This window comes from Ovis canadensis, chromosome 3 (genome assembly GCF_042477335.2).
Source record: "Ovis canadensis isolate MfBH-ARS-UI-01 breed Bighorn chromosome 3, ARS-UI_OviCan_v2, whole genome shotgun sequence".
In the NCBI taxonomy this organism is placed as follows: Eukaryota; Metazoa; Chordata; class Mammalia; order Artiodactyla; family Bovidae; genus Ovis; species Ovis canadensis.
Genome location: NC_091247.1, coordinates 21,528,071 through 21,599,992, shown reverse-complemented (window position 1 = coordinate 21,599,992; position 71,922 = coordinate 21,528,071). Strand labels below are relative to the sequence as shown.

Genomic DNA, 71,922 nt, shown 5'->3' with positions numbered 1-71,922 from the left:
AACACAGAAAGAGGGAGTCAGCTTGGCTCCTGATTCTGATTTTGTTGCTCAGGAACTGTGTGACCTGGATTCACTTTTACCTTTCTAGGACTCGGTTTCCTCATCGGGTACAACAAAATATACATCTTTCTCAGTTTATGATGGTGTTCTATCCTGTTCTGAGAAGTGTATCATAAATTGAAAATATTATAAGTAAGATTATAAGAAAATATTATAAATGCATTTCCTCTGCCTGACCTAGCAAATATCATAACTATGAAAGTGTAAGTCGCTCAGACGTGCCCAGCTCTTTGCAACCCCATGGACTTTAGCCCACCAGGCTCCTCTGTCCATGGAATTATCTAGGCAAGAATACTGCAGTGGATTGCCGTTCTCATTTCCAGGGGATCTTCCCAACCCAAGGATCAAACCTCAGTCTCCTGCATTGCAGGCGGATTTCCATTTGCCAACAGTTGGGCCAACTCTCCTAATACAAGCCTATTTATAATGAAGTGTTTGAATAGTTCCTGCACCTGATGGCTAACTTCAGTACCTACTGTACTAAAAGTGAAAAACAGAATGATTCTCTGGGTCCAGATGGTTGGAAGTGATCACCAGTTGGGGCGGGCTGACCTCAAAGCCCAGGCTCATGACTGTGTGGTGACCGGGAGCCACCATTCACTGCCACTGCCAACATCACCAGACAGTGTCATACTACATACTGCTAGCCCAAGAAAGATAAAAATTCAAAGTACAGTTTCGACTGAATGCATCACTTTTGCACCATGTAAAATTTAAAAATACTAAATTGAACCATCGTCAGTCAGGGACTATCTCTGTAATACTGTGGAAGTATTCATCTCAACGTGGAAGGCTCAAAAGAGGTGATGGTGGTGGTGGTGGGTTAGTTGCTAAGTCGCGTCCGACTCTTGCGACTCCATGGACTGTAGCCTGCCGGGGGCTCCTCTGTCCATGGGAATCCTTGGAGTGGGTTGCCATTTCCTTCTCCAAAAGAGGTGATAACAGAGGCGAAAGAGCATTGTCAATTATAAACCAATGTTTAATTATCATAAACTTACTAACCCCCTAGTGAAAGATACTATCTTTTTTATCCTACAGCTGTTCCTTTTAGATGTCACCTGCTTATGGATTGGAGGCAGGGACAGGGACAAGGGCTTGGGAAGTTGGGAGACAAGAGAGGGTTGATTTATCTCAAAGTAATTGGGGGTCTCACTCAAAATGTTTGCTGTTGTTCATTCTCTCAGTCGCGGCTGACTCTCTGCACCTCCACGGACTGCAGCACACCAGGCTTCCCTGTCCTGCACCATCTACTGGAGTTTGCTCAAACTCATGTCCACTGAGTCAGTGATACCGTCCAATCAACTTCAAAATGTTTGGAGTTTGCTAAACTAAATCCCTTCTTTTCCATCTTTTTATGTTTCCTACTCTTGCAGCATTTTTCTTTGAGGAGACTCTGAGAGTGGATCCTTTCCCAGACACAAATTCCAGAGATACAACGAGATGAAATCACCAGAGAGTCAAGAAAGTATAAGAGGAGACAGAACCAAAAAAAGAACTTGGAGATAATATAACTTTTATTCTACAGATGGGAAAGCTGATACTCAGGAAGCTAGGATATCCTGCCTCAGGTCAAAAATCAATAAGTGGAAACTTCCTTGGCAGTCCAGTGGTTAAGACTACTCACTCCCAATGCAGAGGGTGTGGGTTCAATCCCTAGTCAAGGAACTAGGGTCCTGCATGCCTGCAGAGTGGCCCCCACAATATATTTTTAAGTTTAAAAAATTTAGTAAGTGGTGTAGCCTGGGTTCAACTCAATTGTGTATGGCTCCAAAGATCATTCTGTTTTCGTTATACCATTCTGAGCAACTTTGGCAGCACTGGCGAAAGTATGATGCCATGAAAAAATATTTTTTTCTTATATGAAGATTCTTGGAGTAAGGAATGATAATCTAATTCACCATGAAAGGTCTTTATGGTGTTATAGTTAACCCCAACTCTATCAGCTCCTGGACTTACCAGGTGGCTCAGTGGTAAAGATTCTGCCTGCAAGGCAGGAGATGCAGGTTCGATCCCTGACTGGAGAAGATCCCCTGGAGAAGGAAATGGCTGCCCACTCCAGTATTCTTGCCTGGGAAATCCCATGGATAGAAGAGGCTGGTGGGCTACAGTCTATGGGTCGCAAAAGAGTCAAACACGACTTAGCGACTAATTAAGAACAACTCCATCAGGTCAGTATCTCCAGGACACACGGCAAATTCTTAAGCCCCTTGTAGAATCTATCACTTTCATTTCATTCTATCTAACTTTCCTCTGCTTTGTCCAAAGTTCACCCAAGCAAATTTGATCTCTGTTCTTATTCTCTGAGATGCCAGTAGTGATGGGGGCAGGGAGTAAAAAGGACACAGCCTTTGGAGTCACAAGATCCGGGCTCAGCTCCCAACTCTGCCATGAATAGTCTGTGAACTTGAGCACGGTCATAGAGGTCTTTGAGCCTCTGTTTCTTTGTGTCTAAAATGAGAACGCTGACATTGACCCTACAAGCTTGATGGAAGCTTAAGTGATGTGATTTATTACTGAAAGCCTAGGCAAGTGAAATGCATTTGATTGTTATCAGCATAAAGGGCAATCTGCAAATAGGCTTCTGATGCAGAATTAGCTTCTTTGTTATATTGATATACCCAGCTTTATTGAGACATAATCGACATATAACACTGTACGAGTTTAAAGTGTCCAACAAAATGATTTTGATATGTGTATGTATTATAAATAAATAAATTTAGTTAACATCCATTGCTCACATAGTTATCATTTATGTGTGTGGTGAAAAATGTTACATTTTACTCTTTTTGAAACTTTGAAGTATGCAATACAGTATTGTTAACTATAGCCTTCATGCTGTAGCTTAGATCCTTGCAAACTCCAGTTACAGGCGCTTTTTCTTTAAAGAAAGAATCATGTCAAATGACTTCAATTCTGCAGCCTTCAAATCATCTCTTTGGATATGATCATCTTTCAGGCAGATGCTTGTTGTCCCTTAAACTCTGAAAGTGTAAATCAATTCAGTCTCGGACCTGTCTGCTTGCAATCAAGCCATCACTTTTTTCCTTCTCCTCCTTTTTCCTGTACAATTTGTATCTCTTTTCTAATGAAGTTTCCCTCCTGATATTAGCTGTTCAGAGCCCAAGAATACAACACTTGGAATGAGATTCTGTGAATCCATGCTGGGAAATGTGGGCCCCGTGTCAAGAATGAGTGCCTCCAGCTCAGTCTAGACTATAGAGCGAGGCTCCAAGGGGAAGCAGTGGTAGAGATGCTGCCTGACTCATTAAGCTCTTGGGCCGGGACCCAGGCTTGGAGCAGGCAGCAAGCATGTTGTCGGCAGTGATCTCCAGCTGGCGGTACCCTGAGCCGGATGACTTGACCGAGGCCGGCTTCTGTCTTTAGTTTCTTCAAATTTTTCATTTGTGTGGCATCGCAGGGAGCTCTGTTTTTCTCGGCTTGGCCCCCCCTGGAAGACTTAGACAAAAGAGGGGAAGCCCTATTCTTGCCAGATTCTTCATCTCACCTGCCTAGTCTTTAAGTTCTGAGCACATACCTCCATCTCCCTGCTAGAAGTCTGGTATCAGCTAGAGTTCACTGAACTCATCCTGGCTTCCTTGTGTGTCTTGGGGAGAAAGTCTGTGCAATTTCTTTTTGACATGAGGGTAGTAGAAGGTCAGGAAGACAGTTCTAATTACCATGTCTGCCACCTTAGGCTAAAGACCAGACTTCCCCGAGGAAATACATAATAATGTTGCATTTAATTGAATCCAAGATGCCATTATGTAAGCCCTTCTAAGAAAGAAAACAAAAAAAAATGCTGCCAGTTAGACTGACACACTATTGACAATGAAATACATCCTGGATTCAGAGATGTTAACGTGTTGGGGGTGGGGGTGGGGGGAAGTGTCCTGAACAAACAAAATAGAGCACCTATTTCAGAAGAGTTTCTGCGAAGATTAATTAAGATCATGCAACTGAAAGTATTTTGGAAACTGTCAAGTACCATAGACATGCTATTCAGCCCAGAGGTCAGCCCACTGGCTCAAACTCCAGTGATACCATGTCCTGGCTGTTTAACCTCCGACAACTCTCTTACCCCAGTGAGTCTCAGTTTTCTTCTCTGTACAATGGGCACAGTGATTCCAGTTCTGCTTCTCCTGCAAATGTAACATCCTAAGTATATACAGGGCATGTTTATGCTCCATTTTTTTTAAAATTTATCTGAAATTCAGATGTAACTGGGTATCGTATATTTTTATTTGCTAAATCTGGCGACCCTAAGGAAGACAACAGGGATCAATAGATGTCAGATGGAAGACATTCTCTGAGTCAGAGGAATAAGACCTCGGAATTTTCAGAAGGTCACATTAAAGGTGAATGAATGGTGATCTGAAAATAGAGATTCTCACAAGTTTCCCATGGGGGTGGCAGCTGGGTCTGGGAGGTAATATATGCGTGATGGGTGAGGGGCATCTGGGAGACAGCAGAGACAAATAGATACTGAAGGCTGAAAGCTGGGGTGGCAAGAACACACAGACGGTGCTCAGACGGTGTCTTATGAAAAGCCAAGAGCAAGTCACCAAATACATGTCTTTCTTTTAAAAAAAAGAAGCAAAGAAGTGAAGATGACTAAATGAGTAATAGCCGCAGGAAGAGAACCCAAGTTGCACCGAGTTAAGAACATGTTCCAATGTTTTTCAATAAATGGAGGAAAAGCTGCAAATTATTCATTTGTTATTTTTGTAAGATTTTCAAATCTGTGATTTTTTTTCCTGTTTTGTCTCCAGTTTTTGTATCCACAAAAATATTTCTCCTCCTTCGTAAGTAACTTCTTTTTGCAAATGCAGTCTCAAACCACACCAAAATTGCAAATGTAAAGGTTGTTTCTCTCCTCTCGGGTCCCCGCTGGATAGAATCCCAGGTCAGCTCTGGGCTTAATACTACTCCCTTGTTCCAAGGAGAAGGCAGCACTTGTGTGCTTCTTGGTTTGTTTGGACTTTAGAAGCTGCTAAATTCGGGTCTTTGATATTTGACCGTGTTTCTGAGCTATTGAAATAGACTTGGGTTTTCGTCAGTAAGAACTAAATGGCATTCGTGTTTTCTCAGAACACACTCAGACCGGTGAATGAGGTGGACTGGGGTTATGGTTCCTGGTTTACCAGTGGGGAGACTGAGTCCCAGGCCTGTGACGCAGCAGCCCACGCCCTTGCCCTGGGTGGATGAGAGCTGAAAGCAGGCATAGTCTCCTCCTTCCCCACCAGCTGTCTTGTCACTTTAGTTAAAAACCATATGGGCCTCCATTGCCTCATTGAGGAAACACGATGAATACATACTTTATGCAAGATTATTAGTGAGGATCATATGAAATAATATGTATGAGAGGGTATTGTAAACTGCCAAACAGTATGTAAGTATTAGCAGTTCTTACATATTTAGCTTATTGGCAGAACCAGAATTTCAGTCATCTTAGATGGAATCTTTATTCCTGTTTTCTAAATGGTGCTGCTGCTAAGTCGCTTCAGTCGTGCCCGACTCTGTGTGACCCATAGACGGCAGCCCACCAGGCTCCCCCGTCCCTGGGATTCTCCAGGCAAGAACACTGGAGTGGGTTGCCATTTCCTTCTCCAATGCATGAAAGTGAAAAGTGAAAGTGAAGTCACTCAGTTGTGTCCGACTCTTAGCGACCCCATGGACTGCAGCCCACCAAGCTCCTCCATCCATGGGATTCTCCAGGCAAGGGTACTGGAGTGGGGTGCCATTGCCTTCTCCAATTTTCTAAATAATGTACCCTTATTTAGGGAAGAAGAACCAATTTTCCAATGTTAAGTCTCACTCTCAAGATAGAAATCTCCAGCCCTTTCTCCAGGGCTGGGAAAAGCCAACCTTGACTTTGGGATATCCTCTTACAAGGTGGGGTTGGGGAAACAAGTCTCTTTGGTAACTGACAGAAGCTGGTGTATGTCATACAGGGAAGCAACAACAAAAAAAAAGAACTTCAGGGAAACTTAGGATCTTTCATTGCTTTGTGTGTATTGTGGAGGAGGATTATTCATAAAAAGAAAACTGCTAAGAGCAAAAAATTATTCAAAATCTTTCTCAGCAAAATGTAAGTTTTCTTCAGAAAAGCAAGGATGTTCTGGCAATATGAGAGTTTACTGCCAATTAATAGGACCAATTTCCAAAAGCTACATGTGGAAAACAATATTGTCACTCAATCTTCAAACAGGCATAGTTTTCTAGAATCTGTATTTTTAAAAATATGATCTAGATAAGGACATTTAGAGCCAGAAGAAATCTTGGTATTCACATAAATCCATTCTTGTACTTTGCAGATTTTGAGAATGAAGTCTAATAAGGGATTTTGATGGGGCCATGGAGCAAATAAAGACAGAGCCAGAAATTGAACTTGCATTGCCTGCCTCTCGGGATCATTAAATTTCAGGTGCACCAAACTCGTTTTGTCTTTTTGTGGAATTTGCATGCAATCTCCTACCTGGAAAACAGGCTGCTTATTTGCATCACTTGTTCATAAGACAATAATGGCAGTAACAATGCACCCAGCATCACCACTGTTGACATCAAAATTTCCAAAACTGACTTCTTTCTCAATGAAACTGACCTAATTTACATTGGCTCTTATGGTTCCCATCTTCTTACTGAGATCAGAAGGAAGTAGTTCCCTCTGAAGAGAAGATGATTACGGCTGGTCCTTTCTATTAGCTCAGAAGCATCATTTGGTCCTGAGCACGTCCTTCCTTCCTCAGCCCTCTCTAGCTCTCTTAGCAGCATGATGCCATCATTTGAATGACATCTTCAAAAGATGCTGACTGTATGTATTTTCCACAAAAGGCTTAAAAAAGAACCATCAGGACTGTAGAGATTTGGTAAGAGGATTATTTGCTGGCTCAAAAAGAAATTTTTTTTTAATTGTTTAAACTACACAAATGCCTTACAGACAAAAGTGTCTATAACAAAAAACTCAGATTTCAGTAATAGAAGAAAGTTTGTTACCCCTTGGCAACTAGATTCTCATATTAGACAATGAGAATCCTGCACCCATTCTTTCTTTTTTTTTTTTTCTTTTCATAGAGCTCTAGAAACTTAAAGCTAACAGTTTATTCTTAATTGTGGATGTCTTCTCCCAGCTAAGGCATCTAGAAATAGTGTTACGATCACCCCTTTTTGCCTTTTATCTTGAGTTCAAGGGTTTGAGTTTCATCTTTCTTATATATACTTTGAGTTGCCTAGAATCATCTTTTTGTAATTAGTCAATATTAAAAACAGAGAAGGCAATGGCAACCCACTCCAGTACTCTTGCCTGGAAAATCCCGTGGACGGAGAAGCTTGGTGGGCTGCAGTCCCTGGGGTCGCTGAGAGTCGGACACGACTGAGCGACTTCCCTTTCACTTTTCACTTTCATGCATTAGAGAAGGAAATGGCAACCCACTCCAGTGTTCTTGCCTGGAGTATCCCAGGGACGGGGGAGCCTGGTGGGCTGCCGTCTATGGGGTCACACAGAGTCGGGCACGACTGAAGCGACTTAGCAGCAGCAGCAATATTAAAAAGAAAACATAATTAGTAGGAGAAAGTGATAGGGTAACAAAGAATTTATCTGTATCAACTTAAAGAGAAAGGAAGGGTCTAATAGACTCTGCTGCCTTTGCTTTGGTCTCGCCACCTGCACATTATCCTTCTTTCTTTGTGTGAACTATTCCGCTGTTCTCTTTGATGCTGGTGGAACTGTCCATCATAGTTTCAACCCTCTCCTCAGGGTCAGCACCTGAGTATCATGAACAATCAAGAGTATCCTTATGCCCTGGCTCCACCCATTTGTTGAACCTAGACTGATCCAAAAGTATGCTTCTCAGGGATGGCTATGTGGTATTTAGAGAGGACATGTTTCCTCCCTATAGACCGCGAGCTTCCGAAGGCCATACTGTCTGCTATTTATGGAGGTAGCTTATGACTAATGAAGCCAAACAGAGGGACTTCCCTAGAGGTCCAGTGTTAAGACTTTGCCTTTCAAGGAAGAGGGAGTGGGTTCAATGACTGGTTGGGGAGCTAAGATCTCACATGCCTCAAGGCCAAAAAAACAGAACATAAACAACAGAAGCAATAGCAAATTCAACAGAGTTTAAGAGAAACTTTTTAAAAGGCCAAGCAGAGATAAGCTGTGTGGAGAGATAAGGAAAGAGAGGAAGAGAGAGCAAACTCTGATGTTCTTATTCAAGTTCTTGGATCTGAACTGATCTGAAGCCAAACAGAGAAGGGCTCGCCCTGCCAATGTTTCAGTTACCCGACCAGCTGAACCTCAAGCTTGATGTCCAAAGATTTCCAATACATTCTATTGTTTCTGTTCTCGAGATAATTTCAGTTGAGCTTTTTCACTTACAGCTGAAGAATTTTGAATAAGAGAAGGAGGCAGCATGAATCAGCTTAGTGGAAGAATCAAAAGACTTCACTTCAAGTGAAATCTTACCAGAAGCCCCAGTGTAGAGAGGACATGGCTTGTAGAGACATGTCTGTAGCTGATGAGGGGATGGGGAAGAGCAGAGATGTGACTTCAGCAGGATCCTACCTGCACTCTCAAGGAAACCTTGAGCCATCTCTGTGACATCTGAACACACCAAGTAACCAATTGTAAAACTACCTGCGTAGCTTAGACCCCAGAGCTCACGAGATTATAAACTCAGTGACCACAGGGATGGTATTTGTCTTATTCTCCTCCATATCTCAGTGTCTAGTACAGTGACTGCGGAATCAGTACACAAATATTTTCTATGCAGAATATTTTTTATGTAGAATTAATGATGTAGTTATTTTCTCTTTATGTCTCATCAATTAACTGCTATAATACCCTTCTTCCATACAAATTTCTTCCAGAGCTGCTGAGAGGTTCAATTGGAACACAATATGCAGAGTATCTAACAAGATTCCTTCTTCCACCCATTTCCTCCAAAACTCTCTGAACGTCTGTTGCATTTAGTGGAATACATGCCAGACTGGGAATCAGAAGCCCTGTATTTTAGGTCTATTACGGTACGGTTGTATGCAAGACCCTCTCCTCTTGGAGCCTTCCGTCAAACGAGGGGGCTGAGTTAGCTGAGCCCTCAGCTCCCTTTCAAGTCTCCCATTCCACAGCCGAGTGTGGAGCAGGATATTGATGACTCACTTAGCTGGATAAACAAGCTCTCGCAATGTGCAGTCTGCTAAAGTAATGAGCAATGTGCGGAACTCTTTCTAAACCGAAAAAAATTTTCACACCAGACAGAGTCCAAAACCTCTGAGGGTTAAATGAGGGGAACTATAATACTAAGCAGATGAATCCTCAAAATAATATTGCAACACCTCCTGGCGCTCCCATCCCTGTTTCCATAGGGTCTCTCCTGAGTGATTTAGCTGCCGTGCCTGGGGACACCTGAGGTCACCTCCAGCCTGGCCCCACCCCACCCAGCTCAGCACACCCTTTGCACTGAGCCGCAAAAAGGAACACACAGACTCCCTTCCAAGGCCTCCCAGGGAGTCCATGGTGGACTCATTAGCTGCCAGTTGGTCATCACACTTCCTTTCTTTCTCTCTAAGCAAATGTTGATCCCCGAGGTTCCTAGGGTTCATAGGAAGAGAATTAAGATAGGGAGTCCCAAACTGGCCATCTGATGATAAGAAGAAGCCACATTGCATCTTTTGCGTGTACTGCCCCTGTGGCGGTCACTGTAGAGGTATGAAGTAGGTAATATCAGCCTCCAGTTACAGATGAAGAAACTGAAACACAGATTAAGTAACTCATCTGCTATCACTGCTTCAGAAAGGTGAAACCAGATTCGAGCACAGAGCTTCTTACTACACTTCCGTGTTTTCAATTCCTATTATGTCTCTAGGCACGTGAAATTGTTTTCCTTTAGTAAATGTGAGCAAGTAAGCTTTTTGAAAACCAAGATGAAACTGTTTGCTCCAACTGGCATAGTACTGAGTATGTAAACTGTGAGTCTTGGTGAAAACAGGTCATTCATGGGGTGAGACCTAGGAGCCAGTAGGAAAAAGGACCCCAGTGCATGAAGTTCTGTTTCACTCTCTGAGCAGATGGTCTGGGATGGGACCTGCTGTAGACACTCCTGAGCTGATTCAACCCAATCAGGGCTGTCCTTCTGGGTTCTTCTGCAACAGGAGCCTTACAAAACTAGAGGTGGAGGCCCAGCTCTCGGCAAATCCAATAGCAAGAGTCATTCATAACCCCATCTGGCAGAAGCTTTAATCCTTGGAAATCAATCAAAGCTTACATCTAAAGGTTTCTTTCTTATTTTCTTTTTCTTTTATTGAGTCTTCTCAGATGGCCTCAGGCCCATGAAAATCCCTTCATTGTAAGTTATGCCACCGTGTCAGTGCCCAGTACACGCTCCGTGGAACTTTTAGTGGCTTGAGATGGAACTGGGCAAAATCTGTATTTATATCTGTGGCAAAATTGATCCGAAAAAATATTGCTTACATCACTTTATAACATGTGAGGGAAAAAGTTATCTTCAGAGTTTGATAGCAGGAAAAGTGTGTTTTTGCTGACTAATGAATAGGGCTTCCCAGGCTGGCGCTAGCGATAAAGAACCTGCCTGCCAATGCAGGAGAGGTAAGAGATGCAGGTTCAGTCCCTGGGTAGGGAAGATCCCCTGGAGAAGGAAATGGCAACCCACTCCAGTATTCTTGTCTGGAGAATCCCATGGACTGAGGAGCCTGGTGAGCTATGATCCATGGGCTCACAAAGAGTCGGACACAACTGAGCTGCTGAGCTCACATGCATGAATACACATTATTTACTCAGACATGATGCATTTTATAATCAATTGCGTTTAGCTTTGGACAGTAGCAGTCAGAAATATACCGCAGGATATTTCTACATGCATAGATACAATTGTTGGTGTTGTTTAGTCGCTAAGTCATGTCTGACTCTTTTGCCACCCTATGGACTGTAACCCACCAGGCTCCTCTGTCCTTGGGATTTCCCAGGCAAGAATACTGGAGTGAGTTGCCATTTCCTCCTCCAAGGGATCTTCCTGACCCAGGGATCGAACCTGAGTCTCCTGCATTGGCAGGCAGGTTCTTTACCACTGAGATACCAGGGAAGCCAGTATATTTAGTATATACGCATGTATATAGGGACTCCTAGGTGGCTCAGCAGTAAAGAACACGCCTACCAATGCAGGAGACACGGGTTAGATCATTGGGTCAGGAAGAGCCCCTGGAGAGGGAAATGACACCCTGCTTTAGTATTCTTGCCTGGGAAATCTCATGGACAGAGGAGCCTGACGGGCTACAGTCCATGGGGTCGCAAAGAGTCGGACAGGACTGAGCGAGCATGCACAGTAGCAGAGTGGCTACATATGTATGGTGTATATTGATGGGCCTTCTGATGACTCTGCCTAGAAGTTCTCATCTACCTTTTTTGACTCACATATTCTTTCTCATTCTTCAGGACTCTCATGGGCCATATTCTTTCTCGGTGAATCCTTCTTCACCTCGCCTGAGGCTGGATTAGCTGGCCTTATAACTCCTCAAGTTTACCTCCATCCCAACAGCACTCAGTGGACATTGCAATGGCCCAGTTTTATCAGCTTCCCCGTCATGCGTTGAGTTCCTTATGGGAGAGAATAATCTGTCCTTCAAGTCTGTGTTTCCTGGACAAAGCAGAATGCAAAGTTATCAGGAATATTTGCTGACTTAACACCTGACTGAATAAATACACAAAGAAAGGAATGGAGAGAGAAGGGAAAAGCGAGATGGGAAAAGTGAAGATAAAAGGACAGATTAAATTCATGTTTGATCCTAAAGATGATCATCTTAGATTTTTACTTAGAAAAGTTAAAGTTATTCACTTTTTACTCCTTTATCCTTTTGTTCTTTGGTTTCTATCCTTAAAGCTGTATACAACTATTTCCTCAAGAAGAAATAGAGTAGCATTAGTAAATTTATAAATATAATATTATAAGCATATAAATATAAACTTGCAAGTATAAGATCTCTGCGGAATGACTGAGCTGTAATAATACCAATACAACTGACAACTTTGCAAACCCTGGGACTTTCCACAGCACGGGACTCACATAGATGTGAGTTGTTTGCCCATCTGTATTGTAGGAGGCAAGTGGGCAGCAAGGAAACCGAGTCAAAAACCTTCTTGGAGAAACAATAAACCCTTTCTTATGTGAGAGATGTAACTTCCAAGCCCTTCTTCCTGAGAAAGGCATTTGTAAGCCAGTGGGAATGCTGATGCCTTTAAGAGGTCCCATAATATGCAATGAGCTTTCCAGGGGGCTCAGTGGTAAAGAATCTACCTGTCAATGACACAGGAAACTCAGATTCGATTCTTGGGTTAGCAAGATCCTCGGAAATGGCCATCCACTCCAGTATTCTTGCCTGGAAAATCCCATGGATAGAGGAGACTGGCAGGTGACAGTCCCTGGGGTCACAGAGTGGGACATGACTGAGTGACTGAACACACCAGCACAGTATGTGATAAAGAAGCAGTACTGCTCTGGAAGCCTTGTATTCTAGATTTCTGTCCCTTCAGTGGTATGGTGGTGGTGGTGGTTTAGACGCTAAGCCGTGTCCGACTCTTGCGACCCCATGGACTATACCCTGGCAGGCTCCTCTGTCCATGGGGTTCTTCAGACAAGAATACTGGAGTGGGTTGCCATTTCCTTCTCCATTCACTGGTGTAAAGAGTTTAAATATTCAGTCAGATCAGGGAAGTAGGACTTTGCCTTCTAGAGCAGCTGCCAGCTGGATTCAGTATATTACAAAGCCTCCTATGTAACAGAGAAAATGGTAATTTATAGAAAGGATGCTTTCTTGAGCTCGCCGGTTATTTCTTGCTGTCCTCTCCCCTTATTATCCTCCCCTCCTGGGCATAGTCATCTCGCCTGTGAGATTCACATTAGACTCCTGTGCTCTGAACCTGAGACACGTCTCTCTGGTTTGGCCCCGAGAGCATCTCTAACCTGCCTTCTTTCATTCAACACACATTTGATGACTACTGGCTGTTCTTGGACCCATGTGGGCCACTGGGAGTAAAGAGACACATTAGAAGGAACCCTGCCCTCCCAGAGACCACAGTCCAGAGTAGAGCAGGGCTCCTGGGCAGGCTGGGTGCTCAGGCACTGCTCTCTGAAAGAGGGGACCCTAGGGCTGTGTCTTGAAGGATGATGTCATGAGAACAGCTAGAATGTTTCATTCCCTCCTTGACCCTCAGTGGCCTTCCTCCCCCATACAAATGGGGAACCACACTGGATGATTCTTAAGTTTCTTTGCCCACCAAGTAGCAATATGTAAAGATAGAACCTGTCCAGTGGAAGGCATATAAAAGAAATGTGTTCATGTTAATAATTAATAAAGAACTTATATTTTAAGTATGCCCTTAAGGTATTACATTCTCAGAGCCAAGAGGCTTCCCAGTTCTCTGATCATTCCTCACTAAGAAGAAATAAATTCTGACTTCCAAGTGAAGGGCACATCCTCCCTGGAACATTCCACCTAGAGTATGGAGAAACAGAGGACTAGATCCTTAGGCCAGCTTCTCCTCCTCTGGGAAGGAAGCAGCAACCTCTGAAGCTCTGGATTCCCTTCCACCCTGGCTGTGGAGGCAGAGGCTTGGGGCTCTAGAGGAATCTGGAAAAGCAGTCTGGGAGGACTTCTGGGGTCGGGGGACCGGAGAGAAGTGCATTGTTGATACTCAGATTCTTCCCCAGCATTACTGTCCCCAGGGTGCCCTAGGAAGCTGAGATGGGGGAGGAGGTCAGTTCTGAGACACTGATTAGCATCCTTGCATAGGAAGGACAGTGGGATTGTGCTGCAATTCAGAGGGACAATGGAAAGTTGAGGGTAGTTAACAAACAATTTAAAACTGAGTGTGAAGACCAGAGGGCCTCTTTGGTAGCTTACAAAGGTCACGCTTTCAGTAGGAAAACAGGAAAGGCTCAAAACTCAGGATATAATACTTAGTGTAGAGCTTTAGACAATTGAATATACGGCCAAGACAGCTCTGTTATACCAAAGTCAAGGCCTTGGTTGGGAAAATCTGGATCCCCTTACACACCTTGGTGAATCCCCCCAAAGATTTTGGCTCCCCAGAAATCTGATGCCTCAGAATCTGAAAGCACTCGCTCCTATTAAGAGCTAACACCGCTCCTGTGTGGGAAGACACTGCAAGACAACAGAGTCCACTTTCAGATCCAAAGTCAATAATTTGAGTTAACTATTTGCGTGACCCATAATCCTACTACAACGGTTTCCTAAACATTTCAAAGATCTTTGGTCACATGATAAAATTAACACAGAATCCAGAAACTCAAGGTGCCATCATGGCTCCATATAGCATCTGATAAGAAAGAAATGGACCTACGTTCCAAAACAGCCCCAATAATCAGCCAGAAAGTCTTGGTGGGAATAGGTATTTGCAGTCCTAAATTTTAAAGATTCTTGATCGGGGGGTTAGAGCACAAAATTATATAAGGAAGACTTTATTGACTTGGGGACATGCTCCTTGGTTAAATGACTTACTATCTGTTGTATGGAGAAGCCGATGGCACCCCACTCCAGTGCTCTTGCCTGGAAAATCCCATGGACGGAAGAGCCTGGTGGGCTGCAGTCCATGGGGTCACTAAGTCAGACACGACTGAGCGACTTCACTTATCACTTTCATGCACTGGAGAAGGAAATGGCAACCCACTCCAGTGTTCTTGCCTGGAGAATCCCAGGGACGGGGGAGCCTGGTGGGCTGCCGTCTATGGGGTTGCACAGAGTCAGACACGACTGAAGTGACTTAGCAGCAGCAGCAGCAGTGGGCAGACTAGTGGTCTCCACCCCCAAGATGTCCAAGTCCTAATCCTTAGAATTTGGTGAACTTGTCAGTTCACAAGGCAAAAGGGAATTAAGGTTGCGGATGGAATTAGAATTGCTAATCAGCTGACCTTGAAATATGGTGATTATCCTGGATTATCCAAGTAGGTTCAGTGTAATTATGGAGGTCCTTAAAAGTAGAAGTTGAGGGAGGCAGGGAAAGGTCAGAGAAAGAGATGTGATGATGGGGGCAGAGAGACCTTGTGATCCTGGGGGAGGGGAGCTACCAGCTGAGGCTCTAAAAGCTGGAAAAGGCAATGAAGTGGATTCTCCCAAAGCCTCCAGAAAAGAAAGGAGCGCTCCATCACCTTGGTTTTAACCTAGTGAGGCCTGTGTTTGACAGCTAACCCACGGAAGTATGAGATAGATGATACATTTGTATTGTTTTAAACCTCTAAGCTTATGATAATTTCTTACAGCAGATGGAGAACTCTGACACCACTACAAGAAGGATCCTGGGGATGATATCCATATGCCTTTAGGAGATTTCCCAGAAAACTGAAGAAAGCAACGGCCAACACTAAGCCAGGCTAAATGCCTGAATTAGTGAAGAAACAGCAGAGAAAGGGATTAAAATCGCAGGGACAACAACATGCTGGAACAGATGTATTATGTGAGGTCAGGAGACCCACCCAAGGATTATGTTTCGTGGTAGCTTAAAGGTCACCAAGGCCATCAGGAATATACCGGTGAGAGACAGCACCAAGAAGTTCAGTGCTGGCTCTTGGCAAATCACAGCTAAGGAAGAGGGGTTGCTATGGAGACGGCTTACAGGTAGCAATGGGATGATGAGGACCTGAAGCAGTAAAGGTAAAGTGTTAACAACTAATTGCCAAAATCAAAAGGCCAGAATTACCATGGAGTCCTCAGTGCATTAGAAAGGAAGCTAAGAATGATCAGGAGACTAACGGTAATAAAATGACTGAAATAAAGTGTCATATGCTTTGTCCAGTTTCAGATAAGGTAAGGAAACTGGAAGGAAGTTTTCAGACTCAGGCTTTTTGGCAATTAAGGGAGCTGATTTCTTAGGAGAAAGGACCTTGCGGCAGCAAAACAAGTGTATATTATAGAAGCAAACTTCGTTTTTTTGTGCTTTGTGTTATCATGCTTTACAAATATTGCACTTTTTTTAATCAACTGAAGCTTTGCAGTGGCCCTGAGTCAAGCGAATCTATCAGAGCATTTGCCCCCTTCATATCTCTGTCTCATTTTGGTAATTCTCATAATATTTCAAAGTTTTTAAAATTATTGTTATATTTCTTGTTGGACTTCCCAGGTGGCTCAGACAGTAAAGAATCTGCCTGCAATGCAGGAGACCTGGGTTTGATCCCTGAGTTGGGAGGATCCCCTGGAGGAGCACACAGCAACCCACTCCAGTATTCTTGCTGGAGAATCTCATAGACAGAGGAGCCTGGTGGGCTATAGTCCATGGGGTCGCAAAGAGTTGGACACAACTGAGAGAGACCAAGCACAGCACATATTTGTTGCAGTAATCTGTGATCAGTGATCTTTGGTGTTGCTACTTCAGCTTGCTGAAGGCTCAGATGATACTTAGCATAGTTTAGCAATAAATCCTTTTTAAATTAAGGTACTATATATTTTTTTAACATAACACTATTGCATACATAATAGACTGCAGTAGGATGTAAATATACTTCCCTGGTGGCTCAGATGGTAAAGAACCCACCTGCCAATGCAGAAGACCTGGGTTCCATCCCTGGGCTGGGAATGGCACCCCACTCCAGTATTCTTGCCTGCAGAATCCCATGGAGAGAGGGGCCTGGCAGGCTACAGCCCATGAGGTCACAAAGAGTTGGACATGATACTCTGCATATCACATAGTGTAAACATAACTGTTACATGCACTGGAAAACCAAAATATGTGAGTGACTCAATTTATTGTGACATTTACTTAATTGCGGTAGTCTGGAACAGACCACATACTATCTCCAAGAAATGTCTGTAATGATTCCCCAGGACTTTCCTAGAGGGGCCTGCAGTCACTTACTTAGGTGGCTGTTGCTGAGGAGACAGGAATACCTAGCCATTTCGAAGACCTTTGAACACAAGGTAGGACTGACACTGAGACCCAGAAACCCAGAAGGTCATGATGGCTCCACATTAGACTGGAGACGTGGGGGTCAAGTAATGAATGGAGTCCTTGCCCACTTCACGTTGGGTCCATTGGGTCTGCAGGCATACCTGGCCATCATATCCCCATCCCCCAAAGGTATAACTGAGTTTGACTGAGCACATATAATAACTCCCACACTGGGTCTCGATGTATGGGATAAGAACCAGCAGGGAGGAAGCAAAGGGGTCTTCTGAAACTGGTTTCCCACCTATCCCACTCCTGTCTGGAGAATAAAATAACAAACAGTATCACAGTCCTTAGGCAGAGGGGGTAATTAGTGCCACCAAACAGAGTCCGATGGTCCCACTCATATTTCCATTTAGTATGGCAGTCTGCTTCCTACAGAACCAGAGTGACCCTGGGGAATGCCTACAGACCACCACAAGCTCAACCAATCATGAGCCTAAATCAGAGATGCTTTACCAGTTGTCACGTCTCTGCAAGAGCAGATTCAAATGGCCTTGGAGATATGCTACATGGCCATCAATTTGATAAACGCGATCTTTTTCATCCAAATCATGAAAGACAGAGAAAACAGTTGGCCCTGAGGTGAAATGGACAACAATGTATAATCACAGTTGATCCAGAGTCATATTAATGCTACTGCCTTCTCTCAGAACATAGTCTGAGGAGAGCAGAGCCATCTGGACCTCCCACCGGGCATCTTGTTCATCCATTACCTAGATAGCATTATGATGAGGAAGGATGAGCAAGAGTTGGCTAGCCTTATTAAGGTGCTTGTAATTTTAAAGGGTAGGAGATAAACCTTATGAAGATTCAGGGCCCTGCCACATCACCAATGTTTTCAAAGATCCAATGGCTAGGAACATCATCTTCAAAGAAAAATTACCAATGGCTCCATCATTCATCCTGTACTTAGGAGAAGAAAGCATAGTGTCTTCTAGGTCTTCATGTAGAGGTAAGGTGTTGACAACTCATCACGGGATGAATTAAGAAGAGTTATGATGATGTCTTGGAGGATCCTGAAGGCATGGTCTGGGCTAAGGGTGTATGAGATTAAGGCCTTAAGAGTATAATTGAGGAGGCTCAGCCTGATGGTTCAGTCTCCTTTCTTCTTTCTCCCTCAATCTCTACCTGCTTCTCAGCTTCAGCTGAGGTCTCAGAACATAGGTTCCTGGATCAAGAGCTATGAGAGGACCTCGGAGGAGTCGCCTCATTGATAGAGCAGCTGTGCCTTGGGTTGGGAACCCCAGGGGCCACCCTCCACTGCTGCTGACTCACTTAGTTGAGTCCTATTTTGCCTTCACACTTAAAGCCACCTTAGAATGTTAATTTTTGTACCTACAAGATGTAGTATTGCTCAGGCCATCTGTCCTTATACAAGCACGTGTAGACTACTTCACAGCTGACACAGCATGGAAACTAATGAGAGATTAGTTATCCTCACAATAATCCTCTGTTCCTACTTCACGTATGAAAAGACTGAGATTCAACAAGTGACTTGTCATAGATCACACAGGAGACAAGGGACAGATTTTGTGAACCAAAACCTTCTAACTCCAAACTCTGTAGTTTTGTTTTATTACATCTGTGCATGCTAAGTCATTTCAGTTGTGTCTGACTCTGTGTGGTCCTATGGACTGTCGTAGCTCACAATGCTTCTCTGTCCATGGGATTCTCCAGGCAAGCATACTGGAGTGCATTGCCATTTCCTCCTCCAAGAGATCTTCCCAACCCAGACCAACTTCTCATCTGTTGTTTGTTGTTCAGTTGCTCAGTCATGTCTGATTCTTTGGGACTGCATGGACTGCAGTATGTCAGGCCTCCCTGTCCTTCACCAACTCCCAGAGCTTGCTCAAACTTGTGTTCATGGAGTCAATGATGCCATCCAACCACCTCGTCCTCTGTCATACCCTTCTCCTCCTGCCTTCAATCTTTCCCAGCATCAAGGTCTTTTCCAATGAGTCAGCTCTTCACATCAGATGACCAAAATATCAGAGCTTCAGCTTCGGCATCAGTCCTTCCATTTCATCTAGATGTCCATAATTCAAAAACTTCCACAGTCTTGGTGAGTAGAAGTTTCTTTCCCTTTCTTTAAACTGAAGTATAGTTGATTAACAATGTTGTGCTGGTTTCAACAAAGCCATTCAATTATACACACGCATACTCTTTTTCAGATTCCTATTAGAGGTTGCCTGCAATGGCACCCTACTCCAGTACTCTTGCCTGGAAAATCCCATGGAAGGAGGAGCCTGGCGGGCTGCAGTCCATGGGGTCGCTGAGAGTCGGGCACGACTGAGTGACTTCACTTTCCCTTTTCACTTTCATTCATTGGAGAAGGAAATGGCAACTCACTCCAGTATTCTTGCCTGGAGAATCCCAGGGACGGAGGAGCCTTGTAGGCTGCCATCTATGGAGTCGCACTGAGTCGGACACGACTGAAGTGACTCAGCAGCAGCAGCAGCACCCTGCATGCTAAGTCACTTCAGTCGTGTCTGACTCTGTGCAAGTCTATGGACTGTAGCAATCCAGGGTCCTCTGTTCATGAGATTCTCCAGGCAAGAATACTGGAGTGGGTTGCCATCATCTCCTCTAGGCAGTCTTTCCAACCCAGGAATTGAACCTGTGTCTCTTATGTCTCCTGCATTGGCAGGAGGGTTCTTTATGACTAGCGCCACCTGGGAAGCCCCTCATTATAGGTTATGACAAGATAATTAATATAGTTCCCTGTGCTATAGATCCTTGTTGTTCCATGTTCCTATCTATTTTACACATAGTACTATGCATAGTAGTGTGTATCTGTTAATCCCAGACTCCTAATTTATCCCTCCTCCCTCCCCCTAGAAGTTTCTTTTTTAGAAATGAAAGATAGTCCCTCAAAAGTTTTCTGTCCATATCTGGTTGAATTGTGATTAAGTTCAGGGAAAGGTGAAAACTTCATTTAGTCTCAGTGATATTCAACCCTTCTCTAGCCCCTTACCTCTGAAAGCTGCCAGAAAACATTCTCCAATCGGTGGGAGAGGAGAGAGGGGTGCTGGCCACAACTTCCAGGCTTTAATATTCAGGTCTCTGAGCTGAAAGACTTCAAGGTTTCCTCTGACAGCATGGAGTGGCTTTGGAGACTGTGAAACCCGGGTTCAAACAGAAGACTTGACGTTAACTGGATGGCATCATTCAGTTAATCTCTTAGAGGCTCCCTTTACTCATTTGTAAAACTTGCTGCCCATCTTGAAAGGCTTATCAATAGATTGAATAGGTGGTGTGGGTTCCTATTTCCTCCTTCCTTTGTCTCTAATTTGTTTCAAGTTTGGTTTCTAGTAGTGTTGGTATAGATACAGATATAGATGAACAGATCTAGACATACACACCCAAGGACTCAAGGTCACAGAAACAACAGACCCAACAGGAATCATTCATGGGCTCAGCAAGGGACTCCATCTCCAAAGCTGAGCTGTATGTGTGTGGGTGCTCAGTTGCTTCCATTGTGCCAGACTCTTTGCGATCCAATAGACTGTAGCCTGCCAAGCTCCTCTGTCCGTGGAATTCTCCAGGCAAGAATACTGGAGTGGGTAGCCATTCCCTTCTCCAGAGGATCTTTCTGACCCAGGGATTAAACCTGGGTCCCCTGCATTGCAGGCAGATTCTTTACTGTCTGAGAATCATTTACCTGGGAGTTACCTGGCCTTTATCTGCTGTTACAACACTGGACAATTACCTGACTTGTAAATATGGAAGTATCTAAAGGCAGATGAGTAACAAAACTTTGGCTTAGACATTTGATATCTTGATATACACATAATTTACAATTATTTCAGAGGATCATCTGATACCCATTAAATAATGGTCACTAGATTAATCACAGAGGAGAATGGACTGAGTTAGCGGAAAAGGCCACTGTGAAGGACCTAAGGTCAAAGTGAACAGAGCTGGGTGAATAATAAATCCCCTGAAGTTTGTAAGGGATGACCCAGAGACCCAGCTCATTCATACCTTGGTCCTCCAGTTCAGAGTCCATTACCCACTCTCAGTGTGGGCTCTGGGAATGCCTTGGACTTCACTGGACCTTGGTTGCTTTACCAAAGCTGCATTGGCAACTCTTAATCAAGAGCTAGACTTGACAATAATTCTCAAGCACATCTGGAAGCCGAAACTTCATCCTCCTCCCTGTACGTCTACGTGAGAACTAGACACGTCTAAGACTGAAAGCTGGAGCTGCTTTGATTGTGGCAGGGGAGGGGGCTCAGTGGGTCCCTGTCACCTCTTTTTGATGGCACTTGATAAATTCTTGACTCCAGGGCCATCCCCAGTTGTAAGAACTCCACCTCATTATGCCCTTGGCTGCTATTACCACAGTCTCCGGGTCAGCCTGGCTCAGGACTAAGCCTCTGACGTGCCACACCTCATCTCAGTTAATCCTCACAACACCCTTGGTCCTTATAAAAGTGATTTACCCGGTCATGGCTAATGGAAGGGTGAGGACACAGAGCCTGGTTCACTACCCGCCCCTGCCCCAGCCTCTGCCTCCACTCCCAGTGGCCTGGGCCCTGGCCCTACCCCAGGACTGGGTTAAGTAGCAAAGGCATGAAGTATCTATCCCCAAAGGCAAGCTCGAATAAAGATTTCTGCTGGCTAAGGCTTGAAATGTTAAGAAAAAGGAAGCTTGCTGATTCTGGGTCCCTACCACGGTGGAAGCTTTCATCTAGAGGCTGGAAGTGTGTGTGCCAACAACTCTCTCCCCCCAGCAACCACGCATGGGAAGGTTTGACAGAACGCAATTCAAACAGGCACTCATTAGGCAGCAGGCCCACTTCTGCTTAATCACAGGCAGTGAAAGAGCAAAGAATTTGGATCAGCCTTTCTGGGTCCTAGCAAAAGCCACTTCTGGTGGGCTCCAGTCCTTGCAAAGGCTGTTTCCTAATGATGCACCCTTTAGAAGGGCTGGAAAGAAATTCAGCAGCATATAGAGGCCCTCAGCATGGACTTCCCAGGTGGTACTAGTGGTAAAGAATCCCCCTGCCAATGCAGGAGACACAAGAGACACCAGTTTGATCCCTGGCTCGGGAAGATCAAATTAAACATCAATGAGCCATTGTTTACTGAACACTCACCATGTGCCAGGCACAGGGACAGGTGCTGCTGGGGATACAGAGGTGATGTCACTGGATGATAAGCTCTTTGTGAATTTAGAAGATGGGACCAATCGACTAGAAAGCCTCCTCTTCTGCCATATGTCCTTCCAAATGCCACAAAACCACACCTTTGCAAGGACTTTGATGAACTCCATCCATAGCTTGGCACTGAGGACTAGATTCTTCTATCACACAGTTCCCTCTGCTTAGAGTAGTGCTGTTTCTCTTCCTTCAATACCCAAAGTCCTTCTGGATTGATTCAGTGGCCACCCCTTCCAGGACACAAACTGACAGCCGTAGTCAGGTGGGGCACCCAACCTAAGGGCTGCCATGAACCTGTTTACTCACCACTCGATGCTGCCTACTGTCTGTCTGTTTCCATGTCTGTTTTCCCAGCCTGCACAGAAATGACAGAGGCACCGAATAAATGCTTCAGGATTGAATTGACCCTCTCTGGGCTGGAGGTATGTCTCTTAAATCAGGTCTACAGTGCATAGGATTGCTGAGAGCCCACCTATCTCTGATAACCCTAACACGTGGATCTTTGACCTAGAGAAAGGCTGCTGGCAGGACATTCACTTCTGGGAGCCAGGTGGTCTCCTCCTTGATGATTTCCAATCAGGTTTGCAGGGGAAACTGTTTTTCCTGGGAGCCATGTGGAATCCTGCATTATTTGAGACCGAGGTAAGTCTCACTCCTCCAGTTACTTTTACAGTTGCCCTTAGAATCTCTGGGCTTTAAAATCTTAGAAAGCATAGCCAGCTTGGGATTCACTGGACTTGGGGTTCACTCCTCACTCACCTAAAGGTGGTTTCACGTTGGGTTATAAACTGTCTGGGCTGATTTCCTCACCTGTAATAGGAACATAATGCATGCCTCCGGAAGTGTGAATACAGTGAGATATTCCACCTAAATCAGCCAGCACATGCCCACACCATGTATATTGCTTTGTATACACAGTGATAGTGATTCACTCACAAAGGAGTGTTGACCTAAGAGAATGGGTGAGTTCCTGGCTGGTGGGAGGTTAGAGTTTGAGGCTGGTGGGGCTCAAATCCCGGACAGCAGAAAAATCATCATTTGCCAGACCCCACGAGTTTAGTTAAATACGCACAATTTTATTGATTGAAGAGATTAGGACAAAAACATTAAACCGAATACAGGACAAAGCACCAGAGGCCATAGATTCCCACCATGCATGTCACCAATCTTTCCTCCAACAAGGTACTTAAAAAATAAGGGAGAGGGAAGAAAAACAGGTCCTTCTTGACTCAGCCCCATCTTCAGAATGTAAAAAACCCTCTCTCCTTTTTTATCTCCTATTATCAAAATAGAATCCAGAGCAAATCCATGGCCTCCTTGTCTCCTGACGATGAATGGTTAAGCCGCCCTCCTGGGAATGAGGCCGGGTTCCTGCTAAGTAGGAATAGAGCATCCAAGGTCTGCACATACATGCCACATACTATAATGAAGCACAGATTCAAGTAACATTTACATACTAAAGTCCACGTGTCACCTACCCAAAAATATGACCATTTCACAAAACATATACAGGCAGTAAAATCCGAACAACTGAGGTACTGGAAACACAAATATTGATGCCAAAAGAGTTCTGTATCATACAGCAATATAGAAGAGCCATAACAGAAAAAAAGAAAAGAAAAGAAAAGAAAAGAAAAACATTTGCCACTCGAAATCAAGTAAAGCTATCTAGAAAAGCCAAATAAAAGGTTATTTCAGGGACAGAAATACTCAAACAAAGAAAAATATATATATATAAATGTTAACTACAGCATGTAACATGTTACCCAAGTTAACCCGTAATTGAAGTACTGGCTTAATACATCACAATGTGACATTTCCCTTAATAAATAGAAGAGTTCTTGAAAAATACAAAGGTGCATATGGGGATAGAGAGCTGTATTTTTTGTTTTTTGTTTTTTTTTTTCTTTAATATCATCCTAGCTTTCAGCTTATTTTCCTTCCTGCTTGTCTCAGCTGAGGGTTTTTGTCCAAACCAGAGGGCCTCCCAAGCTACAAGGATCATATTCCATAAAGAAAATGCAATAGCTGCCCTGTATTTCATACATGTGGGACAACCTGCTTCATTTCATGAGTTGTCAATAAAGCAAAGACAAAATGTTTAGTTGAGATCAGAGTGTTACAAGAGCTTCAGACTCCAACAGCATCTGGAATCTCACTCCATCACTAACATCTCAGCAAACAGGCATGCCTGTGATGCAGCCCTCGTCATTCACCAGAAAAAAAAAATAATAATAATAAAATTAAAGAGTTGAATTTTTCTTTTCCTTTCATTTTTCTTTCTTTAAACTATGATAGCAATGATGCATCTGGAAGTTTGACTTCTAAGAGCTTCCTGCCACAAACCAATTGACAGAAAACAGAATACTGGGTTAAAGGACAGGTTTGATTCCCCCCCCCCCTTCAGGGAGCAAAGCACTAAACGTGTCATTTCCTGACCAGGATATTCAATAGTTTATTTAGAAGACATGAGTTGAAGAGCGCAATTAGGAGACACAAACTGGACTTTTATTTTCTTTTAGTTTTAGCACCCAGGTTTCACATCAGTCTGTGTGCACCGAATTTTTATTTAATGAACCCCGTGAATTATCAGATAGGTGGCTGGCTTGTTTAAAAAGAAAATAAAAAACAAAAAACCCTTGGCCAATGGTACCTTCCCTGAATCATGACAAGAAGTTAAATGCTAACAGTGCGATGCCAAGATGTGTGTTTGAGGCAGAGTTTTGATTCTATCAAGATTTGCAACTATTTGGAACAAAATGGAAAGGGGGATAGGCGGAAGCAGCCCAGCTGACAGGGGTGGTCTCCCGGGGTGGGGGTTCCGTCGGGCGAGAGAAGCTCCAGGGGGCTCCTGCTCGCCCGACAGGACCCTGGAGCCCGCCTCCATCCCGCATCTCTGGCCCCCATGCTACATGTTCAGTCAGCTCCTTGACGGTTTTCCTTCTTTGAACCAAGAAGCCTGAGTGTCCGTGTCCCTCCTGCTACCAAGCCAGGCGATACGTGTTCCCTGGAAGAACTCCTCTCCGCTGCCCTCTCTCTCTCGCTTCTGGTACCTGCTAAGTCCCCGTGGGGCATGAGCTCAGTTAAAGAAAGGGTCCAAGGTCTCCTCCATGTTGACATCCGGCACCAGCTGATCAGACACTTCCTTAGCACCATATCCTGAATTCGAGACGCTAAAATCTGTAGAAAACCAAGGATGGTCCAGAATTTCCTGGGAGGTCAGCCGCTCCGAGGGCTCCCGCCGCAGGATGCTCCGGATGAGGCACTTGGCCTTGGGCGACAGAGTCTCTGGAATGTTGAACTGGCCACGCCGGATCTTGCTGAAGAGGGAACTGGGCTCAATGTCATGGAAAGGGTACCGCCCAACCAGCATGGTGTAGAGCATCACTCCCAGGCTCCACACGTCAGCTGCTTTGCCCGAGTAGCTGCCATTGGTGTTCAAGATCTCCGGGCTGACATACGCTGGGCAGCCGTGCTTGTCGGAGAGTGAGTCGTCATCTCCCCGCAGAATATAGGCGTCTTCCAGGCTTTCCAGCTTGACCCGAGTCCTGCAAGAAAGGGAGCAAAACATGAGCTTGTAAGGATGCTCTGAGCCCCAGGAATCCCACCATTATGTCGCAGCTTCCGTTTGAACGTTTCCAAAGCCTCCTATTCATTCATTGGACCAGCCAAACACTGTTTACTGGGCACCTTCTAGGTGGCGAGACCCTGCTTCAGAGCTGGGGAGCCAGGAGGCAAAGAATTTGCCTGAAACTTTTGATCCACTGGGGGACTGAAACCTTCAGCAGGTAGACAAATCACAAATAGATTATTACCACCTCAACTTAATGGTAATGATGGGGAGTCACAAGATTTGAACTCAGATCCAACCAGCTGGGAAACTCACACAGTCTCTGTCCATAGCTTCCAGCAAACTTGTGACTAACATAATACAACACAGGAGCCAGGATCTTTCATTCAACAGTTTTGCTTCCTTTCAACACTCCTTTACTTAGACGTAGAGGATTTTCCTAACCCATTTTACAGAGAAGAACACGGAAGCGCAGAGAATTTAAGTAACTTACCTAAAGCTATCTGGTTGGGAAACAGAAAAAAGTTGACCTCACGTCTTCCTAAGTCAACCTGGTGCTCTCTCCACACCAAAATGCCTCTCTTAGGACACAGGCAGAGCCAGAAAATGTTCCCTAGAAATGCATTCCATCACTTTGTCCTTCCAAAGCCAACATTCTCATCTTCTTTCCAAGCCCACCCTCTTCCCAAGATTTCCTGTTGAATCTGTGTCCTGTCCCGCCCATCACACTCCTAGGGTCTGGTCCTGGACCTAGTACGCAAGCTACTTGGGTTACCTAGAGTCTCCACTTGGGCCACACATATGTGATTCTGCCTCACATGGGTACATGAGTGTGTGTGTGTGTGAATCTTCTCCCCATCAGTTAAGGACCACTGAGCTCACTGATGAATGCAGGACCCTCCTAGGTATGATGGGGAAGAAGAGAGGTATAGAAATCCCTCATTGAACTCAGTCTCCAGAGCCTAGCACTCAGGGTTACACAGAAGGGCTTGATATCACCATTAAGTACCAAATAAATATATGCTCAGTACCCCCAAGCTCCTAGCTTTGCATTCCTTCCTTATCCCAGAGACCTGTGAAGAATCCCTGTGCCCCTGCCTCATTGCTCTCTGAGTGCAAAGTTAGGTGTTATTACCTTTCAGTGCCTAAAACCAACACCCTCCTCCATTCTCCTGGCCAGAATTCCACCCCTGCAAAGTTCCCGCAGTTCTCAGGCCCCATCAACTCAGTTAATCCCATTCCATCACACAGGTGATGCCATGCATGGAACCTGAGGCAGGGAGGAGGGGCTGGAGCTAGGGGTTGGGACCACACAGGTGGTACCGATGAGCACTTAGGAGGTCAGTGGCATTCCTATCCGTTGTTTCTTTCATCTCTAAAGTGCCCACCAAAGCATCGCCCCTGTTGCCCTAAGGTGTCATGAGGCACAAATGAGGAGAGAATAGGAGAATTGGAGAAGCCACAGTAAGGCTTCAGTCCTAAATCAGAGTTTATGACCAGATCCATCCACTACTGTTTCTCTTTCTTTCTCCAACTGTAGATCTTAGCCTTGTAGGACTGTCACCGCAGCTCCTCAGAAAGCCACAGAAGGGAAATGAGGCTCAAATTAATCCAAGGAGCACTGCTGGGAGCTGCGTAGAGCATAAGGTTGGCTAAAACCCTGCACGGATTCTCAGATGCCATATTTGAAGTCCAGGAGTTTCCAAGCCCAAAGGGTGACTGACTGCTTCCTTGTTCTCATTTCCATCAACAAGGAAACATACCTGTGATCACTGGAAAAGGTACTAGACTAGGAGCTAGGGGAGAAGAGTCCAGGCCAGACTACATCTCTCACCTGCTGTGTGGCTGTGAGTGAGTCACTAAACTTCTCTGTTCTCAACCTTAAAGCAGAGTGTTGAATAGGACAGTCTTTTTAAATTATTATTATTTTAATTTTTTAAATTGTGGTATAATATATGTAATGAAGAAAACTGAGCACCAAAGAACTGATGCTTTTGAACTGTGGTGTTAGAGCAGACTCTTGAGAGTCCCTTGGACTGGAGGTAGATCCAACCAGTCCATCCTGGAGGAAATCACTGGAAGGACTGATGTTGAAACTGAAACTCCAATACTTTGGCCACCTGATTTGAGGAACTGACTCACTAGAAAAGACTCATGCTGGGAAAAATTGAAGGCGGAGGAGAAGGGGATGACAGACGATGAGATGGTTGGATGGCATCACTGACTCAACGGACATGAGTTTGAGCAAGCTCTGAGAGTTGGTGATGGGGCAGGGAGGCCTGGCGTGCTGCATGCAGTCCATAGGGTTGCAAAGACTGAGTGACTGAACTGAACTGACTGAATATATATAAGATACAATTTACTATTTTAACCATTTTAAGTTTACAGTTCAGTAGCATTAAGTATTGATATATGCACACAGTTGTGTGTCCATCTGGACAAGACAGTCTTGAAGTCTCTGCCAATTTTAACATTCTGGGCTTCTATGTAGTACATTGCAACACATCTTCTTTATCTGCTCGCCCATATTCTATTTATAATCTGTAGTGTATGTGCCCTTCTCTTCCCCCTTTAGTCGATCTGTAAAAATAGGAAGGGTCTGGATGTGTTGATCCGGAATTGAGTGGATTAAAAGCAAATCTCTTCTTCCTTTTGCTTCTTCTAATCTAAGGTGGCAGGTGGCGCTGACTCACACCAGCCCCACTAGATGGTTGAAGACTGGAGGTGAGCTGGTAAAACCCATGGGGTGGAGAGGACGGGGCACAAACCACAGGCCCAGGTGGGTTCTAACCACAGGTTCCCCTGCCCCACCCTCACCAGCAGCTGCTCCTGCCCAGCTTCGGGACCCACCAGGCTCTCCACCTTCAAGTTCACAGCCTGGGCAGCAGAGTAGCTGTGGGGATAATCATCCCAGTGGAAATAATAATAATAAGCCCTCGCATCTGTATGACAAGGGGTGATGGTCCAGTGGAATGAGACTCAGAATCAGATTTGGTTTTGGAGCTGGGTTTCTCTGCCAAAACCCTCCAATGCCATCTCAGCTCATTCAAGTGGGTGCCCATCTTCGCCAAGGCTTCGGCCGAGCGGCCCCTCTCCCTTCCAGCCCCTGCACCATTCTTCACATATACCAACCAACAACAGTCCTTCCTGGGGCCTTTGCACACACCCCTCACCTCCAGCCCCTTGTCCAGAATGGTCTTCTGCAAAACTCAGTTTTTTCAGGTCTTTGCTTGGTAGTGAAGTCTCTCAGTCGTGTCCAACTCTTTGCAACCCCATGGACTGTAGCCCACCAGGCTCTCCATCCATGCGATTTTCCAGGCAAGAGTACTGGAGTGGGTTGCCATTTCCTTCAAATGTACTTTATTAAAGAGACCTTGCCTGACCCTCCTGTTCCAAAGGAGCACTCCCACACCACAATGCCATATCCCCTTCGTTACCACCTGGAACTGTAGGTATTTACATGTCTACAGCTCTGTGTGTATACTCTATGTGTTATGATTCCCGTGGTCATTTCAGGGTCATCACCTCATCCCTCACCTCCAGGGGCCCTTGGGCAGGTGGCTGGTCACTCTGAGTATAAAAAACACCACCTGTGCTTCCTGAGGTGACTCCAGCCCCTAGACTTTTTCTTTTTCTTTTTTTTGTTCCTGGCACCCAACAGACACTCAGTCCCTCAATCCAAGAATGAAAGGGACTGTCAAGCTGTAGACCCCAGGAGTATCTGTGTGCTACCTTTAAAGGAACAATGGCCCCTGCTCTGGGTAAAGGAGGAAAACTTTCCTAGGAGTAAGTGGAGGAAAAGTGAAGACTATATGGAGGGCCAGCTTTATAAATTATTGGTACACTATCTCAGGTGCCTTTGGAGTAAGGCTGGGAGGGAGCTGTGGCTTCTTTCCGAAGACAGACTTAACTACCTCGAGCAGTTCATGCTAAGCCAACCCTAAAGCCATTTTTCATTCTCATTCCTTCCCGGGTCACAACCCTAGATTCTGACTTTCTCCTTCACCCAATCATCCCCACACCCCCTCCTACAAGCAGCAGTGACCCCACTTTCATCCTCATCCCTCTTCTAGAACCCTCCTCCACATCACAGACAAGACCCATGCCTAAGGTCTCCATCTTGTCATTAACCCCTTTCCTGGAGTTCGCGTCTCTCCTCCCCCGACTCAAAAAGAGGGCTTGAAAGCCATGCAAACACCTCATGAATTTGAGTGCTATTAATATAGAAATAAAAAACACCCACGTGCTGCTGCATTTCCGTTGCCCCTAAGCTGATCCACGGCCGCTTCATCCCCCTGCCTTCAGAGGCTGAGCCTCCGGCGGGAGGGTCTGGAGCTGTGGTCACATCGGGTTCAGTGTGGCCTGTGGTGACACAGCCACAAGGAAGCCAGGCCAGTTCAGGGTCTTAAAGCCAGAGACCTGGGTTCGAATTCTGGCTTAGGCAAAAATACTAAGTACAAAATACCAAACACTGTCTATGCATTGAAGCGTGAGTGGGTATCTACATATATTTTCTCTTCAAAACATATAAAGTCAATTTCCAGGGCATGAATTATTCTTCCTTTGCGTGGACACTGAACCTAATGCTCAGAGAGGGTAGGTCAGCTCCTCTGGCGGGAAGGCTAGCTAAAGGCCAAGTGCTCGCCTCTCGCTGTGCTGGGAGCTCAGGTCAGCCCGCTATCACCTGAGCACTTGGCGGAGGAAACCAACCGAGGTTGGCTGGGTCAGCGAGGGGCCTTGAAGGCGGGCAGCATGCATGCGCCCCAGGGTCAGGCAGCAGGTTGCTTCTGCGCAAGCGTGCAGGAATCCCCCAGGGGTAGGAAGCCTAGGAAAGGATGGGGAGGAAATGCAGCAGTGCAGGCATTATTCTGACCTTGCCTGCCTCTGGGAACATCCTGAACTTGTTTACATCACTCCCAGGCAAAGGTCGAGGCAAGAAGTCTGGATTACATCTGTAAACAAGGACCTTCCGGGGTGCCCCCGGGTCACGGGCCCGAGCTGGGCTAGAATTCCACCTCTGGTCCCCACCGATGCCCGACATAACTACAGGGCCCTTCAGAAGGTCTCTGGGGCTCAGCTTCCCCACCCCTGGGCACAGGGGGCGGGCCTCACCCTCTCGTCTCAGGAATGTTGCGGGAAGGCTTGGCAGAGCCCCGGCACCTGTCAGAGTGGGAGGAAGTGAATGAAAACAACCATTCAGCTTCTGAGGCCCCTTGATCAATCTGGGCTTTAGGAATTTCCAGGCAGAGAAATCAATTTTCATGAAACAGCAGGAACATCGGTGACGGTCCAAGTTATTCAAATGAAACTACGCACTGTAGATTCAGACAAGTCACACCCATAGTCTCAGTTTTTGTGAAGGTTGTAAATGAAACAGTGCAAGTACAGTATCTGTCAAAGAACCTAGAACAGTAAATCTGCAAAAAAATGGTGGAAACTCTAACTGACCACCTTATAAGCTCTCCCCCGCCCCCTTCAGCCCCAAAGCCTAGAGGGAAGATAGATGAATAAGCCACAGGCAGAATGAAATGGATGTGAATTCTGTGCCCCATTCCTTCCTGGGCCTTTGCACTTTTTTTTCCCTCTTGTCTAGAATGTTCTTCCCACAAATATGTGCCCAGCTCACTCCTGCTCACATTATTCAGTACCAAGTTGATCAGAATGGGCTTCATGGAGGTGGTTAAGACTAGAGACGGCTCACGGAGAATACGGAGAATGGTAGAGATCTGTGTGACCAAAGAGCTGCAAATGAGAGTGGTTATCTCCTGCAGCTTCTTGGAGGAGGGAGCCCTGAGTCACGGGCCCCAGGGAGGGTTGATCTGGCCGACAAGCTGCCATCTCTGTGTGCATTCGGCAACCTGTCCATGGCGTAGGCGGGAAAAGCCTGCTTTGCTCGCAACCTCTGAATGAACAAAGCTTACAGGGGGGCAGCCTGTGTTGAAGGAGCAGCCCCAGCCCAGCACCAGGGCTACGTCCTCAGATGCTGAGCCAGGTAAGGAAGCCAGAACCAGCAGGGTGCATGAGGTTCCACGCCCCACCCCGACGGAGCAGCCGAACCAGCCTTGAAAGCTCTGACCCCATGTCCTACCCACGCTTCCCGGAGGCTTGAGTGGCTCTCTCTGGGTCACTAAATCGACCTCAGCTTCAGTTTCTCTTCTATAAAATGAGAACCAGTTGTGTGTGTGCGTGCGTGCATGCGTGCGTGCATGCGTGTGTTGGGCTCAGTCATGTCTCACTCTCTTGTGACCCCACAGACTGCAGCCTGCCAGGCTCCTCCATCCATGGAAGTGGGTTGCCACTTCCTCTTCCAGGGGATCTTCCCAACCCAGGGATCAAACCTGTGTCTCCTGAAGTGGCATGGCAGGTGAGTTCCTTACCACTGTGCCACCTGAGGAGCCCGAGAACCAGTCGTACATGGCCCACAAAGGGCTCTTCTGGCTTCAAATTTCCTGATTTTATAACTTTCCTTTAACTCTTAAGCTATAGGGACTGCAACCCTTCTTATCTAACATCCTGACACTAATGTAGTATTTATATACTAGTAACAACAATAGCAACCATGAATTAAACAGCTACAAAACACTGAGATTATTTTCGGTCTACATGTCTATTTTCCATAACAAAACTGAAAGGCAAATATTATGATATGCGCCAACTTCCTAAGGATTAAGGAAACTGAGGCACAGAGAATGAAACGTTTTAGGTCACACACGGAATAACTGAAACAACTGAGCTCTGATCCACATCACAAGGATTCTAATGCCAGTGCCCCTCCAAAAGACACCCTGGTGCCAATATCACAGATTTACTCAGTGTAAAGAAGGCTAAGCACAGTAGAATTGATGCTTTCACACTGTGGCATTGGAGAAGACTCTTGAGTCCCTTGGACAACGAGGAGGTCCAACCAGTCTATACTAAAGGAAATCAATCCTGAATATTCAATGGCAGGACTGATGCTAAAGCTGAAGCTCCAATACTTTGGGCACCTGATGGGAAGAACTGACTCATTGGAAAAGACCCTGATGCTGAGAAAGACTGAAGGCGGGAGAAGGGGACAACACAGGACGAGATGGTTGGATGGCATCACCGACTCGATGGACATGAGTTTGAGCAAGCTCCAGGAGATGGTAAAGGACAGGGCAACGGCATGCTGCAGTCTGTGGGGTCACAGAGAGTCAGACTGAACAACAAAAGACAAAATAATTTTTAAAGGAAGACCCTGGGTTTATGGAGACAGATATGGCCCCAGGTTTATTTAGCACTGGGTCACATACAAAACCATTACAATTCACAGTCTAAGTGCTATAGCTCATGAAGTGGACGGTGGTGGTGGGACCTGCCCATTTACTAGATGAAAAGCTGAGGTACAGAAAGCAGATGTGACTTGTCCAAGACCACCTGGCTAGTGAGTGGTTGAGCTGGGATTTAAACCCAGGTTTTCAACCTCCATGTGCTTCACCCAAAATATGAAAAAAAGGCGTACACAAGCCAATCAGGCTTGGCTTTTAAACCCTGAACCCCACCCTGGGCTCCCAACAGGAAGAGATCAGGACAGGGTGGGCCAGGCTGGGGTCAGGCTGGGAGTTCAGCCAGACCAAGTGGGCTTGGCCTGGATGGGAAGTCCGGGGGCCTGAGGCCAGTGGAATCCAGAAGTCACCAAAGGCCATTCCGAGGGGTGGGTCCAAACAGGAGAAGGACCAAGGGTGAAAGGTTAGCTGCAGCCAGGCCTGACCTTGCTCTGGCCACTGCTGCAAAGCTACCCTTGGCTGCCAATCCAGGTGTCAGGCCAGGGTCCCAGCTGGAATTACTGCTGGGAGGCCGGAGGAAGGCTCCACCCACCCACCCACCCCAGCAGCATGAGCTGCATTGTGCTAGCCTGGCAGGCACCACGGGCACTCCACAGGCCACTAAACTGCCCAGTAAATCATCACTGCTCAGAGCCTCTGCTTCCTGTGTGTATGGATCTTTCCAGCAGTCACCTCTGAGCACCACTGATGCCCCAGGTCCCATTGACTCAGGGAACAGACCCAGCACTTTAGGTCGAGCTGCTCACAAATTAGCCAGAGAACAGCAGGCAAACAGTAAGGGAGCCACTCAGGGTGGGGTAAGAGAAGTCAAAGGGCACGGGGACCCAGGGGAGGTCTGGTAAGTTCCAGAAGGCAGTATATACTCCGATTGCCTTACAACACCATCCCACACTTTGCACTGGTTATACAGAGAAATGTGCAGTTGGAAAGATAAAGCCACCTGCTGAGAAACAGCACAGTTGAGAGGAGGAACCCAAGCCGACTCTAGCAGACAGGTGTTTCCACGGCGCCGGCTACCCAGCCAGGATGCAAAAGCCCTTGAAACCTACATGCAGGTGCACGTCTGTGCCCGACTCGTCAGGGCCATGGTGGGAACAGGGAAGCCACTCCACCGCCAAGACTTTCCTGCAACCCCACCCCCGCCCTGCAGGAGGACCCCCACACCCAGGCAGCCTGCCTTCCATTGTTATAAGAACAGCCAGGAACTCCGAGGGAGGTGGTGCAGCTGGGACTCCTCGTCAAAACTCTATCCACCTCTCACTGCTCTGCGCCGAGACCTGGATCCCCGAGGTTCCCTCGAACCCAAGTCAATCAACTGTACCTCTCAGGAAAGCTTCCCAGGCGGCCATCTCACTCCATGCTGGACCACATTGCCCCGTTTGCTCACCCAGCCCAGATCCTTCCAGGGAGAGCCAGGTGCCTCTAGGTGCTGCTCCTGCCTTTTTTGCCCAGGATGATTCAGGGCCCAGAACATTCCTCTCCATACCTCATTGGTGGGGCGGGGCAAGGTTCAGGCCAGTCCCTCCAACCCCTCCATCCCCACCCCCAGCGCTGTTAACCTGGCCCAGCTGGTTCACACACTGGGCCACCCAGGTCGGGGGTCTGACGTGTGGCTTCCCCACGTGGTCTAGGCAGAGACTGAAAAATTCAGGGAGTCAGAAGTCTGAGTTCTGTTCTTGGTTGTGTCTCTTACACCTTATAGAACTTTGGGGAAGGGCCTTCCCTTCCTGATTTCTTTGTCTGTAAAGGTAAGAGGGCTGGATTTAAATCCCCTCTTAGCCCTCCCTCTCAGTCCCATGGCCTGGGTCGTGATTCAGCTTCAGCATCCTGAAGTCCATGTCCGTCCCCAGTCTGTCTTTCACATGCACGTCCAGAATCACAACCTGACCGGTCCCTGCCCTGTCTAGACAAAACTTTAAATGGCTCCTGCTGAGTTTCAGATCAAGTTCAAGGTCCCAGCCTGTCTGTGTTTGCTCATATCCAACTCTCTTCAAACCCATGAACTGTAGCCCACCAGGCTCCTCTGTCCATGGAACTCTCCAGCAAAAGTGGGTTGCCTTTTCCTTCTCCAGGGGATCTTCCTGACCCAAGTCTCCTGCATTGGCCTGAGGATTCTCTACCACTGTGCCACCTGGGAAGTCCTCAAGGTCCCAGACGTGAGGCCAAGCCCTAGACCTCTCTCCATCTTCATCTCCAACCCCACCTCACAATACCCTCCCGAGCAGTCCCTCTTTACCCACTGCTGACACTTTCTGGACCCTTCCCCTTCCCTCCTGCCTCTCTCAGAATTACCCTGAGAAGCCCAGCTCCTCCCTGACACAGTCCTTCTCTACAGCCCACTCCATTGTTGGAATATCCTCTTCCTGCTCCCAGATAGCTCTCTAATACACACCCTTCCTCTCAGATGTGGTGTTAAAAATAACCACTGCTCTGTCGTCCACTAGGTGAGGACTCTCTGCTATTAAGTCTCGCATCCCCAATACTGAGCACCGCAAGCAGTGCCATGACAGGTGCTTAATCACGTTTGCAAGACAGTGTGATCCCCATGTGTCCAACGCCCTCAGCTCCAACATGTTGTCTCGAACTCAGGGCATCTAGGCATGACTCTGCTTAACAACTGCAATATCTAGAATCCAGAGAAATTTCAGAGAGACTGGATTCGTCCATGGTTTAGAGAAATTCCCAAGAGCACTGGCTAAGGGATGCTTGAAATGTGTTTCCATCCACTCTCTTCTACCATCAGTATATTTAGGGGGGTTTTCTTATAATATTTATGACTCCAGGATATATGGGGCTAGTCATATCCCCACTGGGTCAACTGTCACGCATTCACTAAGTACGTATAATGCTAAGTCCTGGGTTAGGTATGAGGGATGAAAAGATAAATGGACCCCAGCTTAGAGTCCTGCAGAGGAACCTAAACCCACTCCATAAAGTGGAAGAGCAGGATGTACAAGGACTGCCTGTGAGGTTTGCTTAACTGGTGGCCGAGCCTACCTCTGCCAAGACCGCTCCGAGAAAACCGAGGACTGAGCTTCACTTAGACTCCAGTCAGCCAAGTCCCTGTGGGTTCACTAGTTGCCTAATTGCATAAGAAAATTCCTTCCATGGGTCCAGTCCAAGGGTGGCACTATACCTGGCATTTAGCTTCTGTAGCTAACGTGGCATTTGAGAACTTAAGCTTGGGAGCCAGGTCTCTCTCTCTGGGTACCACCCCCAGATTTGCACCGATTGGCTGTACAACCCCAGGCCACAATTTCCTCATCTGTATAATGGTGATAAACATAGCAGGACCTCAAATCAAATAGCTTGATTTAAATCAAATAACTTGATTTAAATACAGTAATTCTACCCTTCTAGGTCATCACGGAGGACCAGAATGGGCTTCCTGTGATATACAGCAGCTTCCTGCTAGTTATCTATTTTACAAGGATAGTGTATATTATGTCAATGTTACTCTCTCAATTTGTTCTACCCTCTCCTTCCTCTAGAGGGAGGGAGGCTCTGCAGGGAGTGGGTATATATATATATATATATATAACATTATGACTCATTTGAGTTGATGTATGGCAGACACCACCATGGCATTGTAAAGCAGTTATCTTCCAATAAAAAAAAGTAAATAAATAATTATAGTAATTAATTTGGATAAAATTCATTCATTTATGTGTTTTGGTTAGAACAGGGCCTGGTACATGCTGGATCCTAGATATTATTTCACTGAAATGTAAGTCCCGTGAGAGCAGGGCTTCTGTTTCATCCAGTATTTCAGTATCTCCAGCACCTAGACTAGTGCTAGGCACATATAATCCTTTGTACTCCATAAATATTTGTTGAACAAATAAACAAATCTCCAGGTTGTTGGAATATGAGGCTCCAAGCTGCAGAGGATTATGCAGAGCAGTAATGACAGGTATCCCAAGTCCCTGAAGTATATCTGTGCTGGACACTCTATGTTCATTATCCCCAACCCATGTCAGCGAAGGCGGGCCAAGGGCAAAAGGCCAAATGGAGGAATCGAAAAAATCTCACCACTGTGCTCTCTGCTCCACTTGCCTGTGGTTCCCAATCTAGACCATCAGCTAATTTATTAAGCCCCAATACCCTAGCCAGAAGCCCTGCTGAAGAATACCTACTATAGACTACTATTTAGTCTATCTCTAAGCCCTCCCCTCTAATCATGACCTGAAGCCCTTCATAAATAAAATGACACCCACCATGACATAAATAATGGTGTCTTAAGTAAATGTCACTTTTGCATAAATCATTAAATCAGAATGGGAATGATGGGTTTATCTGTTACTTGACAGGGACCTTTGAAAACAGTTCTCTTTAAAAGGTGTCTATGATGATCAAAGAAAAAGTGTTAGTCGCTCAGTCGTGTCCGACTCTTTGTGACCATAGGCTGCAGGCATGGTCCAGTCCGGGGTAGCTCGTCAGGCTCCTCTGTCCATGGGATTCTCCAGGCAAGAATAGTGGAATGGGTAGCCATTCCCTTCTCCAGGGGAGCTTCCAACCCAGGAATGGAACCCGGGTCTCCCACAATGCAGGCATATTCTTTACTGTCTGAGCTACCAGGGAAGCCCGTCTACAATGATACAACATTATAATTCAACTGTAGTTCAGTAAAAAATAAAGTTTTTAAAAAAGGTGTCTACAAGGGAGATTCATAAGTCTCAGTCTTTCTGGGCTCCCATCTGGGCAATGACTGAGATGATCATTAAATGAATACACTCCCTGCCTCTCTCGCTCTGACATGAGAACCCAATCTGAGCTTGCTCCTGGTCCATAAAAGGAATTCTTATTCACTCAATGCCCACCAGGCTCCAGGAGCAGTGCAGAGGAGACAGCCTCCGACCTCAATGAGGTCCCAGGCTAGGAGGAGATGAGGACAGTCTGGAGATGCTCACGGATAGTAAGAGGAGAACAGGAAATACACTGTAACAGATCCAAGTATGAGCGCTCCTGACACGACCCGAGAAGAGTGAAGGGGGAGGAGCTTTCCCAAAGGATGGACAGTGCCTGATTACATCCAAGGGGTCAACACGAACAAGAGAATTCCAGGAGCTCTATCGCCTTTAAAGCAGAATGGCAATTTTCCTAAAATTCAACAAACCTACAACTCAGTGGATGCGTGGGAGTACAAGCTCAGTCGTGTCTGACTCTTTTGCAACCCCATGGACTGTATCTCTCCAGGCTCCGCTGTCCATGAAATTCTCCAGGCAAGAATACTGGAGTGGGCTGCCATTTCCTCCTCCAGGGGATCTTCCCCACCCAGGGATCAAAGCTGAGTCTCCTGCGTTGCATGCAGACTCTTTACCACGTGAGTCATCAGGGAAGCCCACAACTTAATATATATTGCTATTAATGAAAGAAAGCAGAGTCTGGTCTCCAGGACTCCAATGCCCTCTGTACTTTATTAGATATGGGAGCATCTCTGGAGGCAAGAAAAACCTTAAAGATCTAAAGGGAGAACTAATACACATACCAACACCTGCCTGGGGAAGGGAGCATTGACCTCGTCTGGTGTGGCAGGGAAGAGGCCTTCCCCCTGCAGGGAGGTGCAAGTCCCCCGGTGCCCGCCTGAAGAGGGCTTTTGTTCCAGGGAAACACCGCCCCCCATCCCCCAGGTTCTTACACAGGGTCCTAGTTCCCCTCCGGCAGAAGCAGGCGCTGATCAGCTTCCACAAAGCAGAGGAAATGAGACCTGTGACGTCAAGAGATAAAGATCTTCAAACCGAAGAAGAAACATGTTCAGAAGCTGTCTCGTTCACATGGGGGTATTTCTGGGCAAAAAATGTCAGCACCGAATTGTGGTTGGCGGCAGGGAGCTGGGGCTGGGGAGGGAGGGTGGCGAGGAGCCCTGTTCCAAGGGACAGGCAAGATTCGGCTGGCAAATGGGGACTGTTGCAGGCACCATGTTCCCCCACCCCTACATGCTTCAGGGGCCCCCCTGCAGCTGCAGCTTGCAGCAGCTTAAAGTGCTCTTCAAGTTCTAGGTCAGCTATCCAGCTGACCAGGCTGGCCAGCTGTCACCCAGAGGCCTAGACATGAATCACGTCCAGGAGAGGTTAAGAGCAGCTGATGGCCGACTGTACACCAAGCAACAGGTTCACTTTCGTTAATTCATTTAATTTCGTGAGCAAAGTCTTCCCGTTATGATGAGCCAATGGGGCAGAAGAGGTTAGGTAACTTGTCAACGTTAAGCTGATGAAGTGCAAGAGAAACAGACTGGAATCCAGAGAGGGCTGGACTCCAGCGGAGCAATCAGCCTTGTCCCATAGAGGCTGGGATTGAAATCCGGGGCCTCAAGGAGAAGACCTGACCAGGAGACCCCTTTAATCCCAGAGCAGGATGAGAGGGGCTGGAGAACACGGGTGCAGCCTTTGGGGGTTCAGGCACTGCTCTTTCTCAGATTAGAGGCCTCAGTCCTACTCAGATTTTACTACATCAAATTTACTACATTTTACTACACACAGACCATCTCAGATTTTACTATAGGAACTGGGGATGCAAAGGGTGTGTCCAGGGCGAGTTCAGTTAGGGTAGGTCTTTAACTTCCTCAAAACACAAACAGTGTGGCTGAGGCTCAGCCCTAAAGAAACATCCTGGCCCAGAGGAGAGGCAGCAAAACAGGGGTGGGAGCGCCGTGGCCGGTCCAGGCCTGGAGGGGTGGAATCAGCCCTTCTCTCCCACCCTGCCAGTGCCCTCGTCCACCCTCCCTTTCCCACTGCTTGTGAACCGCCTAGCCCTTCTGAGCAGCAGGTTCCACACCATATGTACTTGACCTGTCAGTTGCCCTCCTACTACGCATCCAGCGATTATAATTAAACAAAGGAGAGGGGAGGATATGGCTAAAATCTAACCTTTCTATCCCAAGGGCTCAACCTTCAAGGACATGGTTGCTACATTTTCCATTCTCTGGGAATTGCTCTCCCATTAAGTGAGTGAAAGTCACTTAGTCATGTCCAACTCTTTGTGACCCCATGGACTATACAGTCCATGGAATTCTCCAGGTCAGAATACTGGAGTGGGTAGTCATTCCCTTCTCCAGGGGATCTTCCCAACCCAGGGGATTGCAGGCAGAGCCCCAAAGAGTTGCAGACAGATTCTTTATCAGCTGAGCCACCAAGGAAACCCAAGAACACTGGAGTGGGTAGCCTATCCTTTCTCTATCGGATCTTCCTGAGCCAGGAATCAAACTGGGGTCTCCTGCATTGCAGGAGGATTCTTTATCAACTGAGCTACCAGAGAAACTCTCCCATAAGGGTATCATTTTATCAATGACTCTAAGTAGTTGGTGTGCTCAATTGTGTCTGACTCTTTGTGACCCCATGGACTGTAGCCCTCTCAGGCTCCTCTGTCCATGGACTCTTCCAGGCAAGAATACTGGAGCAGGCTGCCATTTCCTGCCCCAGGGGATCTTCCCAACCCAGGGACTAAACCCACATCTCTTACATCTCCTGCATTAGTAGGCAGGTTCTTTACCACTAGCGCCACCTGGGAAGCCCCATGGATGACTCTCGGACCAGCTACTGACTGTGAGCACCTGCCCTGCCTGTGAGTCACAGGATCATCTAACTCTCATAACCACCCTCTAGGGATGCAACTATTATTTCTGCTTTGAAGAAAGTGCAGCACAGAAGTATGAAATGACTTAATCAGGTAGTTAACAAGTGGTAGAGTCAGAATTTGAATCTAGTTCAAATAAACAATAAATAGGACTTCCCTGGTGGTACAATGTATAAAAATCTGCCTGCCAATGCAGAGGACATGGGTTCGATCCCTGGTCTGGGAATATTCCACTTGCCGAGAAGCAACCAAGCTCAGCACCATAACTACCGAACCTGCATGCTGCAGTTACTGTAGCCATGAGCTTAGAGGCCATGCTCTGCAACAAGAGAAGCCACCGCAATGAGAAGCCCGTGCATTGCAAAAACAAACAAAAGAGCAGCCCAGCAGCAACAAAGACCCAGCGCAGCCAATAAGTAAATAAAGTAACAGTAAACAAATAAAACAGGAGCAGAAGAATCTGAGGTGCTGCGGATTCAACACAGAGGCAGAAGGCACCCTAGCATTAAGTCTTCATAGAATATCAGGTGTCATCCATGTATAATGTGTGCAAAACCACTTGTAGGAAGCTGGACTTAAGGGTGATGACAGTTCTATTAAGCATGTTTCCATGGTTGGCCACGGGCTTGAGAGTTACAGATGGTTTAGAGTGGAAAATCTGTGCCTAAGAAGTCAACCCAGAGTCAGGTCTCTCTCTGAACCACCTGTTGGTCACTCTTTGCGACCCATGGACTGCAGCATGCGCCTTCCCTGTCCTTCACTATCTCCTGGAGTTTGCTCAGACTCGTGTTCATTGAGTCAGTGATGCCATTCAACCTCTCATCCTGGCATCCCCTTTTCCTCCTTCCCTCAATCTTTCCCAGCATCAGGGTCTTTTCCAATGAGTCGGCTCTTTGCATCAGCCAATTTCATTATGTAATGCTTTCCCCTTTGATCACTTTCAAGATCATCAAAGAACAAGAAGCACATCCTTGAGAGAGAGAGAGAGAGAGAGACTGATGCAGACGAGTGCAAAAGAGATGTCTGGTGGCTTGAAGCTTAATAAAGCAGTGCTTCCTAAGGTCTCTTCTATGCAACCCCCACCCCGGGCATCACAGAACCAATGCCTTAATAATCAGAAAACAGACCCAGATTCCAGTGTTTTAACTTTTCAAAGCCTTTCGCCTCCAACTCGTTGTTTCTCATACCTCCACGTTGTTATGAGAGGAGGAAGTTTTCGTCCTATTGAAATACCTATTCATTAGGTCCAATTGATTGGGACCAAAAGTGAAGGCTGCAAGCAGCAAGGCCCAGAAGAGATCCCAGAGCCCCTGGCTCCTGTCCCTCTCGGAAATACAGAAGTGGTCTCCATACACCCACCGTGCAGGCCAACGAAGGGACTGCCATGAAACTCAGTGGCCCCTGGGAACTAGAATATCCTGAGTGACAAAACCAGCCTTACAGTCCAAAATGGAGAGGTTAAAGCCCAAACAAGATGAAAGAAGGCTGCTAAGCATTATTCATCTTTTACCAAAAGTTGATGGTTGGGTGATAATGAGAAAGGTCCTATCACCTACTAATGAAAACGTATAAGATGTCCTTGAAAAGGAAAGCAACCTTCTCAAAGCAAATCCCACTGGGGCCTCCCTGGGGATCAGGGCAGAGAAAGAGCTCTGGAAGGAAATGACAGGATTTCTAGGCTGCCTCCATCATCAGACTGACTGTGGGACCTTGAGCAAGGTCACCTATTGCTGTGCGGCCCATTGCCTCGCCTTATGGCCTGGGGCAAGGGGCTCTCCTTTCTCTACGGCCCCTTGCGGGGCAGGGCTGCTCTGACTCAGGTTCTCAGATACAGATGATGGCCAGCTTCTTACCTGCCACTTACACTGTCTTTTTCAGAAGGAAAATGCTCTTCAAAGTTAGAAAGGATTGAGCTTTTTCTAAAATTAATTTTTGTTGGAGTAGATTTGCTTTACAGTGTTGTATTAGTTTCCGTTGTGCAGCACAGTGAGTCAGCTATACACATACACATATCCCCTCTTTGGATTTCCTTTCCATTCAGAGTTCCATGTGCTATACAATGGCTCACATCAGTTATCTATTTGATACATAATATCAACAGTATATATACATATCAATCCCAATGGCTCAATTCATCCCCCCACCCCCGCCCCCTCAGGACTGAACGTTGACATCACCTTTGAGCGTGACACCACCTGCTTCTGTGGTGTCCTGGCTTCACATTCACACCAGATACTTCTTTCTAGTTCTTTCTAGAAAGGGTCACACTCTTCTGCATAAGCCAAACGTAACTCCAGACCAAGCATCATAGTTTCCTATGTGTGACCATTTCTTCCTCGGCCCCTGTGACATCAAGGACTCTGGCTTTGCCATCACACACGAATTATCTTACACATATCCCCATAAAAGACAAGCAGTCCTGGGGGAGAAGTTCGCACCATCAAACAGGAGGTCAGTGAAAGTGAAAGTCGCTGAGTCGTGTCTGACTCTTTGCAACCCCATGGACTATACAGTCCATGGAATTCTCCAGGCCAGAAGACTGGAATGGGTTAGCCTTTCCCTTCTCCAGGGGATCTTCCCAACAGATTCAGCCCATATTTGCTTCCAGAACAGCGTGGACTCTTGGACAAGCACCCTCACTCACCTCTGGGGCTCTGCTCGCTGATGGCAAAACAAACAGGTTGAAGTACAGTATCTCTAACGCAGACTTCTGCTCCCATAGCCTGTGACCTGGGAACATCCAGTCTACTCGGACCCACTTGGTGCATCTATATCTACCACCGCTGTGCTAGGACCTGACGGGCTACCACCCCACACCCTAGCCAATACGCCTGCAATTCCTCTCTACAGAGACAAAGCATCAAAGATGATGCTTAAAATTGAGGATCCCCAGGAGAGAGGGCATTGATTGTCCTGAATCCCTGTGGTGGCCAGATGAATTTCTTGAGAGTTGACTTAACAGAGAATGGGTCTTCTGCTCTTTTGTGTCTGTAACTTTGAGACTTCTCCAGCTACACTTCGGACCCCTCATCTACCCAATGACATGCTAATACTCACCTCTCCAACCTGCAGAGAGAATTAAGCGTTGAAAGATAACCTTATTCCGTGTGTACGTGTTCAGTTGCTCAGTGGTGTCCAACTCTTTGTGACCCCACGGACTGTAGCCCGCCAGATTCCTTTGTCCATGGGATTTCCCAGGCATGAATACTGGAGTGGGTTGCCATTTCCTCCTCCAGGGGATCTTCCCAACCCAAGGATCAAACCTGTGTCTCCCTTGTCTCCTGCATTGCAGGTGGATTCTTTACCACTGAGCCACCACGGAAGGTTCTTAAATAGGTCACTAAACAATACCTCTTATTTTTTTAGTTAGTTATTAGATCTTCAAGGAAGATAGAACACTGAAGGGCAAAAAGGATATCTCTGTCAGTATCTTGTTGGAGTCAGGTGTATATCTTTCAGTCAGGTGTATATGAGAATATTCAAAGTGGCACATACTTGAGTGTCTGAACTCAGGAAGACCTTAGAGCCAGGGCAACAGAGTCAGGACAAGAAAAGGATGAGGAACTTAGGCCAAGGGAAAGGGACCAATCTAAGGTCACAGAGAGGAGTAAGCGCAAAAATAGGATGAGGACCTGGGTCTCCAGGATCCAAGGGCAGATGGAGGTAAGCAGAAAGAGAAAGATAACCATCACTCCCACACTCTAGATCTTCAAATAGGGCCCCTACCTTCTTTAGCTTGTTAACGAAGGTAAAAGCCATCCACTGTTGGAGACCAGGATATTAATCACCACAGAGGCCCATGGTACTCCCTTATGGGTAAAAATATGGAACAATAACCAACTTCCGTGGGTCTGGGAAATCCAGTGGCCCTCTGCACTTTGTCTACTCTGCTGGATTATAAATGCTCATGAAATTACTCCATTTGGACTAAGTAACCACAGGCCCTTTGACCTGTGCTAATCCCCAAATGCTTCCCAGACGTTTACTGCCAGATTAGCTTGGACCACAAAGATAGAAAAACCAGAGCACACATCATTAGATCTCTCTCATTTGGATGCCATCAGGCTTCCATAAGCAGTCACCTAAAAACATCGCAGGCCACTGGGATAGATGGGCTAATCTAACTGGGAGGTGGAAAGGTTTGACAGCAAATCTGTACCAGACGCATAAAAGGTACTTGCAGAATGTTTGCTGAGCAAGTGAATGAATGATGCCCCCTAGCTTTGTAGTCAGATGATCCTGAATAGGACTGTGACAATGGAACCTTCACTTCACTAAACACTTTGCTAATAGGAGACAGGAAAGCCCAAGGCAGTCACAAGAATTCCATGACATCACGTATGTAGAGCCCCTGCAGTAATTCTTGGAATAGTCAGCAATGAATATGCATCAGTTGCTTCCACTCCTCTAAAAAAGCACATTATTAAAAAGAAAAAAAAAAAAGGAACTTGAAAGAGTTTTTACAATCAAAGTCAGCTGGAGCAGAAAGCAGGGTCCCAGTGGGGGTCTGCTAAACATGATGTAATGAGTTAATGGAAGGACCATGAATGAAGCCCAGATGCCCAGCCTCCTGTCCAGCTGTCTCTTAAAACAACCAAGACTTTCATATAGCCAGGCACGTGTCCAGGCAGGTTCCTCACCTGGAACGCCAGTCCTTCCCACATCACCTACAACACACTCAGCTTGGCTCCAAATTCACCTCTCCTTTAAAAACTTTCCTGACTCTTCAAGTCCTCGTTAGAACTGACACCCCAGCCCCCAGTTCCCATCTGACTCAGCACATACCTGTATGTGGGCCAGTAACACTTCCCATATTAGGTCACTGACTAGCTAATGCATCTTGATATTCATAGTCCTGAGACTTGTGATTTAAACTTAGGAACAGATTTAGGGAGTATCTCTTGAATGAATGAATGATAAACAACTGATGCCAGGCATGGACACTACCGAAGGCAGAATTTTCAAAAGTTTGCCTTATTCACGCTGAACGTGCCACAGAGGCCGGCAGCCACCTTCAGAGTTCATGACACCAAAACAAAATTAATTACAGGATCACAGAATATCCTGGCACTTGTGAGCCTCTGATAACCATCTCTTAGAGGAGCAGCAAACCGCTTCTCAGGGGCACTTAAAACACTGCAGTATTTCTCCCTTTGTCCTTCCACAGTCCCTCCTCCTCACCTGGACGACAGGCAGTCCAAGAATGTCCATTCCAGCCTCTCTGGCAAGCTGCTCTGAGCAGCCTGGCATAACAAATGGGCCTGGACAGGAAGGAGACTCACCTTTCTTCGTCCTTAAAGATGAATTTCCGCAGCTTGAGGTCCCGGAGCACCAGCCCCCCGTCGTGGCAGTGGGCCACGGCCGAGGCAATCTGGTAGAAGAGCCTGGCCGCCTCCTCCTCCCTCAGCTTCTTGCAGGTACGGACGAAGGAATGCATGTCCCCATAGCTCCGCTCAAAGAACACATAGGCTTTGGTCTCCCCCAGGATAATTTCGGTGATTTGGTTGATGTTGCTGTGGGCAGACAGGCAAAAGCAGGGGGCCAGGGACTCCTGGTAGCAGCTGATATCAAATACCTAGGGCAGGATGAACAATATCAAGAGTCAGAGATACCTCCTATAAAACCAGATCACAGAATGCAGATGCCTCCCGTAGACATGGGTTGAGCTTGAACCCCTGATCACACTGGCCCTGCCTTCCAGCTGTACAGCATTGAATAAGTCGCTTGACTTCTCTGAGCCTCCAAATCCTCCTGTGCAAAAGGGCAAGTGATTGACTCACAGTGTTGGGAGGATTATATGAGAAAATGAAGGTCAGAATGCTTAGCAAGATGTAATGCAATACACAAATGGTAAGTTTTGTTATGTTTTTCTCTCTATCCTAATCGCCTCTGTTTATAAAAAAATTAAGGCAAAATTTGAGACATCCCAAGCTGCACAGACAACATCTTATTTACCTTCAAAGGAAAAAAAAGCATCCATACACCAACACTACACAGCTCTAGCAACCATATATAAAATAATTTTGCTACAGAATTGGATTGCATAGCAGTATACAACATAATAGCAATTAATAGATTAAATGTGTAGACTGAAGGTTACGTAATTCAGTACCTTCATCTCACAGATGTGGAAATCGAGGCTTGGATAACAAGTCAAATCAAGCCCCCAGCGGCAGAGCTAAGAAAGGACACAGTCCTGATTAAGAAAGCAGCCACGCTCCTTTCTCTCTTCCCTCCACACATATCTAGCTCAATGAATCAGTTATGCAATGATTTTCTATGAATCAAAATGAGCCTGTGAAATGCCACCTCAATGTGGGGTTATTTCGAAAGCAAATCCACCCTCAATACCTTTTGGGAACAGATCTAATAAGAATTAACACTACAGAGGTTTTCTCAGGTTAAAAAAGAAAAATGTTTTCATTCAAGACCTCCAGTAAATCAGGGATACAAGTCTCTGGGTTTGGAATGTGGCTTTCCTATCTGCCCGGGGAATGTGGGTATGATGAGTCTATTCCGTGTCTGCAAGAGTGAGGGGCGGGTGTGGGTGTTCCTTGCTGGGAAGTATGGAGAGCCAACATTGCTCTAACAATACACTGAATGTTGACAGTTCACCATCATTTAGCTTCTTCGGTCTCTCTTTCATTAGTTAGAACACACTCTTCTTGATCATCATTTTGCGGTGTGTGGAGGGGAATGAAAAACACTGGCCCAGAAACCATCTAATTTGAGTATATAATCCTGGCTTGGCCACCGATAATCTGGAGGAGGTGGATAAAGCGTTCAGGATCACTCGGCTGCTCTCCTTCTCATAAACTGAAGACACTGATTGGAAACACTGTTGACCTTTATAGGTCCGGACCCTACCTGAGAATCTGATGAAAGCTCTGGCCCCTCTTAGCTGACGATGCCCATTCTCAAAAGCTCGTACAATAATAATAGATTTGTCTTAAGGGGACTTACAGGCTTTCCATAACCCAGTCAGGGACATAGGCTGCTATTTAAGAATCCCTGAGTGAAGCCTCTCTTCGTTTCAAAAAACAAAACCCCCAAATCTGTGAGTCAAACGGCCCTGTAAGAACCTCGGGAGGGCTGGTGCGAACGCGGGTGAGGAAGCAAAGTAACGTTGTGAATGAACCATAATGAGGCATCTCAGGAAAGCAGCGCAGCTGCTGCCACTATAACCTAGAATTTAAGAATGAATACTTCCGTGTCCCCAGAGACCACAAATCACACCCTGATACTGTCAAATGATGACCTGCCAGCAGTGACCTCAGAGGTCCGTTCAATTAGGCATCTGAAATGCTTGAGTCAACTTTAACACCCAGACTGCAGAAACCCAGGAAAGCCTCAGAAATTTCCCAGAGTAATAAAGGCTTTGCAGTAACTAATGTAAACATTGCGTTATATAAGGAGGACGCTGGGATCTGAAGCACCAGGCTGCAGGCTCTGTAGCCAATGCTCATGGGGTAATGATTATTTATAACATATTTCCTGCTTTGAGTTGGATTTTTAAAAAAATAAAAGGTGATTTTTTTTTTTGGCTCAGTACCCTTAGTCTATTATCCTGTCCCACTGAAAAACTGAATGAACATTAAAATTAAAAGTCAAACATATTCAGAGCACCTTCAGAATGTAGCCATACCCTTTGTAGGAGAGACCAAATTCCAAGATGGTGGACATAATATGCAAAATAAAGCAAGTACTTATGTTTTCCCAAATGGGTAGGAACCAAACTTTTATTACGAGCTGTAACAGGCATTTATGAGCTTGGACTGGTATTTAAACCATCACCTTCAAGTGCAAAATCAAGCCATAAGCCTCAGTGCCAGCCTCTTTTAAATGTTTAATTTAGATCCTTAGTTATATAATGTGACAGATAGATAAGGCAGTGAGATTAGGCCATCATTCATAGTATTTGCAAAAAAAAAAAAAAGTGCCCATTTTGCCAAGATAGTAATTATGTCAATCTGCACAGTGACTACAAGCATTTCCATGAAAACGATAAGCTAAGGACACCCTAAAGTCCCCTTCTTTCATCTGCCTAGCTTAACACAGACACAGGAAGACAATAAAGAGGCATGATTATTTTTGTTAAATGACGCTCCAGTCTCTCTCTCTCCCAAAATAATGTCCTATAGAATTCCACAGAGTTCCTGTGAGTAGCATCTTTGCACTGGATCTATTGTTACAAAGACTTTTTTCCTGGGTCAACACAGAGCTAGGAGACAGGAACTCTACATTCTAAGATGTCAAAAGGAACTGGATTCAATGTGTAGACTTCACTGAGCCTGCAGTAAGCCAAGAGTCCACAGTGTGTCTATGAGGGTAGTTCATAGAAGCAGCCTTATAAAAACCACTTGGAGCTTCCTAGGATATATACAACCATGCAGCTATGCTTGCATAAGAAGTCACCCACATCACCTCTGGTGAAAAGGCAGGCAAACAGAGCTGCTGTGTCTTAAAGGGATGACCTCTGTCAAGCAGAACAATGATACTGCACTTAAATCCACTTGCAGCAGCACAGTAATTGGTGAGGGGCTGATTCAATCTTTGCCATAACTAAACCAGCAGATTAAGCACAGTTTCAGGCCAGAGAGCAAGTCTACGAATGACACTGTAAGGTCAGTCTCAAGTGAAATATGTCTTGAAAAAAATCTGAAGAGAGAAAGAAACAGCAGGGGCCAGAGTCACCTCTGTCTTTAAACAAAGAAATAACAGGGCAAGATGTTCTTGCAGAATTTGGCGGCAGACTCCTTTTACTTAAAAGCATCTCCAGCCTTTGAAAAATATTAAAATGCTCTACTGAAGTTGAGCAAAAGGAGTGAAAACACACTGCTGGGTGATTGTGCATATTTCATATGAGAGTGGCAGCTCTGTGGAATTCATTCATTTCAGAGGATGACTACCCTATTGTACAACGTTGTAGGTCTTCTGAGAATTCAACCCAGCTCTGAATAGCTTCCTGAATTTTGGTTAACTGGGAATAGCTGCTCTGAGTCTCAATAACTTGGAGAAGGTGCAAAATACCAAATGCTCAGTCCAAGCAGAGAGTAGTATTTAAAGAGTCTCTGATTTCCCCCTGAGGTCTCAACCGAACAACTGCACAACAGACTGGAGACCCTCCATAAAACCCATTTTTCACAATGAAATACTCCAGTCCCAGGTGAAAGAAAGCAAGTTCACAAAGCAGCCTATGGTTGATGGTAAAAGTGTGGTGCATTATTTGTAGCACAGTTATGCAGAGTGCCCGTTTCAAAAGGGGGGGGTATCCCCACTTCGAACTATCTCCTTAACCCCTCCCCAAACAAAACCGACACTAAGCTAAGCTAAAATTAAGTGACAATGAATTCTTCATCTATGTCCCACTCTTGGGTAGCCTGCTCTACCGTCTTCATTTTTTTTTTTTCTTTTGCAACTATTCCCCTGCTCATCCCCTTGTCTTGGAGCCCTGTGAACGCACACAAAGACACAGAGACACAAACCAGTTCAGGGTCAAAGACGAAAAGGAAACTGAAGTACCCATCTCTGTATTAGCACTGTGAATCCCCGAGGCTCCAAATGCTGGCCTCTAAACCCTACAGGCAAAGGTGTATGTTGGGCGGGTTGGGGGGTAGGTAGTGGGGGCAAATGGGTCGGGGGTGGGGGGGCGGAGTTCAGGCAAGGAAAGCTGGAGATGAGAAGAAATAGAGACAAGAGAAAAAGACCCTAAGGATTCACAATTTCCTATACCCAGAGGTGCGCTGGTGGCTTTGATTTCCGCCCCCAACCTTCCTTTCAAGGCTCCAGGCAGAAGGAGGCTCTTTGTAAACTCCTTCCCCGCGCTGAGCCCCTGGGCTCAGCCAGAGGGGACACCTTTGTGCGTCTCTTTTAAAGGGCACCTACGGAACAAAGGTTCCACACCTGCACGCTGCCGAGAACAATGGCTGCGAAAGGAACCGAGGCATCAGCGCCTAGAAATTAGCCGGGGGATTCCCTACACGGTGCTGGCAGGGGAGGGGGCTGGACCCAGGGAGAAATCCCCGGGCCGCGGGACCCGGCGTAACGCAGAGGGGCTCCACGAGCCGAAGGGACCACGCGTGGTCGTGGCCCCCGCTCAGTCCCGCCGCCTTCTCCGCGGCGGGCTCTCCCCAGAACGCCCCCGCCGCAGCCCGCCCCATTGTCTGCAACGCTCTAAAAACTTCGCGACTAGTCGAACGCGAACAAATAAATTCAGAACCCCATTTAACAAGCCCACGGATAATTAATCAGGCGACTCTCCCTCCCCCGGACCGCAGGGCTCTGCAACCTCCCGCCCCCTCCCAAAGGCCGGGGCATCTTTTCAAAAGACAAAACAGCCAAAAGCAAACCCCGGGCTCTTTACCTTGCACACCAGCTCCTCTCCACTGTGCAGATGCACGGCCCGAAAAACGTGGTCTCCCTCCAGGGGTTCCAACAATAAGTATTTCCCAATGCAAGAAACGCAATGCGACAAGTTCGGAGTCTCAGGCGGGCTCGGGGAGCCGAGGTTCGGGCTGAAACTCTGGCTGGGTTCGGCAGATCTTATAGACGACAACTCCTCGAAATCCTGGGTTTTGTTCCGCGATCTCCCATATCTTGCTATTGTGATGGGGGTAGACCTGTGTATGTTCATGAGTGTGGGGATCGCACTCGACAAACAAAAAAAAACCGCTGGAGAGATGAGTCGCGGGCGAGTGCGGCTGCAGGCGCCTCCGTGCCACGGATGTTAAAAGGGATCGAGAGGGGAGGGACGGGAAGGGGGCTACGTGGAGAAAGAGTTAGAAGCACCCACCAAACGGCAGCCGCCGGGCACCTCGTCTGCTCCGAGCCCGACTCCCGGGGGGTCCTCGGTCGGCGGCAACTCGGGTCCTTTTGTTACCCCCAAAGCCGCCAGCGATTTGCAGAATCTTCGCACTTTTAGTTTCTCTCTCGCGCTCGCTCCTTTTGCAACGTGGATCTGGACTTGTAACCGGATTGCTAAGGTGAGGAGCTGCAGCTCTGGGGCTCCCGAAGCAGTCCCCACGCAGGCTCCCGAGGCAGACGGGGCGGAGGAGCCTCGCTGTAGTTTGTGCAGTCTTCGGGGAGCGCACACGGCCGCCGCTTGGTCTCGGCGCGTAAGAAACCAAACAAAAAGAAAAAGGAAACAAGCCCGGGTACCGGCTCGCGCCGCACCGCAGACTGAATCCGCGCTGCACCCCCTTTTTTGGTGGAAAGGGTGGGGGGCGTGGAAGGCGGGCGGGGGGGAGGTTGCCGGAGAGGGTCCGGAGAGGGTAATTACCTACGTTTTAACTGTAGATGGCGTCTGAGGCTTTTCCAAGATCGCTAGAGCTCTCCAAAATTTAAACAAACAGACAAAAAGAAAAAAAAAAAATAGCAAGGGAGCATTTAACTTAGAGCGGTCAGCGCTGCCAACAAAAGATTGCAAAAGCCGGGCACGGAGTTGCGGGCCGGGCTCAGGTACGCGACAAAGCCCAGGGCTTGGCCCGCCGGGCGGAGGTCAGCACCGGCTCATGCCGTCGCCGCTCCCTCGCGCTCTGGATAGGCCTCCGGAGAAAGCGAGAAGTGCGCGCAGGAAGGACGAGGGTAGATCAATGGTCTCCGGTGTCCCCAACACGAGCTTCCGGGGGTCCTCCCGGCGCAGGAAAGGGATGCACCTCCAGCCCAGTCAACCCACGCCGTCTCCTCTCTCGCTCTTTTCACTGGATCGCGCCTTGGAATAATTTGCCACCGCTCCGTCACCCCTTACCCTCAACCCAAACTGCCTGGCGGGGTTGTTTTGGAGAAAATTGACGGCTTCTCTTCTTCTTTGATTTTTGTTCTTCCCCCCACCCGGAGGTTAAGAGAAACGTGTATTGGAAATGGAAGGGGACGGCCGACGGTGCCCGAGGCCAATCCCCGAGCTCAGCACGCCCGCATCTCTCGGCGAGGCGGTATTAATAGTTACTTACGTGGCCGGGGATCTCTGCGCGAGCGGGGCTGTGTGTGTGCGCGCGCGCGCCTCGCTCGCGCTCGGTCTCCCCATTCAATGTCACCGACACATTTCCACTGAGCCTCCGCCCCCCTCTCCCCCCCAACTCCACCACCACCCGGCGGCACCAGCGACTGGCTGAGCGCAGCGTCGGCCCCGCCCCGCCCCCGCCCGGGGCCCCCCCTCATTGAGCCGGAGGCCCATCAATCAGCCTCTCCGCTGCCAGTCCTCTGGCAGCTCCCCGCGCCCGCAGGCGACTGCCACTGCCATTGCAGCTCCCGGCTCCGGACGCGAGCGCTCGCCTTCCCCCTTCCCCCCCAGGATGGCTCAGCCCGGGTGAGGTAAACAAAGTGCTTTATCCACCCGGGGCCCGGAGCCGGTGAGGTAGCGCACCCGGCCAGGGAGGGACTGTCCCGGCGCCGCCACCGGCTAACTGCGCGCCCTGCTGCAGGCGGCGGGGCGACTTCTGCCCCGCCGCCAAGTCCCTAAGAAGCTCCATCAGTGACGAGTGGACTTCCTAACTCGTTCATCTTCCCGGGTGCTCCTCCCCAGCAAGCCGGGCATCCTCTGAGCGTTCGGACACCGCTGCTCACATAGCTCTTTTCCTTGGAAGATGTGCTTGCCGTACCGTTTCAAAAATCAGTTTCATTATCTTTTTCCAACACTCTCCTCCCCGTATAAGAAAAAACGGATTGCTTGCTTTTAGTTGGTGTCCCCCTCCACCCCCCACCTACCATCAGGCTTTTAGTATTTTTCTGCCTGCCAAATACCAGCTCAAAGACATCTTTTAACTCAGACCGCAGGTAATCACTAATTCTTCCGCTCCCAAGACATGCCCAGAGGGCTTTGGCCCAGGCAAACAGTGCTGGCGCATACCTTCTGCGAAGCTTGGGGCTCCTTCAGTCCGAGTCCCTTTCTCTTGTTCTCTTTATGTTTCCTCCCTCAACACACGTGGACCACAGAGGCACTTGGCACTGGGAATCAGATGAGGGCTGCAGGTTCACTCCAGTTATTCCCAATTTCCATAAGAGGTGCCAGTCCTCTGATTTAGGCTAGAACTTGAACAGAGGCCTGGACTGCCAGGCCTTAATCTAATGTATCCTGGTAAACCAAGCAGTCTGATTGGGGACCAAAACAAACAAACAAACCCAAGGGGCTGAGAAAGGGGAGTTTAGAATACTCTGAACTTTTATACCCATGTATGCATATTTTCTGGAGAAGGCAATGGCACCCCACTCCAGTACTCATACCTGGAAAATCCCATGGATGGAGGAGCCTGGAAGGCCGCAGTCCATAGGGTCCAAGAGGGTCAGACACAATTGAGCGACTTCACTTTCACTTTTCACTTTCCGCTTTCATGCATTGGAGAAGGAAATGGCAACCCACTCCAGTGTTCTTGCCTGGAAAATCCCAGGGATGCGGGAGCCTGGTGGGCTGCTGTCTATGGGGTCTCACAGAGTCAGATAGGACTGAAGTGACTTAGCAGCAGCAGCAGCAGCATGCATGTTTTCAGGCTTCCCAGTGGGCACTAGTGGTAAAGAACCTGCCTGCCAATGCAGGTTAGACTTGAGAGGCTTGGGTTCCATCCCTGGGCTGGGAAGATCCCCTGGAGGAGGACATGGCAACCCACTCCAGTATTCTTGTCTGGAGAATCCCATGGACAGAGAAGTCTGGTGGGCTGCAGTCCATAGGGTCGCACAGAGTGGACACAGCTGAGCAGGCACATGCATATTTTCTAGTCTGGGAGGAAAAGCGGACTATATCATGTATTGCCCGTGGCAGGACACTTAAAAAAAATATTTACTTGGCTGTGTCTGGTCTTAGTTGTGGCACCATGTGGGATCTTAGTCCTCCCCACCCACCCAACCAGGGATCAATTCCCTCCACCCATCCCCTGCATTGGAAGGTGGATTCTTAACCACTGAACCACCAGGGAAGTCCTTGGTAGGACACTTTTGAGTCACAAAAAGAGAGCTCTGTAGGATTATGACCACTGGAGCATATTTGCAATTTATGATTATACACAAACTCCAGAGATAAGCCATTCCTGGGAGGTTGGCAGAAGAGAACTTAGACTGTATGACAGGCCACCACAGGGCCACTGGGTTTGAAAAAAGGGTCAAGAAAGTGCTCCCATGTCTTCTGACTCCCTCTCACCAAGTGACTTCTGGAAGACCTTCCTGGCACTCAGTCCCCCACACTAGGGCGACTTGTGTGTTCCCCCAGGCCGTCACCACGAGTGGTGAGCAGGATCCATTCATGAACCTTGGCCCATCGAGGCTCCTCTGCTGGTGCTCGTCTCAGGAACAGGCCTCTGTTCCTCCACTGAGGAGTCAGAAAGAAAGGCACCAGCCTCCCTTGCCAGTGGCCACCAACAGTGCTTTGTAACTAGGAGTTTAGGAGACCCTGTTCCAGCCCTGTCTGGGCCTCTGATATCCAATGAAAATTGAGTCAAGACATTTTTTTTTTCTCCTCCCTGGCTACCCCTTTTTTCAGCTGTAAAGTGAGAAGCCTAACAACCGTCCAGCTCAGCTCACGTGACTGCTTTAGAATTATATTTTTCAATTCCAGGAAATCTATGGTGGTTTACTATAAGCCCAGCCTAGGATGGGTGTTAAGGATCCAAATATGAGTAAGATTTGGTCTCTGCCACCCAGGAGCTTGGAGTCCAGCTTCAGAGAAATACTTGGAAATATATCATTTTATTGTATAACAGTGTGGCTATTAGATATCAAGGCATCCCCTTTTCCTGGGCTTCAGGAAGTTTTCCAGAAAAACTGATTTTTTTCACCCTGAATTTATCCAAAGCAAATATTTAATTGAAACCTACTATGCACCAGATACTTAGTTTTGAGATACAATTATTTTAAAGAATTTTTTTCCTATCCTCATGGATTTTGAAAAAGTTCTATGAGTCATACAATAAGATAAATAAGAGATTGTCATTGGCATTTCTGGTGGAGAGAAAGAATGTACAGAAGCAAAGAAGTGGGTTGTTCTGAAATTTCTAGTAACTCTCATGGCTCTGGTACTGGCAGCTTAGGAGCAGCGGCCAGGCATGTGGCAGAGAGAGTGAACTGGGATTAGAATGAGAAGGGACAGACAGACCAGCCAAAGTAGATGAGATGCAGAGTGAAAGCTGCCATTAAATGGGGAATTGACATGGTTGATTGGGGTTCTAGAAAGATCATACTGAAGGTCATATGAAGTAAATATCAGTGGGCTTCCAAGGAAAAAGAAAGCCCTGTCTCCTGGAGAGACTGAGAAAATGGTCAACATAGTGGTACATAACAGATGCTGTGAGATTCCCTGGTAGCTCAGCTGATAATTTGCCTGCAATTCAGCAGACCCTTGTTGGATTCCTGGGTCAGGAAGATGAACTAGAGAAGGGAGAGGCCACCCACTCCAGTGTTCTTGCCTGGAGAATCCCATGGACAGAGGAGCCTAGAAAGCTAGAGTCCATGGGGTCACAGAAAGTCAGACATGACTGAGAGACTTAAGCATAGCACAGCAATGGATGCTATGCATGAATGATGGTACATTCATGACTTCTGATGAAATTATATGGTGGCCACAGTCCTGCTCATTCTTAAAGGCCAAATTCATGATCTTTGGAAACTACTGTAGTGCAGAATAAATTACATAATTTCTACCTAGTGCCTTAAATCTTTTTATCCGAATTCACAGTAATTCTTCTTAGATTAAAAAAAAAAAAAACGTAATAGGAAGCTCTTTGTGGGAATCTTCATTCATTCACTTTTTAGGTATATGACCTTAGATGAATTTGAAATACTTTAATTATAAAATGGGCTTCCCTGGTGGCTAAGTGGTAAAGAATCCACCTGCAATGCAGGAGATGGAAGTTTGATCCCTGGGTGGGGAAGATCTCTTGGAGAAGGAAATGGCAACCCACTCCAGTATTCTTGTCCATCCATGGACAGAGAAACCTGGCAGGCTGTGGTCCCTGGGGTTGCAAAGAGTCACAACTTAGCGACTGAACAGCAGCACATAAGGGAACTGGCATAATGTCTTGCGTATAATATAAATATTACTATTGTCATTATTTGAATGTGTCCACAGAAAGCAATTCAACATGCAATGATAATAATAATAACAGTAGAGAAAATGCCTAAAATATCAATAAAATGTATAGGAGTTGTTAAAATAACAGTTGTAGGTATGGTTAAATAGAAATTATATAGCTATGATAAAAGATGATATGGCAATTAAACTAGGGATTATATAATTACAGAGGAATAGTAACCAGTCCCTGGGCTTCCCATGTGGCTCAGTGGTAAAGAATCTGCCTGCCAATGCAGGAGATACAGGTTCAATCCCTGGGTCAGGAAGATACCCTAGAGGAGTAAATGGCAACCCACTCCAGTATTCTTTTTGCCTGGTGGGCTACAGTCTATGGGGTTGGAAAGAGCTGGACATGACTTAGCGACTGAGCACAGCACACATTAACCAGTCCACTCTGTAGAACAGTCAGATCCAGCTGCCATAGGTTACTAATCTGCTGTGCATGTTTTCCGGAATGTCCTCTATCTTGAAATACATGTAACTGCTCCTTAATTCACTTCATCGCTCATTAGTTCATTCATCTAGTAAATGCTCAGTAGGTAGCTGCTAAGTGTGAAGCCCTAAACTAAGTGATGTGTTGGTTGATCAGATAACAACTCTTGAGACTACTATGTCACCTGAAGGCTGATATATACCATGGGTGATGATAGTCTTCTTTCTTAACTCTCACTTCATACCTAGGCTCAAAAATCTGTGACAAGCTTCCAGGACAAATTGTAGATGTGGCTACCATACGCTGATGTGCACAAATGCAGAACGTTCCATTCCCCTCAGGTCTTTGTGAGTGTAATGCTTGGAATTGTGCAAAACACGATCTTCTTGGCCATACCTGGAAATCTGGGCATAGATAAAGGGAGTTGGAATTTAAGAAATTCCCAGCAACTTCGTCTCCCACTTCTCTTGGTTACGTGCCCACCGGCCACTCACACCACTCTGTGGATGCTACCTCTATGTCTATGACTTGACACAGGTGTCTATGACACCTGCTTGATGACTAGGACCTCTGTATTTGCCTGAAGTTACTCCTTTCCAAGGTATTCCTTCTAGCTTCATGTTCATATCATGTTCCCTACTTCTCTTATCTGGTTTTATGGCTGCCTCAGGTTTTACAAATGGTTTGTTCAGAATCAAGGTGGCGTGGATGTGGTTCGTCAAGAATGAGGAGGTTTGTGGTGTAAAGACATGAGTTGCAATCTAGATATTCCTGATGACAGTATCTCCAGATCACCTAGCATCAGAGTCAGTTCCAGTCACCAGGAAGGTAAGTGCCCCTAATTACTCCTCCAAGTTAACTCTAGAAAGAGATTCCATCATTCCTTTGTGTAAGGAGGAAGGGAGAGATCCAGGGGAGAGGGTACACAGCTTCACTGCTGCAGTCCTCAGAGATGCATTTGGCCAAGTTCACTGTGACCCTGGGCTTTGGATACAGTCATGATGGAGAGGGCAATGGCACCCCACTCCAGTACTCTTCCCTGGAAAATCCCATGGACAGAGGAGCCTGGAAGGCTGCAGTCCATGGGGTGCTGAGGGTCGGACACAACTGAGCGACTTCACTTTCACTTTTCACTTTCATGCATTGGAGAAGGAAATGGCAACCCACTCCAGTGTTCTTGCCTGGAGAATCCCAGGGATGCGGGAGCCTGGTGGGCTGCCATCTATGGGGTCACACAGAGTCTGACATAACTGAAGCGACTTAGCAGCAGCAGCAGCATGATGGAGAGATGCATTTCCAGTGGTATGAAGCCTGTGGCTTGCTTCCAAGCTTCATGTCATAAATTGCCCCATTACTTTGAGAGTCTTCTCTTTTACTAACTTTAATAATAATTATACTTCAATTATGCCTTCTGAGCACTACACCAGCCACTTTCTTTCTCTCTGCTGCTTATACAAAATTCATCAAAATAGATATTATTACCCCCACTTTTCAGATGAAGGAACCAGGACCAGAACCCAACAAAACTCATTAACTTTCTCCATGGTGGCCCATTGCTCAATGGCTGTGCTGCTCACGTGTGTTTGTGTCTGTGTGTGTGTGTCTGTGTGTGTGTATGAGGGAAGAATGGGGCAGGGAAATGAATAAGGTTTACATACATCACGTTGCCTGTCATCAGGCTATTTTAGACGTCTAAACCTTTGGCTTGAATGGCTCACCTGTAATCCTTCCATAATAGTGATTATTTTCTCAATTTGTTCTAAACAATTTATCTTTGAAAAATGATTGTTTATGTCCAAGGTGATTCCTAGCAGGACCTATTAAAAAGTGACTTTGTATTTGTTTGTTTTACCATGGCAAGGTAAGGGGTCTGTTTTTCTCTTTGGATAAATGGTCTACTAGCAGAAGTCCAGTGTATAAATACAAAAGAAATTGGCATGTTGAAACAATTTTCCCCCCATGCCCTGGTTTTGTTGTTTTTCTTCCCGTCCAAGGGAATAGTTGTTGATTGCTTACAAGTGAAATGAATATAGGAGAATTTTGTTGCTGTTGTTGCTTTTAAATTAAATTAGAGGAGGATGGGATACCTACTATACGGGAATTTTCTGAATATTGCAAATTGTCTGCCATCCTGTTATATATTGTGGAGCAGCTAATAAAACAAAGTGAAAACTGGTAAAAATAATCCAGCTTGTCCAGCAAGTGCTACAAATTTATATTTATCTACAGTGCTAGGTTACTGTAAAAACAGATTCAGTTTGAAGGGTGTTCTGGTAAGTCTAGTCCATACCTGGCACACAGACAAATGTCAAGGGAGATGATTTCCCACCCTCTGCCCCCCTGCACCCCACTCTGTTTCTGAGTTTGAGGCCTCTGAATGACACTTCAATCCCCTACCATTCGTGGAGTGGAGGTAACTGATACCCTCCTTACAAAGGGAATAAGCTGAACTGAATGATCATTTACATCCCTCTTCAGCTTTTAAAAGCCCACCTTCCGTTTGGGAAAAACAAGCTGGTCACCAGCAGACCAGGGTCTGAACAAGGACACATCGAGCTTTTATCCCATTTGAGCCCCAACTTGGTCAATTAGTCACATGACCTTGGACAGCCCTGATTGCCCAGATTAAGGTCTATTAAGAATTAACATGTGCCATAGCCTCACCAATTTGCAAAGGATTCTTATGTATTTTGTGCCATTTAATCCTCACGATAGCTCCATAAAGGAGATTTCATTACAAACCTCAGCAGAAGAAACTGAGTCTCAAGGCAATTAGCTCATGAGCACAAGCCCAGTACTGTTTATTTGTCTGTGTCCATCGGGTCTTTTAGTTGTGGCACACAAGATCTTCGTTGCGGGATTGTTCACTGTGGTGCACAGACTCTCTAGTTGTGGCGCATGCGCTCAATAGTTGAGGCGGGCAGGCTTAGTTGCTCCACAGCATGTGGGATCTTAGTTGCCAGACAAGGGATCGAACCCGTGTCCTCTACATTGCAAGGCAGTTGTTCTTAACCACTGGTCCATCAGTGCAATTCCACAAACGCAGTACTTCTGATATTTTACAGCACAGCTCTCTTTCCTGCCACCACCTTCTCCTCTGCCTTGTCCTTACATCCTTTCCTTTCCTCTCTCCTCTGTTTCCTTCTGTGTCCAAATATTGTTTTAATTTTAAAACAATTTGAGGGTCCTTACCTAGAACTTTGTTTGATGGTTTCACTGGATGGTTGCAAACCAGGAAAGCGCATTTTAATAAAAAAAAAAAAGCAGTATCTATATGATAGTGGTTTCCACCTTGTGAGCCTTGGATCCTCAGGTGGGCTTAGAGCAGAGCGTGTGCAGTATGGAAACTCACTGTTACGTGGGCAGTCTGTTCAGTGAGCTATAGATGGAATGAATGATATGTCCCATTCATATCTGTGTAATTCACATTCAAATATACAAGAGTGCTTTGAGTATTAAAACTGTGAACAACTAACTGATTTCATAGTATTTTTCCCATATATCTAATTTGTATCCCTTGGGAAAACATGAAATTTTATATCTTTTACATTTTGAGAAAGGTTGAGACTTGTTTTTCACTGGATAGGTAACTCCTAGCCATAAACCCAACACTTTAGAAAATGGGTCCATCTGTACGTGTGGACCTGAGGGATGGTGTATGATCCTGGGTGGGGTGTGAACTGGAGGAGGGTTGAAGAAATACAGTCCCTTGTTCTAAATATGAGGTAAGCATCAAGCCTCAGGCTTCACTATCTTCATTTGCATAACAAAAGAGTCTGCTAGCAAATATGATTTTAGGGTATTTTGCTACAGGGAAGTAAGCCGTGTTCTAAACCGCACAGTTGTTCAGTGACCACAGCCCTTGACCCATGACAGACTCTGAAACTGCATCTAGAAAAGAGTGAGATACAAAAGTCAACCAATCATCACTCAAGAGGTCAGGAAAGTGTATATGGTGCACTTTTTCTGAAGTTCAGTAGTTCTGTGACCTTCAGTCAATTCCAGAATATCCCTAAACCTCAGTTTCTGCTTCCTTAAAATGGTGCCATCATAGTACAGACCTTGTAGGGTGTGGTGAGAACTGTGAACAGGAGAATAAAGCTCTGTGTAGGGCCTGGAGGTAGTGAGGACTAGCGCTGCCACAGTACAGTTAGCCCTTCGTATCCACAGCTTCCACACGCATGGATTCAATCACCTGTGGATCAAAAATAATTGAGAAAAAAAATGCAAAAAGTTCCAATATGCAAAATTTGAATTTGCCTGCATCAGCAACTATTTCCATAGCATTTGCATTGTATTAGGTATTTAAAGTAATCTAAAGATGATTTAAAGTATACAGGAAGATGTTCATAGGTTATATGCAAATTAAAAAAAAAAACTATATATAGAGAGAGCATCTTTGGATTTTGGTATCTGAAGGGCAGTTGGGGAGGTGTCTTGGAACCAACCCCCTATGGGTACAGAGGACAACCGGGAGACAAGGTCACTGTCAGACAGTGGGGGTATGTGACTACTGAGCTAAATGCTAGGACTTCATGCCACTGACCAGGTGTTGCCCTAGCCTCAAGATGAAAGATCCTCAGTAGCCAGAAAGCACATGGTGTATGTAATAGGAAGAGCACTAGATCATGAGGTGAGTTAGTTATGTTTTCCTCTTTTTTTAATATACTTGTGTTATTCAACCATTGCTGCATAACAAATTGCCCCCCAAAGCTTCAGCTTCCAAGGTGACTCCTTTAGGTATTGATAGGATTCAAGTCCTTGAATGCTGTTGGGCTGAGGGTCTCATTTCCTCCCTGGATGTTGACTGGAAACCACCCTTCAGTCTGAATCACAGGAGCTTCTCCAAAGGGCAGCTGACAGCATGGCATCTTGCTTGATTAGAGCAAACACCGGAGAAGACCCAGACGGAGGACAAGCCAGACAGATGTCCAATTCCTTTGTAGCCTAATCCTGGAAGTGACATCATTTTGCCATAGTCTGCTTGTTAAGAGCAAGTTGCCAAGGCCATCCCACAGAACAAGAGAGGATTCCACCAGGTGTGAAGACCAGGAATTATTAGGAGCCTTTTTAGAAGCTGTCTGCCTTTCTGTTCTCTAGGGCAGGATGCCAGATTCTTGGGGTAAATATGATTCTGTTTAGCAGGAAGGGGTGGAAGCCAGCAGCTGCTGGCCTACATTGACAGAATATGTACAACTTCTGCTATTCTTCAAGAATTCTTCCCTCTGGCATGGTGGCTCCAGGGCTGGGCAATGGCAATCTCAGCTTCTCTGCCCCCTGTCATCTTGATCTACCTCGAGATGCCCAAACATTCCCCTGGAATCTAGGGATGGGCAGAGAATGCTTCCATCTGGAGACTCGGCGGCCCTGGAGATATAGCACCATGTTTTAATTTCCCTCTATAACCACAGTTACTATGCTAAAGCCTTTGACTGTGTGGAATAAAACAAATGGTGGAAAATTCTTAAAGAGATGGGAATACCAGACCACCTGACCTGCCTCCTGAGAAATCTGCATGCAGGTCAAGAAGCAACAGTTAGAACTGGACATGGAACAACAGACTGGTTCCAAATCTGGAAAGGAGTACATCAAGGCTGTATATTGTCACCCTGCCTGTTTAACTTATATGCAGAGTACATCATGAGAAATGCCAGGCTGGAGGAAGCACAAGCTGGAATCAAAATTGCTTGGGGAAATATCAATAACAGACATGCAGATGACACCACCCTTATGGCAGAAAGTGAAGAAGAGCTAAAGAGCGTCTTGGTGAAAGTGAAAAAGGAGAGTGAAAAAGTTGCCTTAAAGCTCAACATGCAGAAAACGAAGCTCATGGCATCTGGTCCCATCACTTCACAGTAAATGGGGAAACAATGGAAACAGTGAGATTTTATTTTCTTGGGCTCCAAAATCACTGCAGATGATAACTGCAGCCATGAAATTAACAGACACTTCCTCCTTGGAAGAAAAGCTATGATCAACCTAGATAGTATATTAAAATGCAGAGACATTACTTTGTCAACAAAGGTCCGTCTAGTCAAGGCTATGGTTTTTCCAGTAGTCATTTACGGATTTGAGAGTTAGACTATAAAGAATGGTGAGCGCCGAAGAACTGATGCTTCTGAACTGTGGTGTTGGAGAAGACTCTTGAGAGTCCCTTGGACTGCACGGAGATCCAACCAATCCATCCTAAAGGAAGTCAATCCTGAATATTCATTGGAAGGACTGATGCTGAAGCTGAAACTCCGATACTTTGGCCACCTTATGTGAAGAGCTGACTCATTGGAAAAGATCCTAATGCTGGGGAAGATTGAGGGCAGGAGGAGAAGGGGATGACTGAGGATGATATGATTGGATGACTTCACCAACTCGATGGACATGAGTTTCAGTAAGCACTGTGAGTTGATGATGGACAGGGAGCCCTGGCGTGCTGCAGTCCATGGAGGTTGCAAAGAGTCGGACAGGACTGAGTGACTAAACTGAACTGAACTATAACCACAGTGTTAGGACAGTGATGGATGCACGGTGGGTCTTACCACTGTTTTCTGGATCAGTCTCTTAGAAGCCTGGTGTAATGGACCTTTGGAGTCGGGCAGGGAGACCTGAAACTGTCCCACATCTGCCTGGACTTCTGTGCCCACCCTTGACCCTCAGTCTGTGTTTGAATGGAAGAGGCTACATCTTGTCATCCAATCTTCAAATGCTTCTTGGACGTTTCTAAATGATTCCTTTTTAAGTCCACATTTCACAACTAGAATTATCCCATTGTGTTCTGCAAAATCTCCTTAACTGAACATTCTCTTTGTCAACCCAATAAACTGCTAGTTTTGCAATAAGATTCCCCTGGCACCTTTCCTGGAAGGCTCATTGTGAGAAAGTCACTCACATAACTAGAAATGTAGTAAAAAAAAGAAAAATTGCCTGTCAGTTAGCTGAGTTCTATTGATGGATCACTCTCCATGTTTCTAGCACCATACTAGGTCTGGAGCAGAGCATAGTTGATCATATAGGAACTCATAGTATAATGACAGATGTCTCTCATAGACAGCCTTATTTCCTCATCTGAGGTTGCTTTTCTTTTCCTATCTCGTGTTTACTTGGGCCATAAATCACCAAGATTGCATTACACACATGAAGTGACCTCAGTGAGGGGTAAATGTACCAAACTAAAGATGGACACAGAGTCTTGTAGAGGGGGCTTCCCTGGTAGCTCAGATGGTAAAGAATCTGCCTTCAATGCAGGAGACCTAGGTTCAATCCCTGGGTTAGGAAGATTCCCCTGGAGAAGGGTATGGCAACCCACATCAGTATTCCTGCCTGGAGAATTCCATGGACAGAGGAGCCTGGTGGTCTACAGTCCATGGGGTCACAAAGAGTTGGACACGACTGAGTTACTAACACTACTACTACTACTAGAGTCTTGACACTCCTCCCAATAGGAGGTGGGTTCCAGTGCCCTGCCGTTGAATATAAACTTGTGTGAGATTGTTTGGATTAATACAGAATTGAGGAGGTGATGCAGACTCAGTTTTAGGTCTTGCCTTTGAGAAGTCTGAAAGCTTCTTTCTTAGTCTCTTGGAGGTCTGAGCTGCCATACAATAAATCCAATCAACTATCCTCCTGGAGAAAACCCACAGAAAGGCTTGCATGATGACATGGAAAGGGAGCGGGGCTCAGTGTAGCCAAACCTTAACAAAGCTCCAGGCAGGAGAATGAAAGCCATCTTGATCCCTCCAGACCAGACCAGCAGCCAACAGAATACCACTGAATGAACGCAGTTATGCCAGCTGCCCAAATTACTGCCACACAAAATCATAATGTAATAATGTGGTGGTTGTTTTCCACCATTAAGTATCAGGTCAGTTTTTTGCTCAGTAATATAATAGAAAATTGGAATGAGGTAGTATAGTCATCTTTCTGGGTCAGCTAGGCAGCTCCTCTAGGAAGTCTTTCCCAGAGGAGTAAAATAATTCCTATTGTCAGATGATACGTAATAAACACAGATTGCATTCAAGCTCTCCTTCTGATGCATCTGGCTAAGGGAATATCCTCTTTCCTGATGGGCATGGAAACATGGAATGATGGTTGTACAGTGAATTCAGATTCAGTTCAGTTCAGTTCAGTTCAGTCGCTCAGTCATGTCCAACTCTTCGCGACCCTGTGAATTGCAGCGTGCCAGGCCTCCTTGTCCATCACCAACTCCCAGAGTTCACTCAGACTCACATCCATCAAGTTGGTGATGCCATCCAGCCATCTCATCCTCTGTCATCCCCTTCTCCTCCTGCCCCCAATCCCTCCCAGCATCAGACTCTTTCCCATGAGTCAACTCTTCGCATGAGGTGGCCAAAGGACTGGAGTTTCAGCTTTAGCATCATTCCGTCCAAAGAACACCCAGGACTGAACTCCTTTAGAATAGACTGGTTGGATCTCCTTGCAGTCCAAGGGACTCTCAAGAGTCTTCTCCAACACCACAGTTCAGATTAATCTGCCATAATTACATAAGGTGAGCATGACTTTTCTCAATGGATCCGGAGCTCCCCAAGGGGAAGGGCCACACCTTCTCCTTTCTCCTCTGTTCTGTTCTTGTCACAGCACTGGATGCCTGATGAGAAAATGCAATTCCATTCAGACAACAATGGATTAGGATGGCTCCTTTCCTTTAATTCTAAGATCAGCACTTTACAGCAAACTACTTCCCATGAAGATGAGCCCCAGTGTTGCCGTGGATGTGAGGAAAGGCACTACCACACCTTGAGGGCTCTCCCAGAAATTCCTCTCTTGATTTTCAAAAACCACCAGTGCTTGTGAGCTTCCCAGGTGGCACAGTGATAAAGAGTCCACCTGCCAATGAAGGAGACTTGGGAAACACCAGTTCAATCCCTGGGTCGGGAAGATTCCCTGGAAGAGGAAATGGCAACCCACTCCAGTATTCTCGCCTGGACAATCCCATAGAAGAGGCATCCATGGGGATCTCAAAGAGCTGGACAGGACTAAGAGACTGAGCACCCACACACCAGTGCTTGTAGTAAAATTATAACAAATATCTCTTCATAGTTATTAATGTAGCCTATTTCCGGCCACTCTGTGATGCACTCTATTCTCAGTAATTACAACTCAGGCTCTTGACTGTCTGGAATCCCTTTCTCATCTCCATAAATCTTGGCAAGATTCATCTTGGGCACCAGCTTTTTCAGGAATTCTCAGATTGAGCTGACTCTCCACTGTGCAAAGCTCTATCTTAGCTGAGCCATATTTCATTAAAATAATCCCTGCATATTCCTATTTTCAACTGGTTAGTTCATTGAAATAATGGATTGTATCTACTCTTTTACTGCTGTTTCTGATTACATTTTTTAATTGAAGTATAGTTGATTGACAATATTGTGTTAGTTTCAGATGTACAGCAAAGTGATTCAGTTTTTTATCTATATTCTTTTCTGATTCTTTCTCCTTATAGGTTATTACAAAATGTTGAATATTGTTCTTTGTGCTATACAATGAGTCCCTGTTGGTTATCTATTTTAGCACCTAGAAGGCTCCAACAGTGCTTGCACATTATAAATGGCTGAGGTAGCCTTTGCCTACTGTCTTCCAGTTTATCAAACGTTTGTCAAAGGTTCTTTATTATCCCTGTGTAACTATGTCTCTAAAAGAAAAGTGATTTTCAGACTCACAGACTTAGAGAATTCCTGGGGGGAATGTTGGGGGGAAGGGATGGTTAGAGAATTTGGCATGGATATGTACACACTGCTATATTTAAAATGGATAACCAACAAAGACCTACTGTGTAGCATATGGAACTCGGCTCGATGTTATGCGGCAGCCTGGATGGCAGGGGCCTCTGGGGGAGAGTGGATACATGTATATGTACGGCTGAGTCCCTTCTCTGTTCACTGGAAACTGTCATAACATCGTTAATCGGTTCTACCTGGATGTCTCAGCCTGTAAAGAATCTGCTAGCAATACAGGACACAAACAGGAGATGTGGGTTTGATCTCTGGGTCAGGAAGACCCCGTGGAGGAGAAAATGGCAACCCACTCCAGTATTCTTGCCTGAAAAATCCCATGGACAGAGAAGCCTGACAGGCTATATAGTCCATAAGGGTCGTGGAGTCAGACATGACTGAGCAACTAAACAAAAGCAAAAATAATAATAATAATAACACCCCAATACAAAATAAGAAATTTTAAAAAAGAAAGTGACTTTCTTAAGATCACCTAACCACACCATCACCCTTCCCCCACCGCCCCCTCCCCCCTCCACCACACACACAGAGGTTTGCTAAGATTCCCCCCCCAGATCCTGAGACTGACTTCTCCCTGATGGTAGGGAAAGGCTCCAGCCTAAACCTCCCCATGGATACACATCCTTTGTTTTCTGCGTCTGGGAAATGCCCCAGGATTCCCTGCTGTGTTACCCCGGGAGACTGTTGCTCAATCCCAGCAGCTGCTCTGAAGGAAATGAAAAAGCAGACAAGCTGAATGTATCATACGCACAACGCAATATGGAATTGAAGAACGCTAATGAGCGAGAACGCTTTGATGGTACAGTCTCCCTCCAGTGAGGTCTAGTTCTTCATTTCCAGTGGGCGTTGCAGGAAGTCCTCTTGTAAAAAAAAGAAAAGAAAACATATATATTACTAATGCCGTGGCTATATGAAACAATATTTGGCCAAGATGGCTAAGATATGATTCATTCTTTGTTCATCAAGTTGCTAAGTATTATTCAGAGAGTGGAGTCACCATATGGTAGAACTGAGTTTCCTTGGGAGGCTGGGTGAAATATGGTGTTGGCTTTAGAATGTGGAAATGTGCGTGTCTCTGGTGGTTAGAGTCTGGATCAAGCTGCACACGGCTAATTCCATTAAGTCCTCATGCAAACTCCACTGCACACGGCAATTGGAAAAGGCAAGCCCAGCACAGATCACTCTATGAGGCTAGATTCTCTCTGAAACTGATGAAGAGTGGGCAAGCCACACAGCTAGAGCCAGATGCGATCTTGAAAGAAAAATGCGTGTGGGCAAGTGCAGTACTGGCTGGGAAAGTCTAAGTGGCTGAAACCTATGACTCAGAAATCTTAAATTGCCTTGAAATTAATGAAGCTCTGTGGAGATGACTCAGTTCATTCATGTCCTTAGCTTGCAGCATTCAACACTGGCAGAAGGGAACACTGTCTAAAACTTGGAAGATCAGACCCTACAGAGGAAACGAGGCCAGGAGGTGGTCTGGGGGGCATTGTCGCAGGAGCCAGGATAGGCAGGTGAGCTGGTTTTATTCTTCCCGTGGGCAAGCTCATTCAAGTGCCATGCTGTCTGGACCTGATTTCTGTCCCTGTAAAATGGAAAGGAGATTAGATGATTCCTAAAATGTGGTCAGCTTTGATATTCTGGTTAGCTAGGGTCCCAGTAAGAAACAGCATTTACCCCAGATGTTTCAAATGAGGAAACGTTAACACAGAGACTGTTTACAGTTGTCTGTGCCAGGTTAAGAGAATAAATAAGAAAGAATAAGGCACCCAGAGACCCATAAAGTCCGGAAGCCATTGTCACTCCCACGGCAAAAAGGATGCAAAGGAAAAGCAGTATTACTGGCGCCTATTGAAGAGTTGGAACCTTGGAGGAACCCACCCAGGGGTCTGGAGGAGGCCACCCAGTGGGAGCCATAGTCCCCAGCAGACACAGTCCCTCCCACACACACAGTGGTGACTCAAGAGGGAACAGAAAAGAAATGACTTCTGCTGTGTCTTATCCCCTCCCTGCTGCATTTTCCCACTGGTGAGTCTCATTGGCCAAACCCAACTGGGTGCCAGCAGGCAAAGGAATTCAGATCCAACAGGCCACAGGGGCTGGAACAGCACAAAGAAGCCTGAAGAATGCAGCTGGAGTGGGTGAAAACAGAAATATCAGCACGTACTCTATGACTTTATACATGTGATTATGGTCTTGCATTAGGGAAAAGGGCAGAGCACACATTTTTAATTTCTTTTTCTGGAGTGATTGAAGAATGATTCTCAAGTCACAGAATTCCTGAGGGCAGGGACCAGGTTTTGTTGATTTTTTTTTTTTTTTAACCTATCAGAATCTATCACCACATCTGGCACATAGGAGAAAATCAGGAAATGTTTGGTAAATTAAAGGCTGATCACAGATCCACATTTATAAACATCCATAAATGTCCAGGGCATGCTCTGTTAATATCTGCTGAATGAGTAATGAATGTGTAGATTCAAAACAAATTACATAATCTTTCGGATGAAAGGTTCTGCAGAGCTCAGGCAAACCCTTGGTATTTTTTGTTCTCATAGTTGTTTTGAGTATGACTGATGGTTATCATTGCACAAGCTGTGTAAATATCCTGAACTAGGAAGATGGGCCCTACTATGTGAGACCCCATGATATAAAAAGTGAATAAGTGAGTGCGTGTGTGCACTCAGTTGCTCAGTTGTGTCCAGCTCTGTGACCCCATAAATTGTAGCTGACCAGGCTCCTCTGTCTATGGAATTATGGAACCTGAATCTCCCGAGGCTCCTGCATTGGCAGGCAAATTCTTTACCACTGAGCCATCTGGGAAGAGGGGGCTTTAGGGAGACATCTCCTGCTTTCCTCAGTGCTGAGATTCCCAGCAGGAGTGCTTGCAAAAGAAGAATGTCTAGCATATTTAAATACGTGTGGAATCACCTCCTGACAGGTGGATGTTCTTACAGAAGGATGCTCTTTAATGAGCCATGGATGGACACCCAGCTCTACCGGCACTCAGCTCTCTAACTTGAGACAAAAGTTGATCCAGTGAGCCTCAGTTCTGGTCTAATGCTGCCTCATAGGGTCAGTGTGAGAAATGAATGAGACGATGCGTGTCATGTTCCTGGTGAAGAGCCCAGCATGTAATCGATGTTCCCTTGCTCTCAGCTCCATCTTTATAGTGGAGGCATTGATTTCCTCAAAGTTGACATAGGTGGAAGACCAGTGACAAGGAAAGATGTTTTCTGTATTGCTATCTATATTCCCTTTAACAGAAAGGCACTTCTTTTATTATGAGACCAATCCTGTGCCTAAGAGAAGCATAAGACATAGTATAAGTTACAGAACACATCCAAATGATTGTCCCTTACTATTAATATTTAGGAACTGATGTACATGTGTGTCTTATTGGGATATAGAAGGTATCACACGTACTTGCTGGCAATTCTTCTCTTTAGTATTCACCTTGGGCTGCCGTCTATGGGGTCGCACAGAGTTGGACACGACTGAAGCGACTCAGCAGCAGCAGCAGCAACACACTTCTTCTGTGATGGTCACATCCAATTCCCTCTAAAGAGACTGAAATGCCAGATGCTTTTTTTTCTCAAGCCTTAATTGTAGCTAAGCAGGGTCATGTGATACAGTCATGTCTAGTGGAATGAAGGATATTTTTTTGTTAGAATGTTTCTTTTGGTTCTCAGTTGCTGAAACTGCATAATAGCTGTGAAGTGGATGTCTTTTGTTGCATATACCAAGCCACTCTCATATACCTGAGTTTATGATAATGAAGTGACTTTTGGAAAGCCTCTAAGGATGGGGACTGGTGCCAGGGGAACCAACCTTGACTAGAGGATTAGGAATTTCAGCTGCATCCTCTAACCCCCAGGGAAAGGAGAGGGGCTGGAAATTGAGTTCAGTCATCACTGGCCAGTGACTTCATCGATTATGTCTATGTAATGAAGCTGCCAAATAAAACCCCAAAAGGACATTTCAGAGAGCTTCCAGGTTAAACCAGAAGGCAATCTTGTATTTGGAGAGTGATGTACCCCAGTCTTCGTGAGGACAGAAACTCCTGTGCTCAGGACTCTTCTGGTCCCCACCCTACGTATCTCTTCTCCCAGCTGTTTATTAGTTGCTTTTAATATCATTTGCTATAAAATGGTAATCTAGTAAGCTGAAGCTCCAATATTTTGGCCATCTGATGCAAACAGCTAACTCAGTGGAAAAGACCCTCATGTTCAGAAAAATTGAAACCAAAAGGAGAAGAAGGTGGCAGAGGATAAGATGGTTGGATAGCATCACTGACTGAATGGGCATGAACTTGGGCAAACTCCAGGAGATAGTGAGGGACAAAGAGGCTTGATGTGCTGCAGTCTGTGGGGCTGCAAAGAGTCAGACATGACTTAGAGACTGAACGACAACAATTCTAGGGAGTAGACTGGTTTCTTGAATTCTGTGAGCCACACTAATAAGTTAATCAGTCCTTGAGAGGGGCTTGTGGGAACCTCTAATTTGTAGAGTATTGATCAGAAGCACAGATAACAGCGTGGCCTTGTAATTAGTGTCTGAAGTATGTATGTGTGTGTGTCTGGCGGGAGGAGTGCAATCTCGTGGGATGGATCCCTTGACGCTGTCTTCAGAAGTTCCAGGTAAAAAATGTCAAGTTTTAATACTAGTGTCACAGAATTGTTTGATGTATGGATTTTTCCATGCATGTAGTGTCAGAAGTGAGTAGTGTGGTGGAGTAGTGTGAGAATGGAGGAAACACACACCAGGAATGTTGTTTTTATACAGGACAACTAGAGAGACATTGCCCAGAGGCCTGATATGTAACTGACCTGTGAAACAACCCAAATTCTTGTCTTAAGAATTTGCATCTGTAGAGATTCATTTACTATGTATGCCTTGTTTTGTCCTATATTCTGTTACATGCACCCAAAAGCGTTCTATCAGAGGAGTTCTCTTTAGATTTGTTCTGGGAGAATAATTGGATCCCTCTGTTTCTATCTCTTTTCTCCAATGGCTAATTAAAAGTCGAGAGGTCAGAACTCAGACATTTTTGA

The 71,922-nt window shown here is 46.1% G+C and overlaps 1 protein-coding gene across 4 annotated transcripts; it reads right to left on the bottom strand.

Moving 5' to 3' along the window:
* Positions 1-23,246: 23,246 nt before the first annotated feature.
* TRIB2 (tribbles pseudokinase 2) lies at positions 23,247-52,723 on the bottom strand. 4 transcript variants are annotated; one of them, XM_069580208.1, is made up of 5 exons: positions 52,590-52,688; positions 51,434-51,971; positions 51,005-51,260; positions 45,924-46,216; positions 23,247-25,739 (listed from the first exon to the last, which is right to left on the bottom strand). In XM_069580208.1, the coding sequence occupies exons 4-5, from the start codon at positions 46,076-46,078 to the stop codon at positions 25,271-25,273; spliced, it is 624 nt and encodes a 207-aa protein (XP_069436309.1). In that variant the 5' UTR covers positions 46,079-46,216; positions 51,005-51,260; positions 51,434-51,971; positions 52,590-52,688; the 3' UTR covers positions 23,247-25,270. The 4 variants fall into 4 exon arrangements, with proteins under 4 accessions (XP_069436309.1, XP_069436310.1, XP_069436311.1 ...); XM_069580209.1 differs by having other exon boundaries at positions 51,434-51,963; positions 52,590-52,671; XM_069580210.1 differs by lacking the exons at positions 51,005-51,260; positions 51,434-51,971 and having other exon boundaries at positions 52,590-52,723.
* Between the last annotated feature and the right edge of the window lie 19,199 nt (positions 52,724-71,922).

Coding starts and splice junctions, on each gene's coding strand:
- TRIB2 (XM_069580212.1), bottom strand. CDS start 51,274: ATGAACATACACAGGTCTACCCCCATCACAATAGCAAGATATGGGAGA. Junction 46,217..51,004: donor GAGAGGAGCTGGTGTGCAAG/GTAAAGAGCCCG, acceptor ATCCTGCCCTAG/GTATTTGATATCAGCTGCTA. Junction 25,740..45,923: donor ATCTTTAAGGACGAAGAAAG/GTGAGTCTCCTT, acceptor CCTTTCTTGCAG/GACTCGGGTCAAGCTGGAAA.